The sequence below is a fragment of the Vicugna pacos genome, chromosome 2, assembly GCF_048564905.1.
Source record: "Vicugna pacos chromosome 2, VicPac4, whole genome shotgun sequence".
Classification (NCBI taxonomy): domain Eukaryota; kingdom Metazoa; phylum Chordata; class Mammalia; order Artiodactyla; family Camelidae; genus Vicugna; species Vicugna pacos.
Genome location: NC_132988.1, coordinates 101,702,172 through 101,774,260, shown reverse-complemented (window position 1 = coordinate 101,774,260; position 72,089 = coordinate 101,702,172).

The following is a 72,089-nucleotide window of genomic DNA, read 5'->3' as shown; positions in this document are numbered from 1 at the left end:
TCAATTTGAAAACTTTTAGAAAATTTAAAATTTCTTCAGTGAATATTATCTATGCACATATAGGCTTCTCTGCTGCAAAAACTCTGCTTCTTAAAAATCTAGAAATTACTGTATCATTATAGTAAACTTTTTAGCTTTCCTACTATACCTCATGTTTTATTTTTGTGGTTCCTCATGGTGTAATCTCCCTCATTAATGTGACAGAAATCTTAGTCCATTGGGATAAAATATAAAGGATGAAATAAAGGATAACACTGTTGTTATTTTCCTCAAATCTGCTGGATATTGTGGTTAAGCAGACAATAGGCAATATTCATAAAATGTTCCACTCTTTAAATTCCTACAAGAAAACTGGCATTTCATTTAATGGAAATCTTCATAACCGTCCTTTCTCCATGCAAACTGTCATTTGACACATTAGCACATGCAGAGGTACATTATAAAACATCAACACTTACATTAGATAAAAGACCTAAAATGATTATGAACAATGTTCTTTTTCTTCCAAAATATTCAAAAGCAAACACTCAGTAGTACAATATGTTTTAGGTTAATTACTTTAATTCAGTTTTAATTAAGTTCATGTTTCCATGCCAACAAATGGTTTTAAAATTGTTGAAATCTTGATGTTTCAGAATATGACTAAAATTAATTACCTAAGAGCATTTGACTCAATTTTTTGGAACCATGTAGTGCAATTTTAGTATCATTATAGCAATGATTTTAGTATTATCAACTTTGAAAGAAACTGCATTGTACTATAAGGTTTACTTTTATATTTTTCAAATTTTGTGTATGTATTTTTTTCTAATGCACACCTACTTGATTATAAATGGTTTTACAAAAATAACATTAGTTACATAAAGAGACACAAACACAGGCACACGTTTGCCAGCTAGCTGTCAGCCCCAAATGATCCCTGTTTCCAAACATTCAAAGTCCCTTTTTTTTTTAGGAATATTGCACTGTTCCCATACATCCAAATGGAAGATTAAGATCAACAACAAAACAGGTGGCCTTGGCCTAATTTATAATTTCCAATTTTCTTACTGACATACTTAGAAAAAAAAGAAATATTCTTAATCTGAGATAAGGAAAAGCATGACTCACAGATGCCTAGAAATAGGGGTCTGCCATTGAGGAAAACGTTTATGTATTACAGAATTTTATTTCTATATTTGTATTGCCTTTTTTTGGAAATAACCTGTTTTTGTCAGGGTCTTTTTGGCGAGTGAAAACCATTTTTGTTACTTCAACAGAGATAATTTAAATGTAGGGAACTTGTTACACAAGTATAGGGGACGTGAATACACAGAGACAATACTGAATAAGTCAGGGATGAATTGAAAGTGCATGAAAAGCTATCCTCTCTAGTGATGGAGAAGAAAGGGATGAGAATGGAATTAACAGAACATAGAAGCTCAGAGAAGAGGCCCCACATAGCTGGGGCTCAGAACTCTGATGAAGAGTTGTTACCTTGTTGCTGCTGGTACCTCTGAGGGGACGTCACATGGCTAGTTCTAGATGTGCTAAAGGATGCTGGAGGCTGGAAACAAATGATGATGCCTTAGCAAAGTGCTGCTGCTGGGATGAAGTGTTGCTGCTCCTAAGAGACCCTGCCAGGAACAGGATATGAAATAAGAGAAGAAAGTTCTTTCTTTCCTTTGCTTGCTTTTAAATCTCTGTGCCTCCTATCGGCTGGACATAATGAAGTGGCAGCTAAAGAATCACAGTTTGCCTGGTGCCAGCCACAGAATCACATGGTAACGGCAAATGCAATTAAAAGGTGAATTTGAAGCTGGAAGACAATAGGTAGCAACACTGCAGTAATGATTTAGTTTTCTTAGTTTCTCTCTGGCATTAAAAGCTTCTCTGTTCCTCCTGGAGTTTTCCAGTTTGCTTCAAATCCCTCCCTTTCTCCTAATTTTCTACCTTACATTGAAGTTCCTGGTCTTTCTCATCAAATCAGTGTCTAATGGGCGACTCCATTTTATCAGTAGTTTTATACGTAACTGTATGCCACTTTTCCCATCTTGAAACCTCTGCTGACCTAAAATTTTCAAACACTGTTGGAAGAATCCATTACCCCACCCTCTTCTAATTTAAATGATAAGGGGGGAGAGCAAGTTTACAGAGGGAAAATTTTATTAAATTTATACCTAAATCAAGATTGAAAAACAACCAACCAACAAATTAAGTGCAGCCTAAGGTGCTAGGTTGTCTCTCTGATTAAATGAGAATGTGACAGTGATAGAACATTTAAATTTTTTCGTTTTAAAAATGAGAGTCATAATGCATATACCAATTTGCTCATGGATTGTTATGCAGGCTGAAAAATCAAAACTATGATAGTGTGTCATAAACATTAGGAACCGAGTAGAAATGATAGGTGCATGAAGGATTCTGTAGATTTGTTTCAGAGAATGATAACATAAAATCTTACTGGTACTCACTCTGGAACAATCAACATAAAGTTAGTCACCTGGGGCGGGGGCAACACAGCTCATTGACAAATGAATACCTGAAATTTAGTGTACCTGCTCTTGTGACTTTCAATTTGGGATTCATATTTAATTCCACACTTTCTTTGCAATAACCTTGATACGTGCCCTGTTTCATCAATACAAAGCCAGGCAGCCTCACAACTGTAGCTCAGTTTCAGTCTAGATCATTATCACCTCCTCTTCGAGGTGTTGTCCAAGAAATCCTGAAGTGAATTTTGTACATACTGCAAGGATATACGTTAGTTTAGATTACGGCAACCATACCATGAAAATTGGATGGTGGCCTAGTGAGGCATTTTTGCCTGATGTAGGAATAAATATTCTAATTTGTTGATATTGATAGTTATTTTTAAAGAAAAAAAACTATTAAGAAAATTTATTGAAAGTTCAGTTATCCAACATTTGACTTCTAAATTTGGAAAATGTCACTCTACCAAAAAAATCAAGTTTCATATTTTAACTACACTTTTGGGGAAATTTTAAGATGTGATTTAAAAATCAAATATTAAGAAAGAGGAAAAGATACTAAATTGTAAAAAAAAAAGGCATTGATGGAGGAAAAAATAAGTAATGTAACTTAATAGTAGGCTTTTCCCTTGATATTTCTTTATAAATTGATACAGATGACCCCTTCCAGAAAAAGAACTTCTGAGACTATCCCTAGTAAGCCTAATGAAAACTTTATTAGTTGTTTGGGGAGAAAGGTAAACTTCAACATTGTATACAAGTTACACACTTGTCCCTAAATTCTGCGCCATATCAATATGTTAACTTGTGTATGTTTGATGATCGGACATTCAGGATAAAGAAATAAAGGAGGAAAATAATCAAGTGACAGCTAAAGATCAGTTTGCATGGAAATAATTCCACTTGATTTAGGGGGTGGGAAAGAACGTTTTGTCTCTGCTTTGCAACTTTGAGCCCTATAACAAAGAAAGCCACATGAAGGCACTTGGCTTGGGTAACTGGTAAAGCATGCTCACAGGGAAAGATAAGATTAATGTGCTTACTTAAGAGAAGCCTCTCGTCTGCAGCAGGCTGGAATATTAATGAACCTTCAGCTTTGCTCTCTTCATTGGAATGTGTTTGCTGGAGTAGTTCATTCTGCCAGCAATGTAACTTATGTGCTGATTGGTGAGACACCTAAAGAGCTAAGTCAGGGCCATTGCCCTCAATGGAAGTGCTGCCTGAAAAGAGACCACAAAATAGGACAGTGAATATTCGAGAGAGGCTTATGGATAACCACTTCAGGAATAAGCTGACACATGCCCGCAATAAAATTCGGAGTCAAAAATAGAGTCGGATCAGCATTATGCTAAGTCAAATCACTGCAGTGAAATGAGAATAAATAACTATGTGCTTGAAACAGGATGACCTCAAGGAATCACGTTTTAGTGCACTGCTCCAGCTCACAAAGGCATTTTAATATCAAGAATTACCAAATTTAAATAAAAATGTTATGCCATGCAGAAGTGTTAAAATCATACCTCACATGTTGAGTATTGTGAGTTTCTTTTGTCAAAAATAAGACTGTATTTTAATTTATTGACCCACATATTACATCAAAAAGCCAACTAACTACACTATTTACTGAGAGAAAAGTAAATTAAAATGTGCTTACAGTATTTCTTGTACTTGTTTTTTTAAATGAGGAGAACTTGAATTTTTTCCCCTGTCAATCTTCGTAAAACAAACCAAAAAGAACAACTATAAAAACTTTATGTACCTGGCAAGAAATAAAGGCAATTGCTTGGATAACTGAAGTATAATGTATGGTAAAAGACTAAACTGGTCAGCTCTGATTTAAACCAGCCTTTGCAAAAATATATTCCAAACAATACCAGTCCTGAAAAAGTGCTGTGTATACACATACACACACACACACACACACATGCACAATATTTTAGGATTAATATTTTCTCTCTCCCTCTTAGGGACTTAATAATGAACACACATTAGTCTCTGTAAATGCCTAAATTAAAGAAATGTTTAACTTTTAGTAACTCAGTATCCAAATGTGCAATGGGGAAGTTTTTTCTCTTCATACCTATTTATATCTTGTATTACTAGTATTCCATTTTATACCTGTTAAGAAATACTAATTTAACCTAGGAGGGAGAATTCTCAGGGCTCCTCTTGCAAACCTCACAGACAGAAGTCTTGTATGATTGTTAGCTCATCTTATGAATTATACCAACTCCCCTCACTTTAAGCTGACCCCTTTGTTTAGTCTTCCACAAGCTAAGTAATAATATTTATGTCTTATAATGTATGTCTCATTTATGTCTCAGAAGTTCCTACACAGTCAGAACTTCATAGCCCTTCATAATCAGAAATGTAGTCATGAAAATGCCCATAGAAACCATCTTGAAAACTTACAATTACTGGATGTTTAAATAGAGATGATGGTAGATTGACACGCAATATTAAGAAATAAAACAATCTCATATATACTTTACTGACACACATTTGGTAAAACTCTTGTGTAAAACCGCAACCATGATATTGTCACTGGTACAACCCACCAATGTATTCTAATTTCCTCAGTTTTTCTTGGACTCATTGGTGTGTGTATTTAGTTCTCTACACTTTTATTAAATGTGTAGGTTCATGTACCAGCTACTGTGGTCCTAATGCTGGTCAATTTCATCATCACGCGTATCCTTGCTCTTGCTGTTTCATAATCAAATCCACCTCTCTTCCTGGAAACTCATCCAATTGCTGTGTATAAAAAGTTTGTTCTTTTTTATGGCTAATACTCCATAGTATGCATGTACCACAGCGTTTTTAACCATTCCTCTGTTGAAAGATACCCAGGCTGATTCCAGATTTGAGCTATTATGAATAAAATTTGTATGAACAATTGCATATAGATTTTTTGTATGAACATAAATTTCCATTTCTCTAGATGGCAATTCCTGGATTTTACGGAATTGCTCCTACCTTCTCTCCTTCCTTCCTAGATTTTTTTCTTCCCTTTAAAAAAAACTACTGTGCCGCATTTTTTAGAGTGGCTGTATTTTTTTACATTCCCACCCACACTACATGGGTGATCTAGTTTCTCTTGATCCTCACTAGAATTTATTTTGACTTTTTAAAAATTTTTTTGCCATTCTGATGATGTGTAGTGATATCTCATTGTGTTATTAATTTGCATTTTCCTAATGTTCAGTGATATTGAACATGTCTTCATGTGATTATTTGACAGCCGTATTTTTTTCAGTAAACTGTTCGTGTCATTTGCTCATTTTTTAATTCTGATTGTTTAATATATTTACTATTAAGATGTGATGGTTCTCTATATATTCTGGATATAGTCTTGTGACAGAAACGTGATTTGCAAATATTTCCTCCCTGTCTGTAGCTTGTCTTTTCATCCCCTTTGATATGGGCTTTTCCAGTGAAAAATTTTTCATTTTGGTGAGTTTCAGTTTATGAATTTTTCTTTTTTTGTGGGTTGTGCTTTTCACATCAAGTTGAACAATCTTTTGCTGTTTCTAGATCCTAATGACCATCTCCTATGTTTTTATAAAGATTTATAGCTTTATATTTTCAATTTAAGTCTGTGAATCACTTTGACTTGATTTTGGGGTAAGCTGTGACATCTAAGTCAACATTAATTTTTGTCTATAAAGGTCCAGTTGCTCCAGCATCATGTGGTGAAAATTCTATCCCTCCTTCTTTGAATTGCTTTTGCACATCTCTCAAAAATCAGCTGAGTTACGGCTGTGAGTCCATACTGTGTTCTCTGCTTTTTTCATTGATGTGTGTGTATATATTCTTCTGGCAATACCATACTCTTGATCACTGACATTGTCTACTAAGCTTGTGCCTTTCCATGTAAATTTTAAAATAAGCTTTCCTGTATCTAAAACATGATCTGGGATTTTGATAGGAATTGTTTTACAGCATAGACCAGTTTGAGAGAATTTTATATTGGGTTTTCCCAACCATGACACACTATGTATTTCTGTTTATTTAGATATTCTTTGATTTCTTTCACTGGCATATTCTAATTTCCAGCATATAGATTCTATATATGTTATATACATATGTATTTCATTTTCTAGAGTGATTGGAAATGATTTTGTGTTTTAATTTCAGTTTCCACATATTTATTGTTACTAAGTAGAAATGCAGTACATTTTAGCGCATTGGCTTTGTATCCTGCAAACTTTCTATGCTCATTATTATTTTAGGAGTTTTTGTTTATTTGTTTTGTTTTGGGTTTCTTTGGATTTTTATTTGAATTATCATGCTATTTGCAAACAGAGATGATTTACTCCTTTCTAATTGGCATGTCTTCTATTTCCTCTTCCTGTCTTATTGCAGTTGTTAGAACCTCCATTGTTAAGGAGAATAAGAGTGGTAGAGCAGACATCCTTGGGACACATAGTGTCTTTCACCGTTCAGTATAGTGTTCGCTGTAGGTTATCTGTAGATGCTTTCTATTAAGTTAAAAAGAAATTCCTTGTGAAGGTATTATAAATAATGCCTAGATGATTTGTCATAATGGGTATGGAATTTTGTTTAGTACCCTTCCTGGATTAATTTATAAGATTATATGATTTTTGTTCTTTAGGCTTGTTGATATTATGAATTGATTGATTTTCAAATGTTGAATCATCTTTATATTTCTGGTCATACACTTCAGTTGGTCATGGCATACATTTTATTTTATATTGTGCTAATTTATTAATTTAATTTATTTATTATTTATTTTGTATTTGCTAATATTTCTATAACAATTGTCCTGTTTAAGTTATTAATAAGTATTGATCTATACTTGTTTTTGTTTGTTTGTTATTATACTTATTTGACTTTTTTTTTTAAATATCAGTATAATCCTTACCTCATACAATGAATTGGGAAGACTTCCTTTCCATTCTGTTTTGTGGAAGAAACTGTGTGGAATTGTACTAATGTTTTTTATTAAGTATTAGGTAGAGTTCTCTAGTAAATCCATCATGGTATGGAGAGTTCTTCGGTACTTTAGAATAGAAGTGCCATTATTTTAATGGTTGTAAGAATTCAGATTATTAATTTCATCTTGATTGAAATTGGGAAGTTTGTAGTTTTCAAGGAATTTGTTTCTTCGAAATTGTTGAATTAATGAGCATACATGTATTCATAGTATTCCCTTATTATTCTTTTAATTCTTTTAATATCTGTAGTGATATCCCTTATATCATTTCTGATGCTGATGGTTTGTGGATTAGTGTCTTCCTTGTTTTTCAATGTTTTTTTTTCAGTCTTCCTAGAGTTTTATCAATTTTATTGATTTTTTTAAAGAAACAATGTTTCTTGAATTGGTTTTGCTGTTGTTTTACTATTTTAATTACATTGATTTCTGCCTCTATCTTTAGTATTTCCTTTATTCTGCTTGCTTTGGTTTTGTTTTACTCTTCTTTTTCTAGTTTCTTTGAGTGTAACTTAAGTTATTGACTTGAGTCTTTTTTTCCTTTCTAGTTTAAGTATTTCATAGTATGAATTTCTTTATTCTCATAACTGATTTGGCTGCATTTTATATATTTTGATATGTTGTGTTTTCATTTTCATTTCAATTATATGTATTTATTTTACTTTATTCCCTTTGAGTCTTCTTTTTTATCAATGGATTATTTAGAAGTTTAATTTCCACATGTTTAAAAATTTTCCTGTTCTCTTTGTCTTACATTTATTTTGATCACATTATGGTCAGAGAACACACTCTGTATGATTTCAGTTGTTTTAAATTGGTTGAAGTTTGTTTTATGGCCCAAGATATGGTTTATCATAGTGAATGTTCCATGAGTACTTGTAGAAAAAAAAGAGTGTATTGTGCTATTTTGAATGGAGGATTCCCTACATGTCAGTTGGATTGTGTGTTGATTGTGTTATGCAGTTCTTCTGTATTTTTGCTGATTTTCTGTTCTGTCAGTTATAGTAAGGTGTTGAGGTCTCCAGCCATGACTGTGGACTTGTCTATTTTTTTCATAACCTCTCTTAGATTTTACTGCCTCTATTTTGAAGCTCTGTTGTTAGATTTGTAAACATCTAGGATCATTATATTTTCTGCATGGATTGATCTTTATTAAGTAATGCCTTTGTTTTTCTGCAGTCATTTTCTTTACTGTGTATTCTGCTTCATCAGACATTAAATATAGCACTTGTACTATTATTGCATTAATGTGGCCAGTGTATTTTTTCCCATATTTTACTTTCAACCTATTTATATGATTGAAATTGAAATGAGTGTCTTTTAAGCAGCATATAGCCCTCCTTCTTGTTATTTAGTCTTACAGTGTCTCTCTTTTGATTGATATATTTAAGATAATTGTTGATATATTTGCCCTGAAGTATGCCAGTTTATAATTTTGTTTTATGTTTCATTCCTCTAGTTCTTATTCTTCTGTTTGTTTTTCCTTGCCTTCCCATAGTTTACTTGAATATTTTAAAGATTCCATTTTGACCTGTTTAAAGTATTTGTGACTATACGTCTTTGACAGTTTTTGAGTTTGTTGCTCTGAGCAATACAGGACATGTATGTGACATGACAATTTCCTGGTATCAGTATTTTACTACTTTGTGGGAAGTGTGGAAACTACATTGTGTGCCTTTACCTTCCCCATTTTAAATATCATTTTCTTTAGTTCAGCTGGTGTTCAAACTTGTTTCAATCATGGACTATGAGTTACAGAACTCATGGTGATAAGGATAGACTACAGTACTGTATGTATTCCTATTTTTGCTTTTACTTAGTCCTTCTTCTGCCTGACACTCTAAACTTTTAATAAGTACTAGATATTATAATTTAGAGACATCCTTGCCCAGGAATAAATAATTTATTATCTCATTATCCCTAAAGTAGTACTATTCTGAATTAATATGTGTCAATCACTCAACACTGTAACTAATGCATAGAAAGAGTTCAGTAAATGTCCTATGCCATGAGGTTTAGCTTCTGTTCTTCTGTGTCACATTTCGTTATTGTATATTGTATGTCACCAACATAAACAGTGTTCTATTTTCCACTGATGTCAAGAATTCTTTATGCCATGTTTACATAGCTTATTTCTTTAATCTACAGATATTTTCTGATCTGCTGATTTCTTATTCATCTTTCAAGATTATTTCAAGTATCACACCATTTGTATTAATATGAGTGGTGTCTCCCAGGGCAGTCTACATCAGGTGATTGAGTGAAGTGTAGGTACACAGGTGTAGCTATTTTGTTTTGCTGCAAGACGACTCTGATGCACAACCAGAGCTTCCTGTTGGGTTGATTGAGGCTTTGTTAGGTCTAATGTAGAAGTTTGATTTCTTCTCACAAATCTTGTTTTTTCCCAACCTTTTAGAAGTGTTAATCCCTAATAATCATCTTGTAACGCAAACCCTCTCTCAGCTCTTATTTCCAGCGGACCTAAACTATGCCAAAGTGGGACTTTATAGTCAAGTGATCTGTATTTTAGGCAGTAAAACAATGTGAGCAAACAATTAGGATATCAGGAAATTAGACAAACCAGAATTCCATTTATTCAGGAGAAGCCAATAGCATAGCAGGAAGCAGGTAGGCATGGTCAGCACATAAGTGCTCAGGAATCAAATCAGGTCTTAAAACCTGAACATAATTTCTAGAATCTTCCAGGTAGTAGGATCCTAATGTGTTTGATCGATTCCCTGATAATAAGGAAGTTGGTATGATAAAAATAGAAAAAAAATGGATTTAGCTTAAGAAAGAGAATAGTATGCTTAACTATGAACTGATTGGCAAAAAACAGAACAGTCGAAATTAAGTAAGCCTTTGATAATTGGCTTCTTGACTTGTTAACTTGACTGATGTGTCTGCCTGTGATGGTCATGCCTGAGTTTAAGCTGAGAACAGAAAGCATCTAGGGTCAGAGATGAATGGGCAGTAAGCAACAGTAAATGCTTCTTCAGTCTGTCTGAAAATAAAAATTTAAATAGATGTTAACAATCATATTTTCACACGTAAAAACAAAAGAAATAGGATGAGTTCTCAATAACATTATGTAGAGATAATATTTAAGATAAAAAAGGAACTTACGTCTAAAATATATGCAAGAAAGGAAGATGAACTAAATTTTGGCATTTCTTTGGATATAAAGGGAGAAAACAGTCAAATATTGAGATCATAGAACAAAAACAGGAAAATTAATGATGAGAGCTGGCATAAAATAGAGAAGTGGATGAAGTCAATTCTGTGTAAATTTTTGAGAACATATATTATTTTTAAGTCAACTCTTCCAAAGAATACAGCCTAGAATGTAGTGAATGCTCCACAAATAAATATATATGAATTTGAAGAACAGTGATATATTCAAGAGGAGATATTTTGTTGGAGATGTAATGTATGGTTGTTAACATAATAGCTCATATTAGCAGTTCAGGCTAGAAATAGAGGCAGTCATTCACCACATTGTGTAAGTAACTCTTCTTCTTCTCCTCCTCCTCCCCCTTCCCCCTCCCTTCCTCCTTTAATTTTTGTGACAGAACTACAGTAGAGTAGGCCAGGACAAATTAATAACTCCTGTTCATTCTTGGTTGATGGGGAGAGAAGAACTTACGCCTAAGACAATGATATCTCTCTCTCTCACACACACACACACAGAAAGCACAGAGAGAGGAAAAAATGATGACTCCAATTGAAAAATTTCCTAACAAAATCCATCATCAAAAATGTTAATGTTACAGAGAATAAGAAAAATAGTAAAGACTTTTATGTTTAAAAATAAAGGTTCATCTTAAAAGATCACGTTAACCATGGAAGAGAATTGTCTCTGAAACTGAGGTAGGGGGAAATTCAGTAGCCTAAATAAGTCCAGTGTTAACATTTGTTGAGAAAGTTATAAATGGGGTCCATAAACTGCAAGTCTAAATTATTTGAAGTTGTAAATCAAGGTAAGCAGCTATTAAAGCATATGTTTCATCTTCTTACCCCAACAAATATATGTCAGTAACAATCTCAAAATCCAGGTGCAAGTTTAGATAGATTTCTGTACAGAAAATGGTAATGCAAGGAGAGCTGGCCCCCATCTTCTGGCTCAGGATTGCACCTCTCTCCTCTTACTGTTCTCAACTCCTGCACTGTGAAGGGCATTGCATGTGCCCACACTGATACTCCAGTCCATGCACCCAGGCTTCTGCCACAACCCTAGAGAAACAGCCACCCTTTGGCCACTCTTGCAGGTGTGTGGCTACCGGCTATGTGATGTGCTCTTGGGAGGATAGAGCTGGAGAAGATGCCCACAGGATTACTGTAAGAAGGCTAAAGGCTTTGTAGGCAGGACGTGCAAGGTCCTAGGTATCTAGGACAAGAAAGGGAGGCATGTAGGCTCTGAGTAGGTGTGGCTTCTTGGATCCACGGTCAGCTAATTCTGTGGTGCACATGGGTCATGGCTAGAATAGGTCCAGAGTGGGGTTCCTCTGAAGTCTCCTTAGAAGGAGATTTTCTTGCTTCAGTCTGTGGATAGCTTGAGTCTGTGTGCCAATGTTCAAAGAAGACCTGTACCAGAGTTTGTCTCTGCTTTCTTAACAACAGAATTTAGCCAGTAGATAGACTCTTTCTTCTTCTCTATTCAGGAGCTTTGAATAAAACTAGAGCACAGAGTATAGTTTTTTTAAGAAGTAAATGTGTCGGTGCCCAGCTTCTTAGGTGGAATTTCAGGCCAGCTTAGCCACTGTTCCCAGTGGGGATGGAACAGCTCTATCGAGAAAGTTCTCTAAACCATCTGGAGTGTTATGGTGACATTTACTTTTCTCTAATTTGCTCTCAGTGTGTCATTCAGTTTTCTCTGTTCTCGAAGGACATCCCTGAGTTTGAAATTGGCTGTTTTCTTTATTCATTATCAAAGACTAACATTAAGACAACACAGAAAATAATGTTGCATTTCAAAGCAACAGCTGCGCCGTCTTCGACAGTGCTTTATTAACAGTCTCTAAGTTGTATACCACATTGAGTTTTCAACTTTTCAGAGAATGACACCATTTTTTCTCCACTTCCCCAGATTTTTAATGAGCAGTTTTTCCCCTGATGTCTGTGTCAGAGGGTGAAGAGGTATGTTTTTTGGTTTCCGGCTGTTTCAATTAAGGAGATGATCATTATTTTGTGTACTCTACCATCTCTAATAAATCTGATTAGGGTAAATTCTGACACAGAAAGTGACTTAGTTCACATTGATTTTTAAAAGGCATTGGTAATTACTCCAGATTGATAAACCTCATCTGTTTCAGCAACAGATGCTTTTCTACAAGAAGGCCCACACCACACTTTATCTTCATGTTTTCTCCTGTATTTTCTACCCGTCATCCCATGTCTTCCGGAGTGTGTAGGAATAATCTTCTACAGAACAAAGGGAATAGCAGCGATTCAAATCTGAATCAAATTGTCAAAGCCCCCTCACATCTTACAGTGATGCAAAGCTGTACAAATTATCATTCTAAATCTATCAACACTTCCATGCTGTTTCCTCAATAGGAATAATTGGATGATTTATATTTCCGGCTGACTTTTAAACATGACTGTCAGTGCATAAAACAAATTAGTTTTAATAAGAACTTTCACATGAACACATAGAAATAGAGTGACAGGAACAATAAATGGAGGATTTCAATAATTGTATTGACAGAGCTTCACCAAAAGAATATTCAGGTAATTAGGATGATTAAACAATAATGAGCATTCCACTTACTACTTTCATCTGATTTCAAAATGTCTAATGAATTTATTAATGACAAGCATACTGTCTTTAAGCTAATGAGTCCCTTTTTTCATCAGGACTGAAATGTTATACTGATGAAATTGAAAGCTAGTCAGACTTGAAAAAATGATAAATGCAGATCCCAGATATTCATCTGAAATATGTTTCTTTATGAAACAAGTCTCAAATGAGTTACATTTACTAAAACAGTTGATTTTTATTATTTAAAAATTTTCATTTTAGAAAATACATTTTTTAAGTAGCAAACCATAATATTTATAAAGCTAACAATTGTTTTATGTTGAAGAAACTTTGATGGAATTATATTATTATTTTGTTTATTTATATATATTATTTCATTAATGCATAACATTGTCATGGAGCAGAAATATTATGGTCACAAGCATAGAGTCTGGTGTATGATTTGAAGTGAGCGGTTGAAGTGAAATTAGGTAATTGAAGCTGATAGGGTTAGTTGGAAGCAAATTTCAGATTTCTTTGAAAGGAGGATAATGCTGAAAAGCTTCATTCAATGGGAGATACTGTTGTTAAATAGTGGGAAACTGTGGAGACAAATGTTCTCTTCTCCATACTACCATGGCAAGATTGTCGTGATGGGATTAATCACTGAAGTCTCCATGTAATAAACTTGATTTTCTGGAATCTTTTAGTATGGAAAAGTTTAATTACTGTATTATTGATTTATCTTTATTATTTGCAAACTCATGCTATAAGGAGATTAAATAGCTCATAAGGGGTTTTCAGAAGTTTGATGGCATTTTATAATACGTTACTAGATGACATATACAGATATATGTATCACTAAATTATATCACTAAATTATTTGAAAAACAGTTTTTATATATTTATGTTAAATATATTGCACATTATTACATAAGTGAATTATTTCCCTACTATGACACTTGTAAATTTCAACAGAAAAATTTAATTTGTCAAATCCCATGAGCAAAGGCTCACCAATGAACTTCTACGATTACTTATCTGTTTAAATTGAGAAATAAAGGGAAAGTAATCTCTTACTTATTACAGGAAGATTTTCATTTCTGAAAATAAGATTCTAAACTTAATAACAGACTCATATCTCCTTCCTTAAAAGATGCAGAGGCTGCAGTGATGCAAAACCTTCACTGCACCTGCTATCCCCATCTATTTCTCTGCAGCCAAAATGGATGCAAGAGGCTCTTTTCATACCCAGAGAGTACAACCTGGAATAGAGGGGATTGAAACGGTTCCTGGAACAGAACAGGGGCTGGCTTACTTGCCTGCAGAACCCTCAGCCAGCCAACATTTTTTAACCATACTTTCATTGAACCTATTCACTCAGTAGTCATCACCAAGAACTATACCAGGAAGAGAGAAAGAAGCTATAAAGCTGAACAAGTTTCAAATGGTCAAAGCATAAATGAAAACACAGATATCTAGAATATACATGCAAGATAATGCTTCATATTTCATATATGTATTTATACCTCTATGTGTGTATCTCTATATTTCAGATATATATCTCTATAAAAATCATGTGTATATATATATATATATATATATATATATATATACACACACACATATACATGTATACATATATATGTGTATACATATATATATCTGGAAGGATACAAAGCAAACTAATAAAGTGATTACTTTTGAAGAAAGTAGGGGTAGAAATAGTATTCCGAATTGTTACTTAATCAGACCTTAGAGATTGTAATTTAAATTTTTACCAGAATATATAGTCATGTTCTAGTTTTATAACAAAGTAATTTTAACAAATCTCTATGTCACATAAGCCCAAGGGCCTTAATTGCCAGTTGAGCCTCCAGCAGGCACAATCACAGTGGCTTCTACCTTTGATAAAATGATGGTAGAGCTAAGAAAGATTAAAGCACATGCTTCTCTCTGCCATTTTCACCGCAGCCCTGTGATCGTCCATGCATATTCTTCCTTCAGGGAAGGCCTTCCAGTTCCACATGCTCTGTGCCAGCAGTGCCTTAGCAGCATTTCATCCCTGGGGTGACCACAGCTTCCTCACTGCTCTTCCTCGCCTCTGGTAGGAATTGCTAATACACTGCAGTGAATTTAACAAATGTTTTATTCACACGTTTGCATTCTAAGTATTGTGCTGAACTCAGGTCAGAATGCACATAGGGGCCAGAAAATTCAAATGTAAATAAAACTTTCATCAAATATGGACATAAAGAAAAAATGCATTAGTTTACCTTAATATGAAGACATAAAAAATCTAATATTATTCCTTTATGTATTTGGATTTTTAATATGTTTATTATTTCTATGAAGTAAAAGATACTCACTAGCAAAATTTTTATCAAGTACTTACAGTATACTGTGTATCATTGTTACCAAGTCCAAACTCATTCTGCTCGCCACATGGCAGGCCTGTAAATTGGGAGATGAAGTGTTGGGGCAAAGAATAATGACTTTATTCAGAAACCTGACAGACTGAGAAGAAGCCAGACTAATGTCCTGGAGAATCATCTTCCCCAAGTCAGAATTCAGGCTCCTTCCTTATCCTAAAAGGGGAGAGTGTGTGATTGGTTGTTGTAAACTTCTTGGTGTCGGAATCCTTTGTTCCAGCAGCTGTCCACCTGAATCAGGTCCTGGTGTCCTTGTAAAGCTCTAACAGGACAAATGTTTTCATTTCATTTCATTTCATTTCATTTCATTTCATTTCATTTCATTTCATTTCATTTCATTCTATTCTGCAACGTTTTATCTTTATATGAATGGGAAAGTGTTATATCCTTAAAGATCAGAGCCTTGAGAATGGACTGTCCTGTATATTTCAGGCTCTAGGCAACATTCTTTTACAAAAGGTGCAGAACCAGCATGACAAATGCCAGAAACAGATCAAAGGGTTAGAACCAAAGGAGCAGATCTAAAATGGAGTCAGATTTGTTCTTCCCTACTACACCATGAAGGAATTTAAAGCTAAATTAGTAGGTTCTTGTGTTTAAGGAGCATATTATCAAGTTAGGGAAATAAAATAAATGCATAGGGAAATTTGAAGATAAGATAAAAAGGACTGTGAGATCTTAGAAAGTAGCAGTGTGAAGTAATCAAGAAACTCTTGATTAAACTGAGCCTTAATATATCAGATATCTAAAGTTCCTTATATTAGATTTGTTTCTATTTGGAAATATGTAGTTGTATGCATGTATATATGTTTTATAAATTTGTATGCATATATATACATGTTACCAAATCCAAGTTTGTACTGCTTGCTGCAGGACAGGCCAATAAATTGAGAGATGAGTTGTTGGGACAAAGAATAGCGACTCTATTTGGAAAGCCAGCAGACTGAGAAGATGTTGGACTAGTGTCCCAAAGCACCGTCTTGCCTGGGTTTGGATGCTATTTGTTTTATAGAATAAAGAGGGGGAGATGAGGAGGTAAAATAAAAAGGATAAGTTGTTGCAAATATTTCCTGATTTGGGCCAGACTCTGGAGGGGATGTGTTATTTTTTTCTTTCCTGCAGCCCTTCACAGTCCTGGTCAGGATGTTTCCTGTGAGTTATTTTGGCTTAGTGCTCAGGCATGGGAGGCAAGGTTCCTGGAGATGGGCCATCATGTATACTTTAAGCTATAGGCAACATCCCTGTAAGTGATTAACTTTTAGCAAAAGCAAAGTTTAGCACCTCCATTTACAATAAGCATTTTTGGTCCCAATTCTCACTATTTTGTGATTTAAATTCTCACTAAATGTGATGTGATTAAAAAAATGAAAAGGATAATATTGATATCCTTGTGCAAAATAAGCCCAACCAAATAAATGCACTCTCAAGTAAGAACAAGAACAAAACAAAAAAGAAAAATTTAATAATGGAGATGAAAGTTAAAAGGTGTCTAAGTGAGTGATTTTAGGGCAAAATTTATACTTTTTAGAATAAAATAAAGTCAAATTTCATGGAGGCTAAGATATTAGTAAGGGAACAAGATCTCCATTCCCTCTGTGACATTCAGAAACAGTAATTACTGAAGATATTTTAAGACAAAGCCTCAGCTGGGTCAAAATTTTCTCATCAAATTAGAAAATGTTAGTGAAATTTGAAAAGGCTTAAGGTGTAATATGATTATTTTATATGCTGCTCAACAGAAATAAGCTTGGAAAGAGAATGTGGAGCTCAGACAAATATACAAAGACCTCCAGATACGTCTTCATGGAATATCAAGGGTAGGTTGTATAAACCTACTAGAAAGTGATGGCAGCTAAGAGTGAGAAGCAGAAAGAGAACAGCCGGAGAGTAGAGGGTCTTAAAAATCAAGAAGGTTATAGGAGGAATCTGGAATTCTGTCATAGTTATGAACTTACAGGTCAGACTGAATTATAATAACAACTTTACATAAGCATTAAGGTATTAAATTGTACTGACCAGGTTTTAAATGCCAGGTCACATTCTTACTCTCTAATTTTCCTTTTGACAATCATATTTATACTTTTCATGTTGCCATATACTGAGATGAATATCAGATTATAAAGAAGTCGGTTTGTGAATGTCCGGGTTCCTGGAAGTGCACACAACTTTCACAGTGATTGGACAAGCATCAGTGAGGCATGGCTAGGAATGAGGGGAATGGGCAATACAGGCTGACATCACGAGGCAGCTGCTGGGATTGAAAGTGGGTGTACCCTTGCCCTAGGTATGCCGTTTCCCCTCGGGGCTCCTTGGTGAAATAGAACTACTGTCATCACTAATTTGAACTTTTATGCCTTAAATCCTTTAATATCAATCAAGTGCAAGGAAAACTTCTGATAATTAAAATGTTAAACACTTCCTAAGTTCAAAGCATCTGTATACTGAAGCTTGTAGGAGATTCCCCAACTTCCTCCCTTAAAAGTACAAATATAGTTTTGGTAGCAATGCTCTTGGTTGGGGGATGTTGAAATTTGCAGTAGAAGAGAAGGCTTAAAATATTTTCAAGATATTTTACACTTATTTTTGAGTCGCACAGACCCAAACAGATATCAAACTTTGGGACAAATAAAACTAAAAGTAGCTTTAGACTGTCAAGTTTTGTAAATCTCACATTTTTATCCAAAGGATGATATATTCAATTGTAATAATATCATAATTCTATGGATAGATGAGGCTAACATCTTGAATACTTTTTTTTTCCTGTTGATTGTCTTACTGTGCCCTTTGGTTTTGCCCTTAGGCAATAACTAACTTGTTAAAAGAGGATCTGTAAGAATGATGCTGGTTGTTGACCCAACGATCATTTCTGGAGTTGTTATTTCCTCTTGCAAGACTGAACCTTGTGTATTGTATGGGTTGTTTTTACTAGTAGAATCTTCAGCCTTGTGTTATTTGTGGAATGCTGATGATTCACCGCATTTTTCATACCTTTTGAAATTGTATCTTCAATATCACTTGGTGCTGCTTAGTTTTGCTGACTGTTAGCCATTCCAGTAGCTCTTACTGACCTAGCACCGGTGTGTCTTGCAAAGCATAGCAGCGTGAAAAAAGGCAAATGGAATTGTAGCATATTTTAGATGGTGGCACCTGGTCCCCAGATGAACTGATTTACAGGTCAATAACCATTCGGTGATAAAATGGGTGCTTAGATAAGGCAGTTCAGTATTTAGAAGATTGAAATGACTAGTTTGTTTCCCAGTGGGTCTGGCTAAGCAGGTATTTGGTGAGCTAAGGTTCAGAATTACGTAGTTGATTAACACTTAGGGGTTTTTTTTTTTTTTTTTTTTTGGCTGAGACTGTCATAAGACTATTGAGACACAACAACACAGCAGTGGCAGTTGTGAATATTCAAGTGACATGTACTTTTCTTGCTGTGTTGGTCTCCTCCTCTGTTTTATCAAATAAATGACTTATCTTCATTTTATTTATTTATTTTTTAATCTTGTTTTTCCATTTGGAACATATCCTTGCGATTCTTCATTTTGCTTGACTCTCTGTGTTGGCTTCTATACATTAGATAAAACAGCCCCCTTTCCCAGTCTTGAAGGAGTTGCAGCCCGTGGAGGAAATGAACCTTATTGTTTAGCCCTTTCCTAACTCTTGATTATCTCTCAAGCCTTTGTGATTGTCTAAGCCATTTTTTAAATTTGTAACTCCCAATATTTGAGAGTGGAGCAAAACTTGCTAGTGTCTCAAAGGAAAGGATTTCAATCAGCACCTCCATTCAATCTGTTGGAAGCCAGTGCCTCAGGCAGCACCTTTTAAAGAACTCAAATAAATACAGTCCTGTGGGACCACAAGCATTAGCCTCGCTGTCCTCCAGAGTCAGGCAATTTGGAGGTGTCCCCTGGCAGCAGCCACAAAATTAAGGTGTCAGACAAGGGTAGAAGCACCCTTTCTGGAAGCTGGAGCAAAGCAGAGGGAGAATTCAAAGACTGTGTCCACCAGCCTTTGTTCCCTGAGAACACATCCCTAGGCCCCTTGAAGTGTGCCAAACTGGAAGCTGGCCCCTCAGGCCAAAGCTCCTGGAAGTGCAAACAGGCCTCTTTCTCAGAAAGACTGGACGTGCGTTTCAGCCTGCTGTCTGTGCAAGTGCCCTGGAGGTGGTGGTCTGCCAAGGTCGGTCTCTCCAGTTGTTACGGTTGCATGGAACCCAGGAATGCAGGTCCCCCAGCCTTCAGAGCCAGGTGATGAAGGGGTGTCCCCTGGGCTGCAGCCACAAAAACTAGGTCACCAGATGTAAAAGCTGGGGCACCAGATGAACGCAGAAGCTTCCCTCTGGGAGATACTGGCACTCTAGGGTGAGGCAAAGGGGGAGTGGAAAGATGGCATTGGCCACAAAAGCTTAAAAAAAGGAAAAAAAAAATTAAAAGGATGACCCACCAAGGTAAAAAGAAGTCTAGAGTTTAGTTAATTAATTAATTAGAAGCCTAGAGTAAAAAAGAAATGGTGCCCACTAGACTTTGTCCCTTGAATATATCCTAGCACGTCCCTGCCCTTCATTCTGATGGTTTAAAATTAGCAAATCAGCTTCATTCACATGAAGTCTGAGCACATTTTAAAGGTTGCTTCTGTGCTGGGCCATGGGGTGAGTTTGCTTGTGAGCCCTTTAAGAGGTGATTCTCAGTTCACCACAGCCCCATGGGTCTCATGGATATGATCTTAGTTGGTTTTCAAAGCTAGATATTTTAGGCACTCATCCCTTAGATGTAGGTCTTAAAAGTTGGGGTGCCCAGTGTGGGATGTGAACCTTTCACTCCTCAGGCAGAAGGGCCAGGTTTTGAGTTCTCTCCCATTTGTGGGTCACCATGTAGGGGTTTGGGGTTGGGAGGTTGGGTTTATAGCAAGATTGTATCTTAGCCTTCCCTACTTGCTTTAATGTGTTTATTTTTCTTCTTTGCCTGATGTAAAGAAGTTGTCCTGCTGGGTTTTAGGTCTTTTTTCAAGAAGAAATTGTTCATATGTAGCTTTAGATTTTGTGTGTGCACAGATGGTGGTGAGTTCAGAATCTTCCTGTTTCATCATCTTGAACCAGAACCCACCTCTCCTCTTTAAATAGTTGTAGATTTGTAGTACACATTATTGCTCATTATTTGAATTTCCTTTAGCCACCAGCCACTTTGAATTTGGATGTTTATGTTATAAAAAGTCTGAGCCAAATTACTTTGTCTCAGTTACATCATCTGTAAGACAGAGAAAGCAATCCATAAAATAGGTAGGCGATCCCTACCATATAGAGTTGAGAGGATTAAGCAGGTCAGTACAGATAGAGAATTGGAAACAGTTTATATCATGTAGTGAATTCTTAGTAAATATTAGCTAGGACCACAAAAATGATGATGATGGAGAAGATGAGGGTGATTCAATGACAGATATTTTATATAGCCTTTAGTGTTCAGGTCTCTGGTGATTTTTAATAATTCAAAACCCTACCAGACTTTTTCCACATTAAAATATAATTTTCAACTCCTCAATACCCGAGAAGAAAACACAGAGTCTTCAAGGCACCTCAAGTAGATATAACACTGCATTGGGTCTTGTGCAGATAGTGAGGGGGGCAGAGATCACATAGCTCACCTGGCCATCTGGATGGTCAACCTAATAATAAGCCTAGGGACATTTTTCTAAAGAGAAAATTAGGGGAGGGTACTTCCCTGTTGAGTAATTAAAATAAACACAGGCACCATTTCAAAGAAGACATTATTAACTAGTTTAATAATTATTTATTGGGAACAAAGTTCTTACATTCATGGGAGGTACATTCTAGTGGGAGGGAAATGACAAACTACTGAAATTTTGCATACATGGTATTTCTCAAGGAGATAAGTGGGACTGAGGAAAATGGGGATTGCCATCTTTTGTTGGGTCTTGAAGAAGGGATCACTGAGATGTTAGGCAGTTAGATAGGAATGGGCACTAGGCAAAGGGGAGAGGAAGGGGGAGGGTACAATCCAGAATGTAATGGTACACCTGTGCTCAGGATAGGAGACGTCAAAGAGTTTTACTTTCTCTAAGTAAATGCCAGCAAAGAAGCCAGTTAGAACTGGATGCCACGACTGCATGGTAGAGAGAAGGACCCGACCTGACAGGACACAGTGCTCATTATAATTAATTAGCATTACAGTCTAGGCACCCCCCTTCCGTGGGCTTTTCTGTGTGCATAGTGGGTAAGAACATGGGCAAAGGAGATGGGCATACCTAAGCACTCAAGGGGCGTGAGCCATCATGAGAAGCCCCTAAGCCAGGATATGAGACAGGAGAAACAAAGGAGGGGCGGGGCCGTTGTCCCCTCTTGGGTCAGCCAGCCTTCAGTTCTGGAAGGTGTATTTTGTTTTGCTAACTTTTGCTTTACTGATAAGACTCTTTATTTACACAGTGCTTTGGTCTACCATCTGAATTCTTTTCTTTCGGGGAAGACAAGGACTGAGGATTTTCCCCTCCTTGACGTAACAAAGAGACCAGACAACCAGATAATTGGGGGAAGGGGGACACGAGTCACATAGCATTGTCAAGAAGAGCATTGCAGGAGAGACAGCAGCAGTGCAAATGATCTGGGGCACTTAAGATGTGCTGACACTTTAGGATATTTCAGAAATAATAATAAACCAGTATGGGTAAAGCTGAATGAACAGATCTTAAAGCAACGGGAGATAATATCAGTGTATGTAGGACCTTTCATGAATTAAATGAAAACCTGCTGACAGATTTTGAGGAAAAGAAGGAAATCTTCCGACTTACATTTTTGAGGGAGAATTCTGGTGCTGTGTTAAGAATGACTATTAGGAAGGTAAGTAAGGACACTGGGAGGAAACCTTTAGAAATCTGTTATGCAAACCTAAGCAAAAGCTGCTAGTTGTTTGGCCATGGTAGGAGTGAAAATATTGGAAAGGGACTGGATTCTGAATGTACTTTCATGCAAGGATTTGTTTATGAATTGATTACATCATAGAAGGGAGAAATAAGTGGCAAGTGCTTTAGATGGAGACATTTAGACAGTTCAACTGCTTTTGGGAAAATTGAGGGAAGAGCAATTTGGCAATAACGGAGGTGGGACTGATGAATCAGTAAAAGATACTAAGAAGGAACAGCAACCAAGAGTGACTGATGTTTCAGATGCCAAATGAGAAAAATATTTAGCATGATACCAATTACGCCAAATAATGCTGTTAAATCAAGAAAGGTGAAGGATAAGGCACGACCCTTCCATTAAGCAACACAAAATCTCCAGTAACCTTGGAATAGGGAGGATGAAACTCTTCCCAGAGGGGTGGGGTCAGTCTGAGAATCACCTGTCATTTCTTGAATACCTTTTTACAGACACTCCAGTGTTACAGCTTTGTCACATCAAGGTCACTAAGCTCAGAGAGACATCTTTGCTGTTACTGGCTCCAGCTGATCCTTTTTCTTGGTCTATGTGGAGTCTATCAGACCATCTGAGCTCTCCCAGAATCTGAGTAGTGAGCGTGATTCCTTCTAATTCTTCTTTTTCTGGTGAACTAGGCCCAGCACTTTGACATGATAGGCATCTAGTAGCTCTAACTGTGTATGGCGTCTGTGTGGGGACTCATTACAACTGCCAGCACTCAGTAGTCTGTCCAGTGTTTAAACCATGCACATACAGCCAGACGCTAGAAATGTGGCAACAAACTTTACATCCGCTAACCTAGTACTCATTGTACATGAGGCATCATAATCATCTCCTTAAGAAACCTTTTGTTATAATCCAACAAAATTGGCTTTCATCAGAGTGTGTCTGAGAGCCATTTCTTAGCGTGAGTTACATAGTTTGACAACTGGCTTCTCAGTATCTCCATTGGGACGTTAGGGAGACTGCAGACTTAACAACCAAAATGTAGCTCCTGGTTTTCTCTGCTCAGCCTCCTTCTTCCATAATTTCCCCATTTCCATTCAATGACAGCTCCATCCTTCCAGGATTAAGGGCAAAATGCTTGAAGCCACCTCTTAATGCTTGCTTTCTCCAGTGCCTCAAATTCGGTTCATCCGCATATCCTATTTCCATGACCTTTAAATTCTATCTCAATCCAGTGGCTTCCAACGACTTCGGTTACTGATACCATGGCCTGAGTCATCATCAGTTCTGTCTAGGTTTGACTGCAGTAGCTTCTATGCTTGTTTCCCACCTGCATACTCTTACCCAGATAGCAACCAAAGGAATCTTTTTAAATGTAAATATGTTGATGCCACTCCTCCAGTCTGAGGCCTGCAATGGTTCCCAAGTTTTTCAGTGTTCCGCAAACACCTTAGTGGTCCTCTCTGTCCGCCTTGTTTCTATAACCTGATCTGCTGCTGCTTCACCCCTCATTCACTGTTTTCTAGCCAACTGCACTCCTTTTTCTACTTTTCCTGTTGTGCATTGTACTTACTGTAACATGCTATATAGTTTACATATTTATTTTATTATCATTTCTACGTGTTCTTGCTAGAATGTAAGCTCTGTGAGAAAAAAATCTGTGTCACCTTTGTTTAGTGAAGAATCAAGAGTGCCTGATCTATCTGGCCTCAAGAAAGGGCTTAGTAAATATTTGTTGAATAAATTGAATGACTGAATTAACCATTTGATCCTTAAAACATTTTTATGATTTCAGTGTATTATTATTATTATTATTATTATTATTATTATTATTATCATTATTATTACTACCAATACCATTTTGTAGATAAGAAAACTTAGGCACAAAGAGTGTAAAACTGTTTAATACTGCTAGCAAGTGACTGAGCTTGAATTTGAATGTAAAAAGCCTACTTCTGGAATCAGCAATTAAGTACTCAAGTTAGCACTCTTGAGAACCATACTGCAATCCTCCCATTGTATACAAATGTTACAGGATAATATTTATTTTGAAATTAAAAAGAATAAGATGGCATTATGTGAATAGATACAAAGAGACATCTCTGTCATGTTACTAAGTTTAAAAAATCAGAGAACAAGTTCTATAGTTCGGTATTTTTAAAAATTCATGAGCATATATACATGTATGCACATATATGTATAAACACATACATGTTTGTGGTCCAATGTTTTTCATCCCTTTATGTACAAATATACACAAAGAGAAAATTGCCCTAAAATTAGGATATAATATGGAGAAAGGGAATATTTAGAATAATTGTTTTTATTTTTGAATATTTTGCAGCCAGCAGTTGTTACATTATAATTTAAATAATGGAAAAATAACCTGTAGAACAACAGGATCCCCATAAACACTAAACATAAGTTCATATAGGGGTCAACGCCCCTTTCCCCAATGAAGTTCATAACCTTTTTGTTTCCCTCAAAACAGAGATACATCCTTTAGGATGGTAATTAGACTAGCTACTCTGGTCCTCTGTGGCAGTGAGGATGCTGCTGGAATCTTTACTGCTTCTTATGTACATCAGTACATTTCAATTTCAAAGTATTTTCTTCAATAATGTTCCCCAAGGCCTATGGGAGGTGCTCCCAGTTTCTTTCAAATGTGACTTAGGTGGAGCAGTTCTATACTTAATCCCCTCACTTCTCCAAATATGGTCTTCTGAACACATGGCATAATTCTGGCAGTGGAAGCGGTGGTCTCCAATAGAGGAGGGTCAGGGAGCTGTTTGATTACTTTATGCGTCATAAGTTTTTGATAAATCCTTCAGGGTACATATTCCTTATTAAGAATAGCTGTTCTGATGTGTTAAATATTAGGAAAGTTAACATTTTCCTAACTTAATCGTTTATTCATCCTCAAATACAGGGCTAACTGTGTTTTTATATGAATTATAAGATACTGTCTTTAAAAATTTTAGTTAAATTAACTTCCTATATATGTAGTAATTAATCTATGGACCTGGATACATTTGTGAATTTCAAACATTTTTTTTAATATTTTGAAGTGACAAATAAGGAAAAAATTTTCATTTCTTTTCTGAAACAAATAAAATTTTTTTCTTGGTGCTGATTCTATTAGTATTTGTTAACACATATGTACATATTTTTATCAATATAGTTTATCAGAGTATTCAGTTTATCTGTATGTATAATCAGTTTAATTATACTACTTTCATCATTTTACATGTTTTAAAATATAATATTAAATGAGTGGTAAAGTGAAAGCAGTGGACTGCATGAGGAGGAGCAAGTGTATTATCCACAGTGTTTTCTAGCGTAGACAAGCATGTGGAAGAGTGAGCCCATGTTATGTGCATGCGACATAAAGAATAGGAGCGAGGAGGAGATAAATACAGTTCAATTGAATCAAATGAAACATACAGATCACATAAAAGTTGAAATAGCATAGGGTTTCTGGACTGTCATTCTATATTACATTTTGGTTTAGCATCCCAAACGCTTTAGATTCCATTTATAAATTTATAATTACTCATCTTCATGCTCAAAACCAACTAATTTTTTGCTCTCTCATTTAATGCCATCAGCTCTTGCTTGAATTGGCCATCTAAGAGCATTTCAGAGCCAAGGTTATTAAAATATTTCTAAACAAGAAGTAATTTCCCATGAAGTCTCCAAGGTGTTGGATTTTAAGCCAATACGTTATATTAGGGTATTTAGGACTCTCTGATTTTCATTTATGCATATCCCAGTCAGCATATGATCACAGCTGGAAAAAGGAGCTTGAGTAATGAAATAAATGAGATGCCAAAGCAATAGTTCTTCTTAGAATGGAGGCCATTAGTTTAATTGCCACAGGTGGATGATAATCAGGTCTCAAGGCTCTGGTACTTGGAATTGGCTTTTAAACTCTAAATACAAATTTAACATTCCTTGCATTCTATGAATGGTCACCAGAGTGGAACAAAAAAAATATTCTCATGCTGGAATTCTGTGTCTTAAAGTGATCCCTCAAACATTTCACTTGTTAAGTTCAGTATGCAAGGTACAGTGGGTAGAGATGTTTACCCAAGTTCCTCACCTCTAAAATGGATATTATCATAGTCTTCATCGTCATGATTATCCTTATCATCACCATCACTGTCATCATTGTCATCCCTGTTGGTAGTGTTGGCTATATTGTGGTAGCTAATTTAAGCTATTTAGCACACTCTCTGGTATACAGTAATCACACACAAATATTCCTCATAGAGTCTTAAGTGAAAGTTGTATAATGTCGCTAAGTCTCAGATTTCCCATTCGTAAAATGTGGATTACAATGCCTGTTTCTAGGATTTCAAATTTGAATAATGTGTGTATTATGTGGTAGTTAAAAATTACTTGACCTATAGTGCAAGCTATAAAATTGAGTCCAACTTGTTGAATTCAAAATTGAGTCAAAAATATTTTCACAAAACAAGTGGTCAAAGCTGTGTAGAGTCAGCTTTCCAAGAAACATGCATTCTCTGAGATTAAAAGTAAGTGGGTATGTATTCTTGCTTCTCCCATCTCTTATATTGCACTGAATCCTCCCCATGAGCCCATTATAGACAAATCCATCTATTTTTATGAAAAACATTTTCTTAAAACCATAAATCTTACATTTAAAAAAACTCCAGTGAATGAAAGAAGAATTCAGTCATTTAAAATGATACATTTCTATATATTTTCAATCTTTAATCCACAACTCCCATCCTTCTTAGTTCTTTCCCATGTTAGTACTGAACTTTGTTTTGAGAAGACCAGTGTTTCCTCTCAAGGGAGGTAGAGTAGAAAGAGCGAGGGCTTTGGCGTTAGATTAGCCATGCTTATAATTCCAGCACTGCTATGTAAACGCAAGCAAGTTGTGTGACTCAGTTTTCTTTTCTATAAAATGTGGATAAATGTACCACTACTGTAAGGATCTGTAAGGATTACATATAATACATTCAAAATGCCTAATAGGTACTAATTAAATTGTTCCTCTCGTAACTTTATTAAAATTTCATGTTATGATGTACCCTGTTCTCCTTTGTTACTCAGTTTTTTCCATGGATAAAATCCCTTAAGAGCAATTATTGAGACACTTCCTTCATAGATTGTTTTCAAGGTAAATCCCCCAAGACATTTCATTCTTCACTCAGTTCCCTTTTTCATGTTCTCCCTCCAGAATGGGAGACTATGGAAAACAAAAGAGAGCCAGTAACTTTACACAGGCTGGAACTATGGACTTGATATTAGAGACTTGAAGCAGAGTTTCTTAAAATTTCTATCTCCTGAACTGAATATAGAAAATAATCTATTTTTTTCTAAAAACATAAGATCTAGACCTCAGTATCTAGAATATTCTGAATTCCAGTAACAATGTTGAGTCTTATGTCTCAGAAACATCTAAACATCCCTTCCGTCCAGGACTTACTTTCTGCCAGTTGACCCCTTCCTTGGAATATTTCCTCTGTCCACAGCCTTCTCTGTTTAGACAAGACCTCTTCTTCCTTCAGGTCTACGTTCAACTCAGAAAATGCTTCCTTAATTTTCTTAATGTGGAAAACATACAAACTCTCCTCATGATGGACATATCATGAGGGGGATAAATATGAACAAAATAATTACATCTGTCATCACTATCATGACACAGAGACCTAAGGTAAAATAAAGGTGAATTTTCCAGCAGAGGGCCAGTCCCACCTACACCCCAGCCATTTTATGAAGATTTGATGAATCACCAAAGGCAGACCTGGAGAAAGTGTGAGCCAGGAATGCCAGGGATGGAGCTGTTTCTTGTGTGTCATGTGATTCCTTCATTTGTTCTTTCATTTATCTCTGTGATACAGTTACGTTGAGATGATTTTTCTCTTCTCATAAAATAAAACCAAGTGATAAGAGAGAAGCTTAAGGCAATAAATGTTCAAGTGAAAATTATTTCATCTAAAATATAATTGAGTAAATGTAAAATAGAATTTACTGATACGGATCATAAAAATTTAACCTGGAAAGGTCAATTTCTTAATCTCTTTGGAAATTTGATTATTATTTTTATTAAAAGAAGTAAAGAAAATGATACCTTCAAAGGCCAATTTAATTATTTTTCACTTTTGTTGTATTTCCACCTCAGCCATCTACTGTGCGACTTGGGGCAAGTGATTAATCTCTCTGTGACCAAGCCCTTGCCTCATAGAGTTTTTAGGAGGTTAATATGATTCAATACATGTAAAGTACTTAGACTATTATTATGATTGTTGTTAGTTAAAAAAAACCCTATAATTTGACACTATACCTCTTCAATTTCTTAGATATGACACTGGTACCATCAAGGAACCCATGTATCTTGTCATTTCACCTCGCTATTTAGTAAAAATACATATTAAAATAAGTTGGCATTCACTTTTTAGTAATCAATTTGCTCATGGTGGTTTCAATGCACATATCTAATTTGCTTGAAGTACAGGGAAACTTAAAACTCAGCAAAAGTTTTGCCTGTTATGTATTGTAGATAAAATTATATGAAATAGTCTGGTTGGTTTTATTGGCTAGTACAACAAAAACTAAACTTGATTCCTTATAGTGGAAATAAGTTAGTCAATGAGCTTTCAGTAACAGTTTGGTCTACCAAACAGCATCCTAGTACATGAACAGCATCTTCCCATGATACCTGAAAATCACTCTGGATTGTGGAAGATTCTGAAACAACAGCTGTACCAATCAGCAGGACGCATTCCAAATGTCAATTCAGGAAGGTCTAGTAAAAGTGTAACGTAAAGGCTGCTTACAGAGACAGAGGTGGGATGAAAAGATCCAACAAGGAAAGGGGAAACATCCTGGCACCAGCAGATGCTGGATGCCTTTACTACTGTTCGCCCAGAGGAACAATATGATAGAGGAAAATGAGTGGGACCCAGCACCTGGTGAGAGTGGCAGCTGTGGGAGTTTGATCCCCAAGGAAGAGGAAAGCAATCATTGTAAAAACTGTAGGCAATAAAGAGAGGAAGGATTCAATTCTCACTCTCTCTCTCTGTCTCTCTCTCTGTCTCTTCAGTGCACCAGTTCTCTGCTGCTGCCTCTGTGGCCCAAACCAAAACTGACGATGGAGAAGTTGGGATATTGAGATAATGTAGTCCCTGCAAGTCAGCCCCCTGCAGCCCAGAGCAAGGTGTGGAAGGAAGCCTGGAGGAAGCATCTGATGGGGAAATGGAGGTAAGTCAGCCTTTAAGATGCCTTTATCTTACATTAAGTGAATTCAGTTAATTTTCTGCTTATAATAAAATTTGTGTAATCAATCAACATGGATAGAAAGAAAACGTATCTACATGTTTATGACACTTGATTTGTCCGGCGCAACTTTGGTGACTGAAAAATAGCACAGGATTAATTTTATTCCCTGATAAGCAAAACCTCCTTGCAAATGGTATTTAATGTATTTCTAGTCATATTAAGATTTTAAACATACTTTCTGTGTTACCCTGGCATACCACCATCTTAGAGTGTTTATGTTTCCCTTATGCTGATGTGTGTTCACTTCCTTGGACTTTTCGTTTTAATACAGTAGTATTTATTACAGTAGCTTGGCTATAATTATGTATAATATTGCTCTTTATTGTTCAGGCCTGCAGACATTTTCAATATGGATTGAGGCTCAGGACTATCAATGTTTAGGTCTAGGACAGATAGAGCAGCAGGTAGCAAATGCCTACCTACATATTTTCATGGTTATCTCACACAATTCTAATGGTATTATAAGATGATCAAATTGACGTAATTTTTCTTTGGATTCCATGGCAAAGCCAATTTTGGATCATAAAAACAGAATGCAATTAAGGGAATACTGTATTCCAAATAAATAGGTAATTTATTTATCATATAATATATTGTTGAATATGTATGATTTTGAATATATTTTGAACATGAATGTCTTTTTGAATATGTACTTTTGAATATGTATATTTTTGGATGTGTATATCTAACCTGAATTTTATTTCCTGAGAAAAGAGATGATAACCTAAACTTATTTTATATGGTTGTGGTAAATGCCAAGGAGTAGCTGTTTAAGTCTGCAGTGCTTTTTGGTCTCAGGACCCTTTATAGCCCTAAAAATTATTGAGCATCCCCAGAATGTCTGTGTTTATGCAGGTTAAAGATATTAATATTTTGAGTTAGAAATGAAAACCGAGAACAAAATAAAAATATTTATTTATTTTGAAATGATGATAAACCTATATATTAATACCTAGAACATATGTTGTGGAAAATGTATTTCACAAAACAAAATAAATTAATGAGAACAGTGACATCATTCTACAGTTTTGCAAACTTTTTGGGCATCTGGCTTGACAGAAGTCACCTGGACTCTCAGAGGTACTCCTCCGTTCAGCCTGCAGTGTGTGTGCTCTTTTGGTTGAAGTATGTGAAGAAAATCTGGTTTCATGCAGATAATGCAATTGGAAAGTGCAGAACCATGTGGACCCTGAGAGAGTCCAAAGGACCCCCAAGGACTCCTGGGACCACACTGAGCTTTAGGCCACTTTTCTGAGTAGAAAACAGTCAAAAGAGAACAATGGACTGATTCCCTTGAACCTTATCCCCTGATTAACTAGTTCAGAAAGGAGAACAGCAATGTTCTTAGAAATGTAAATGCATGTTATCACTGAGTAATCACATTACCCTATAAATAAGATGCATGTGATAATGGCCTAGATTTTAACTGCTAAACCAGAGACACGCGGACGAACATGTCTAAAACCACAATTGATGTGAGAGGACGCTGAGATTTGGACTATGTCTGTTTGATTTCAAAGACTAAGCTCTTTCCACTATACCATCCTAAGGGAAATTCAGTTCATTAACAGAGTTGACTGGTGGGAATTGAGAAGGGAATAGTTTCAACTGTCATTTGATGTGGTTTAACTTTGGAATATTACTTTTCTTATGTAATATTTAAGAGTTCCATTGCCTATATACTTTTTATCATTGTTGTTGTTTGTTGTTTTCAGTATTTGTTTGTTGCTTTCAGTATTATTTTCAAAAGGATACTTAGGCTATACTGTGGACAATAATATTTATCCTCGGTGAGCACAGAAATATTTGTACCCTTAGTTTTTAGAGATTCTTCAATATACGTACTTTAGTTCATTGGTTGTATCATATGCATAAAGAAGTTAGAAGTTAGCTTTTCTTCTTCTTTATTGACAGGCAGTATCATCAGTATCTCTACGTGTATCTCTGATCTTCCACAGGACTGATTATTACAAAATCCTGACTCTTCCTAATACTTGCCTTAGAAGACACTGATATAGGGGTGTATTTTCCTCAGTTCAAAAGACTGGGTAACTCCCTTTTCCATGGTCCTGAAATTAGTGACCATGCATTTGAAGAAAGAGAATCCATGGTTATATCCTTTAGCCTGATTTCAGTGCCATTCTTCCTCAAAATATCTTCCTTTGTGACTGGATCCATAGGCTTCCCGAGCCACCCCTGGATATCAATCCCTGACAGCGGGAGTGTTTTCCCATTAAAATACATCTGTCCATGAGGTTGGATTTGAAAGGGTTAATAATTATTGGTCATAATTTAATTTTATGAATTCAGAGATATCATCAAACATTTGACTCTGTTTATGTTACTTTCCCTACATCCTTGGTGTGTGACTTTTATTCCTAAAATCACAAGATGGCTCCTTAGCCTTCACATTTCCCATTCTCATTCCAGGCGAAGAAAGCTTACATTGTAGTTCTGTGAGGCAGACTGTTAAACAAACAAGTAAAATAGTTAAAATGGGATTGAGATGACAAAGAGGAAGGGTGCCATTTTAAAGACTATGGTGAGAGTAGACCTCAATAATAATAAAACATTTGGATGGAGACTTGGAAGTGTTGAAAGATGAAACCATTTGGATATTTTTTTTACACCTTTATTGTTGTATGGTTCCTGTACAATAAACTACACATATTTCAAATATACAATTTGATGAATTTTGATAGATGTATACACCAGTGAAACCACCACCACAATCAAGATAGCTAGCTAACATTTCTATCACTCCCCAAGAGGTGCAATTTTCGAATTCCCAGTGTATCCCTTCTCACTCCCTCTACCCGCTGGTAACCATGTTTGTTCTCTATGTCTGTGAATCTGTTTCTGTTCTGTAGATAAGTTCATTTGTGTCCTTTTTTTAGATTCCACATGTAAGTGATACCATATGGCATTTTTCTTTCTCTTTCTGGCTTACTTCACTTAGAATGACAATCTCCATTAATGTTGCTGCAAATGGCATTTTTATGGCTGAGTAGTATTCCATTGTATAAATATACCACAACTTCTTTATCCAGTCATTTGTCAGTGGACATTTGGGCTGTTTCCATGTCTTGGCTGTTGTAAATAGTGCAACCATGAATATTGGGATGCATGTGTCTTTTTGAATTAAATTTTTCTCTGGATGGATTTCTGAGGTAGTTAAAGGAAATGATAAATCAGAATTCTGAGACAGAGTGTCCAGAGTAAGTGCAGTGATCATCATGGGGTGGAGGTGAGCAGAGAGGAATGAGCTAGAGGTTCCATAATAGGAGACGTGGTCAGAGATGTAAAGCAGATTGAATAGGGCTTTTAGGACATGGTTATAAGTTTACCCTTTCCTATAAAATGGTAAATCATTGGGATAAGTGTAGAGAGTTGGAGGAACTTGAAGAGAGGATCTGCCATACTATGCTAAATAACATTAAAAATGGTATATGAAATAATTTACTCACCATAACAGTACTCTGTTATGTATGTTGTTTCATTTAGTGTTCATGATAAAGGCTGAAATATATAGATAAGGCAGATATCATTCTCTTTTTTTATAAGGGAGGAGATGAAGCTCAGTAAACATATGCTGCTTATAAAAAAATTAACCAACTTATTAATAGCAGAGCTGGGACACAGACCCAAATGCTGGCCTCCTGCTCCAGAAGGAATTTCCACCATGCCCTGCTGCCATATTTGTCTTTTCAATGTGGGTATCATTCTATATTTATTTTTACTGTTTTGGAAGTAAGTAAATTTTTATTTTATTTTTGACTCATATATTTGCTAAGAGATAAACTGAGGCATATTGAAATTTTTGAGAATATATTTGAGCAGAAATTGATTCCACTTGGCCAGTGCCAAACCAGAAGTGGTGAGGAGTGCTCCACCAACAGGAGCTGGGGGAGAGACAGCTCTATAGAGAAAAGGGAGAAGCAAAGAAAGGAAATTATTGATTGGCGATAGCTTAACGTCTAGTTGGCTATTTGTAGTTGGTTGTCCTTAGGTTTCAGTTTCATAACGTTGAGGTATTTATAAGCTTAGATTTTGGTTCGCTTAAGCAGGTCACCATGGCATTAGAGACTCCTCAGTTTAAGGACTTTCTTGTTTAGTTAACTTACTCTTTGAAAGCTTTGCTTTCTGGAAATTCTCATGCAGTGAATTAGCAGCTGTTGAGACTGATAGAACTTTGTTGAGCTTCAGCTTTATCTTTTTTTCCAATATAAAAGCATCTGCATGAATAAGAAGAGTAACAATTTCTCCATATTGTCATGAGTTTAATGGAAGATAGCATTAACAATCCTGTCTAAACCAGGTGGATAAAAAACAACCTCTATCCACCCTTGTTCTGATAGTGTTGACTTCAGAACACAAGTTGTCAGTCCCATAAGACATGCTTAATTCTGGGCCCCACACTCAAGTGGAAAATATCTGCCAATCACTTAGAACACTCTGCCAAGTGCCACCTTTGCACCCTTGTACAACTGGTAATTTTAATGGCATCCTTTTTTATTCCCTTCTCGGATGCATGGTGAACTGGCTGCTTTAACATTAGACTTATTTTCTCTAACAACTTTCAAAAGATGTTTTGATTGAATATATAATATGAGTTTAGAGGCTAGGTGTTTAAAAAAAATTTACCTATTATAAAAATTCTGTATGATTATTAGCAATCATTTGGAATATTCATAAATATAAAGATAAAAATTTATCTCCTCACCATTAAAATAATTACATTAGAATGCTCGCATAATAAACACACATATTTGAAATCTTAATTAATAGTCTTGCATTTTTTCACTAGATAATATATCATAAATTTTCTCCTAAGCAGCTTATTAGTTTTCAAAAACATGATGGGTAAAATATCCCATACTGTGGATTATGGTGATTTTATTAAGGATAACATCACTGGAAATTTTGGAAAGATATTAGTAGTAAGCAAAATATTTTGAATATTGTATATTCATTCTCAAATTGCTTTCCAATAAAGTTTGTAATGACTTATCCTCCTGAATGAAGTCTATGAGAATTCTTATCTCACTATATCCTTGCCTCTAGTATTGAATATTGTCATTGCAGCTGGCTTTGATCCTCATGTTTGATGGCTGCAGGAAAGCTGCTCCACTTCTAAAATCCTATTTATGTTTTGGGCAGTTGGAAGCATAAAGTTAAAGAGAAAATAGCTGAGTCTGCCCATAGTGTATATATATTTTTTCCAGTAGATACCTTCTCATCCCCAGCAGCATTCTGTTTCTGTTCATAAAGGAAAAAGAAGACTGAACCTTGAGTTAGCAAGTCACAGTGTCTGCTGTGGAGGTCAGTATTGCATCGCCACTAGACAAAGCAAGTTCATGTCTCAGCCCTGGTGTTTACCAGCTGTATCTTTTTGTGCAAGCAGCTTCATCTCTTCAGTCTCAGCTTTTTATCCATCAAATGGGGCAAGTAATAGTGCCACAATTACATGATTTTAAAGAGGATTAAACAAATTATTATAAAAAAGTTGATCATGTATCTGACATTTTGAAGGCATTTTATTAAATGTGTACAATTGTAATAACTATAATTACTATGTGCCCATAAGACTTTTAGATGTCATGATATTTTAAAGATAGACATATTCATATTTTATACATTTTATGTTTTGTCCCTGTCATTAGAAATATTCATATCTTCTAACTGGTTTTAAAGGGAAATAAAGGAAGACTTAACTTTTGTATATTTCTTAATAAATTTCCAATCCTAAATCAATTAGATTTTCTATATAGTCCTAACACCTTATCTCCCCTTTCTCAAAAGTTATAGCTTAATTTTCTTATCATGTATTATTACTTTGACTAATGTTTCTAAGGCAGTGTTGTGAAATGATGTAGATCCAAATATGACAAAAACAAGAAGAAAAAAGAAACATACAACCATAAATTGGCAAATGTTATGCTGTATGATAAGCATATTCATTATGAGATAACTTAAAGATGCAACAGAATGATATAAAGTGGCACTAATTAATTCAAGTATTTTTAGAAATAATTACATTTTGAACATTTTACATAAAGTAACATAAGAAGAAACAGGTAGAATAAAAGAAACAATGAGTTAATTTTTATGGTAGCTAAATTCCTCAATGTAAAAATCTGTATGGGACTGAATAGATTTTGTGGATAAATTCTATAAAACGGGGTATAGCTACAATAATCATGTTAGAAGAAAATCTTCCAAATTCACTTTATAAAAGCTAACATGATTTTGATACAGAAATATAACAAAATCCCTATTGAATCAGTCACCCCCAAAGTTAATACTGTATGATAGAATTCAATATTGAAGATTATGTTGTAAGTTATCAGTAATACAGTTGAGCCCTGAACAACATGGTGTTAGGGGTGCTGCCCCCCCATACAGTTGAAAATCTGAATATAACTTTACAGTCAGTCCTCCTCTGTAGCCACAGGCCAAATCTACAGTTTCAACCAACAGTGAATGGTATGCTTTTTAGTATGTGTTTATTGAAAAAAATATCCACACATAAGTGGACCCATGGAGTTCAAACCTATGTTGTTCAAGAGGCAACTGTACTTAAAAGCAGTTCTTGGCAATTGGAAAGCAAAAGCTTTTAAATTATTTTAAATCTTTTTTATTATCTCATATAATAAAAAAGCATTTTGTATTATCTTACATAATAAAAAGCAGAAGTATTATTTCTTTGAAAGTTCTTACTTATCTGGAAAAACACAAACATTTAGTAAAATGTTTGTCAAAGGAAAAGTTGCACCGAACAAAGTAAAACAGTCGAGGAAGACTTTATTCACTACTGCAAAAGGGGAGAAAGGCCAGAATTCAGTCTGTGCTCAACTTTGCCAAAAAGAAAGGGCTGGGGAGAATTTTTAAGAGCTGGAGTGGGGGACTCTTAGCCCACCTTTGTTTGCGAATTGGCCTTATCCAAAGGAAAAGTAAACTTTCTCTTAGCTTTCTGGTGGGAGGTTGAACAACTTAACATGGTGGGTGAAGCTGGGCTCCTACCTTCTCACAGAAACTTGAAGATAGGGGTGGTGCCAGGGGGCTATCTTGCTTGATGATTTTATTTCAAAGAGATGGTTCCCATGTCCTTCAGAAAGACATTCCTGGGTTGTAACACTGGCAAGAAGTTTTTAAAAACATAATATCTCAAAGGGGAAGGGAGAAGAGTTAACAGGTCTTCCAAAGTAAATGTTTTCAGAAAAGGCAGTTCAGGTTATAGAGTCAGGAAGAAGTCTGTCTAAAGTTTAGTCAAATTGAAGGAAATGCTAAAGCCATCCCAGTTACTCCACACAGGAATATATAGACTATAAATATGAATGATGTACATATTTGACAAAATAGAAGATATAATAATACAATAGAAAAACAGTTTCCTTTCATAAAAACAGAAGACAAAATTTAAGAATAAATCAAAGAGAACTGTACAGAAACCTTTTAAAAATACAGAAAAGTTAACTAAAGAATTTCAAATTAGACTTCCATAAAATAATTTTTCCTAAGTTCATGAATGGGAATACTCAACATCATAAAGGTTATGTAGAATACAAAACTAAAAATAAAATAATTAATGGAATTAAAATGTAAAATTCAATAGGATTTTAGCTTGGTATTTGACTTAATAATATAAATGTTTATTTGACAAAATAAAGGCATAAAGTGGACAAAGCATATTTTGAAAAAGAGGATAATTAAAATTTAATTTGTTGTATCAGTTTTGAAAACGTGTTGATAAAAGTTCTGTGATGGTAGTAGTGCTGTAAACATGGAGACAGAGCATGGAACAGTGCAGGAAGTATCAATATTTAGGTAAGGACTTTGTGATAAAGATGGCATTACAAATCTGTTAGGAAACAGATTGGTTATTACATTAGCGGCAGTATGATAGCTCGTGATGCGCGTTACAGGTTCTCAGGATTTTCAGATTCAAAGACATCAAGCAAAGTGTTACATGTAGGGGCTGTGACGTCAAGTTGAAGGGTGAGATTCTCAGCTCTCACTCCAGAACTTTGGGAAATTCTCTTTTCCACTGTGTGCTCAGTCTCTTTCAAAAAATGGGCATTGTAATAGTCATTGATCCTTAGATGTTTTTAAAGATTACATCAAATATATATTATTTAGCACTTACACAATGACTAACATATATTATAATTTCCTTAAATATAAACTATTTGTGTATCATTAGTTACAAATGAATGACGGTATTTCCAGTATTCTTGGTCTTAACCTTTTATCATCAAGTACTTGTAGATATTACTGTATTGTCAGTTAGAATGTAGTATACCAATCAGCTAAGCATATTTTCATTAAACAACTGTTTATAGATTGCCTAGCAATTTTCTAGGCATTTTGGGAGACAACAGTGTGCCAGGCAAGGATAAGTTGATTAGGTTAACAAAGATAATAAATAACTAAGTGAATAAATAAGGTATTAGCCAGAAACAAATTCAACTCTGAGAATTAAATAGGTTGTTGGAATATTGAGGGGTTGTTAAAACAATGGTAATAAGCCAGCACTGCTGCAGTGCACTGGGCAAAGAGGAAACTGATGGGATACACAGCTTTAGAGGGAGGCGGGTGCTGGATACTGGCTTCAAAAGCCAGGAAACGGAGTTAGAATTATATGCTCATAGGATGGAAAACTATTAGAATGTTTTGAGTAAGAAAGTGTAAGAAAAGGACAAGTATCAGCAACGGTCTGAAAGCTAGAATAGTTAATATATTGACTTAGATTCTTCTTCTTTTATAAAAAGAAAAGATTATTCATGTCTTGAATCACCAAGAGACAAATAACATTGGGAACCTAAATTAGAACTTTTTGAAGTTGGTTAAATCTAGGTCCAGAGGCACAAGTTTATATTGATGCACAGTGTAAATGAATTACTCTCAGGCCCTGGCAATTATGGCATATTGAGTATGCAATAATTATAGTATAATGAGATAATGAAGAGACTCTGTCAGGCTTTTTGAGGCAGAGAGGCTTGAGGATACAAATATTTGAAAACGGAGAATACCAATTAGTTTTCATGCTGTCCTATTAGTAGGACAGAGAATTACATTTTGTCAATTCTGTGGTGAAAGGAGGGCAGGAGGGAAACAAAATGTAGCTCACATGGCGGTGTTCGTGTTGAACAAGTCATGGCCATTATATGCTGGAAACAACAAAGTAATTAAAAATCAGATTTCCCTGCCAGCAAAAGCCACCTCTGAACTATTGTGACACAAGTGATACACAGGACGATGCTGCTGGCTGATTCCTGTATTCTCTCTATTTGCTTGAAATCAGGATCCCCAGTGTGATATTTATCAGTACTTCTGTAAAAAAAAAAAAAAAAAAAAACAAACTTAGCATCAATTTTTGTTAATTACCATCATATTTATGTCCTAGCTGTTTGATCTCTACCAGGCCTGGAAGGGTCGATTAAACTGTATTTAAATTTATTCTGCTTCATAGGTGTCCAGTAAAATGAACACTGTAAGTAGCTGTGCTCTAGGGTTAATTTGTTCTGTAAAATTACCCATATCTCCAGAGTATTCATTAGTGGAATAAAACAGAGAACTAATCTAGATGCTGAAGGATTATCATTATTGCCATACGGATATCGTTGATAAATTTCCAACTGGGATTACCTCCCAGGGCCTGAATAAACAACGTAGAGTATCTCAAATCTCAGCTCGCACATATATCTTGCAAAAAATACAGATAAAATTGCTGAGAATTGCAGGCCAGTCAAAACATTATGAAGCTACTTGCTGCAGTAATTTATTGAAGAGTTTTTCAATGACATTTTGATGCTCAACAGATAACTCTAGCGAGTGTTATTAAGACATAAATTAAACCTAAAATTCTACTGTAACACTCAGCACATTTCAACTATTCAAATGCATTTTCAAGCATCCTTTGGCCTTTTGAGACTGATAATAACATAAAAGTTGATAGTTCCTATAGGAATCAAAGTACGTTGTAGCTTTAAAATACACACACACACACACACACACACATACACAGAAGAAAAGGAAAATTAAGATCACATTAATATCTGTCACCTTTTGGAAATAGACATACTGTAAATTTTGCTATAATTTCTTATTTTTAAAATTTTTGTTCTTTGCATTTTCATAGTTGTATTACAAAATACTCATGCTGTAGAGATGGTGTGTACAAAGTTAAACATGAAAGCTCTCAGCTCCTATTCATACTCTTCATTCTCCATGTTAGTTGGTTGTGGCTTGCTGTGAATTTTTCCACTTCTTGTTCTATTCATTGTCTTGCCTATACTGTCCACTCATCGGTTTAGAATTTTTACTCAAATTGGATGAAGCTTTGATTTATTTTTTCCTGCAGTTTGATATTTTTAGCTTAATATTTTGAGTTGGAGCAATTCCTTGAGGAAGACCAGGTAACTCACAGGATAGAAAGAAGAAATGAACCTTTGGGCAGCTCTTCTGTTAATACCAGTAGCAGTAGTTTGCTGATCATCCAGGGCCCTGACATTAGGTAGAAAACCCTTTAATTTTTCTATGCTAATTAAATTTTAAAACAGTAGAACTATTATAGAACATGAATATGTATAAAGAGCCTTTTTTGTTTAACATTGCATCACTAGTATTTCCCCATATCGTGACACTGTAATTTTAAAATTTTCATGTGGTCCATTGTATGCAGTCACCATCATATTCCTAAGTATTACATTATTACATCTTTCCGTCTTTAACATTAGAGTTTTTTTTTTCTGCCAATAAATCAGGCTGTGATTCATATTTTGGAGCATAAATCTTTTTTCCCAGTTGAGTTCAATTTCTTAGCATAGATTCTCATGAGTGAAATTACGTTTTAAAACTATTAACACTTTCAGATCATCTGTAACTTTTCATTTAAATTGAGGTTAAAGAAAGAATTCTTTTCTTTAAAGCCCAAAAATGATATTAAGAGCAATTGTGGTCGCCTAATGAAATGAAAGCCTTTTAATTGTTTTGTTTTAAATGCTCCAGCTGATTATATTTTCATGATTACTGTTCATTAATGCTGATTATCTCTCATGGCTACCAGACTTATTATGTCCTTGGAACTGCTCTGGCTCTACAGTGCTAATTGCATTTTTGCTAGTAGCTCTATTTATTTAGAATTCCTAGTGCATGTTCAAGTGCATTGAAAGAAAAGATATCTCAAAAACATTATACGGAAATTGAATCAGCTAACACTTTGCTGACAATATTGAGAACCCTACTTGATCATCCACTAATAAGAAAAAAAAGGCTCATATTTATGTCATTTTCCCCTCCACACCAATCTTACATTGTGTCTAATTGGTATCTCTGTATTAGTTAGGCTTCAGTAGCAAATTGAATTTGTAAGAAAAAGTTGGAGTAACTCAGAGAAGTGAAGAAAGAGCTGAGCAAACAATTTTGGAGAAGTCTGTTGACCTCTTCAGGCAGCTGCCATTAATACAAGTAGTTCCAGTGATTCCCAGTTTTTGCTGTTTCCCAGTCTAAATTTCATATATCCAATAATAAGTGTTCAATTAAGTTAGTCGTGATCCAAATACAGATTTTTTTTTACACCTTGAATCACTCTTTGGTAGAATTTATTTTATTTTATATATATATTTATTCAAGTATAATCAGTTTATAATGTGTCAATTTCTGATGTATATTGTAGTACTTCATCTTACAGTAACATAGATATATTCGCTTTCATATTCTTTTTCACCATAGGCTACTACAAGATATTGAATATAGTTCCTAGAGCTATACAATATAAACTTGTTGTTTATCTATTTTATATACAGTAATCAGTATCTGCAAATCTTGAACTCCCAATTTATCCCTTTCCACCCCCTGCCCTTCAGGTAACTATGTGTCTTCTGTGTCTGTGAGTCTGTTTTGTTAATAAGTTTGTTTGTCTTTCTTTTTTTTTTAGATTCCATCTATAAGTGATATCCTATGGTATTTTTCTTTCTCTTTCTGGCTTACTTCACTTAGAATGACATTCTCCAGATCCATCCATGTTGTTGTAAATGGCATTATTTTATTGTGTCTGGTGACTGAGTAGTATTCCATTGTGTAAATATACCACAACTTCTTTATCCAGTCATCTGTCAATAGACATTTAGGTTGTTCCCATGTCTTGGCTTTTGTCAATAGTGCTGCTGTGAACACTGGGGTGCATGTATCTTTTTGAATGTATGTATAGATGTGTGCCCAGGAGTGGGATTGTAATGCACACCTAGTTGTTGGGGACTGTAGAGCTGCAAAATTTGCCACCTTGAAATGTCTCTTTAGTAAGCAGGCTCTTTGGTAACTGAAAACAATCAAGGCCCAAATGACTCAGGAAGAAATTTTGACCTTCTCCCTTACTGCCTACAAGAGAAGTGCCTATTACTGGAATAGAACTATCACCAGAGATACCTGCAAAGGATATGTGCTAGGTTGGTGGGGGAAACTCAGGCAAGATCAGGGTCCACCCGGTGTCCCCATGGTCTCTGCATGACCTAGCAAACATTTATTTACAAAACATTTGCTTTTCCATCTTCATGTGAATTACCCTTTGAAGTCCCAATCCATAACCCCTAACTTTCTCTTTTGCCTTTAGCTGAAGATGGTATTTAAAGTGAAGGTGTTAGCCATTTTGGCAAGTTACTCAGTTTCCTGGGTCTCCTGTGTATCCATGTTATTAAACTTTGTTTGATTTTCTCCTATTAATATGTTAATGTCAATTTAATTCTGAGACCAGCCAGAAGAACCCAGAAGGGTAGAAGAAAATTTCTTTCTCCTAGACAGGACGCAACTGGGAGAGTTACCATGAGCAGGTCACAACCCAGTTGGCTTAATCAGTATCATTCACAATTTCCAAGAGTCTTGAAAGTGGTGGGAGAATATTTTTATTATGTCCATCATGTAAGTGAGAAAACAGGTTCAGAGTCTAGTGTTAGGGAATTTGTCAGATTTGTCTCTTGAAAGCAACGAGCATATTAGGTTCCCTCTTGGAAGTACATCACAGAGAGTTTTCCTGTTTTGGTCTTAGTTTGCAGGAAGCTTAGAGTCAGATGAAAGATTAACCTTTACTGTTAGCACGTTCATTTTTTTCTTATGAGCTCTGTTCTTGATTTTTCAATTATCTCTTATTCATTGGTCATACATGTCACTATAAAATTGTTACAGATCTGTTCTACATGTCAGAAATACAAATAAGTAATATAAATTATCTTTTTTTAAAAATTGAAGTGTAGCTAGTTACAATGTGTCGATCTCTGGTGTGTAGCATAATTATCTTTTATGTAAGGTTACATAAATTGGGACTGATATTAAAATCCAAGTTCTGTGTACCAAAATATAGATTTATTTCCATTTCCACTGCTGTTTTGAAACTCAAAAGCATCCTCAAATCATTTTAAGTTTCTAACTTACTGTTATTTCCATAGTTTTATTTTCTTTCCATTTCTCAGATTATTTCATTAACTAATCACAATAATTTTTGTCCAGCATCTTTTTAATTTGCCATTTATTTATTCTATTTTTACTTGACTCCCTAAGCACAGATTGTTAATTCCAAATGCAATTGGACACTTGCCTGGAATTGAAACAAATGTGATCTGTAAATTATAACCTATGTTGGCAATAAGGCAGTTGGCTGTGTTTTAAAAATAATTTTTATTCTAAAAAGTAAAGGTCATTGAGTTAGGGAGTTTTTAAAAAGATGGCAGTTAAGAAACTTGCCATATAATTACGTGTGTTCACACATGTATTCATATACATATGTACATTGATATTATATAAATGTATGCTATTCACTGAAGAGATATATAAAGAGCAAGTCTTACAATTAAGAAGTCATTGGTCATTCCTGATAAAGGACTTAATAGAGAAGCTCAGATAATCTTAAAAGGGTAAAAAATATATTGCTTTCTCACCTGGCATCAGAATTTTCTTAAATAAGAGTCTTTTTTAAAGTAAAATGTCTTGCCAACCCATGTTGGATCTAGACATTGAGATCCAGAGATACTATTTGGAAAGTAATAGTGAAATTCAAAGATGGCCTAAGGACTTTGAATTTGAGGGTGGAGGATATGGAGAAAGGAGGAAAGTAAATTGGATTGGAAGAATTGGAACCGTAGAATATGACTGGATTTTGGAGATTGGAGTGGTGGGAGAACATGGTCAAGAAATAAATTTCCCATTAGCAAATGACTTTATAAACAGGAAATTTCCTAATACTGTATTTCAAACTCTTTTGCTGTGGTAGAAACTTGCCCTCCCTCCAACTTCCTCAAGATGCAATTAAGTTCTGTGTGCACAAATTTCATGGTTGCACACTTTTATTTTTAAAATTTTATTTAGTAGGGGAAAGTAGGCTATATCCCACCTTTAAAATGGCACTGAATGGAGAGACAAGATCATCTGCAGAATTTGAGGCGTGTGTGAAATCAAGTATGTGGTAGTTCTAAGTGGAAAAGGCATGATTATTCCAACAAGAAGATTTGAGTAGATTTGATTTAAATACAAAAGAATAGAGTAAATTCACTTGGCATTTTGGATTCATTTCTGAACCATGAGGAACAATTTAAGTACTATCAAAGAGGTAAAGAATTGTATGGGATTCAGAGAACAGTGAATTCAGTTCAGAAATAGTTTAAGCACTTGGTTGTTTTAAAGAGAATACTTGGGGATGATTTGGGATTCTTCAAAGTAAAGGAAACTTACTCCAGCAAAGGTAATATGTATTGAATACCTTTGGTTTTCAATACACTTATGCAACATCTCTGAGGGAAGGAATCTTAGTGCCACAGTGATAAGATGGAGGGTGTTTTAAATAAAGACACTCAATAAAGAACATCCATGTCAGTGGACAGAATGGATCCTGAAATTGTGGGAGAGACACCCACCTTATGGTTATATCATCTTTATGAAAACTTGATAGGGTTTGTAACTGAGAGATCTTTTGATTTGGCTTCCCTGTTACTTAGATGATTGATTGAATTTGTAGTATATTTTTGAGAAAGGAATAGTAGCTGGTTTATAAAACCTATCCATCTCTCTTATCAAAATGGGGCCATTGAGATATTTGTAGAGTTGTGTGTGATTTTTGGCCACATTTGAGAATGACCAGCATGTACATGGTATTAAAATCTATATGTACTGATGAGGTCACATAGATCATAGTGGTGGAGACAGAAGTAAAAAAAGGTCATAGAAACAAGCTTGAGTTGCTTCAAAATTTAAAGATAAGAAACGGGAAAGTGTTTCAGTAATGGAAGATGGATTATAAAATTATTTAACCCTAATGAGACTCAAGTTCCTCTTGTATGAAATAGAATCTAGTTCAAACATATATTTAAAAAACTTCAATTATTTAGCTCTTGAAAAAGTGGCTGTATTATTTAATAAATTTATTAAGTTCCCTAAGTGATTCTGATAAATAGTGAGCCACATTTCCACCAAAAATGGCTATCTTTAGAAAAAAATGTGTTTTGAACTATATTTTGAGTTAAATATATAATTGAGTAGCTTTCTATCCTGGTGTTTTGAAAGCATAAGCTTGGAAAAGTGTTTCACAAGGATTGTCTCAATATATATTTTTTATATCGAATTTACAGATTTGATGTGTTTTTTGTTTTTATCTGCCACTTTCCTTTTGTGTGTGTTCTCCTAATCGTGGTATACATCTAAGGACTCTACTCACTTCCAACTCAATTTACTCATTTTCGAGATGATTTTTCCTATGTGTGTATAAATCAATGTTTTCTAGAAAGCAAAAAGATTAGGACAGCCTGAAATTGACATTGTGTTAGGTGAATGAGTTGTTTGTAAATTTTTCTTCAAGTTCAAATTTACTTATGTAGAAGAGAGCTTTAAGTATTATGCACATTGCTGTGGGCAATAATTGATCATTTATGTTCCTTTGGATAAAGGAAGTTTAATGTAAATCACAGGAAAAAAATCTAAACATTAATTAGCAAATTGTAGTTTTCTTTTTTAAAATTCTGCTATAATGTCTCTGGGCCTTTGGTATATAGGGTGACACACTGTTCTTACATACTTTTTTTTAAAGCTTCAAATCAAATACAAATTTGGTTTAACTTCTGGTATCTGTATGTAGGAAGGAAATTTTGTAATAGAAAATACTGACATGAATTTGAAAGTGGCATTGTCATTGCTGAAATAAAAATTCATCATTATTTTCTTATGCTAATTAGTTAAATCTAGTTAGAGAGTTTTTCACATGGAAATCAGGGTGAACATCTTCACCTTCTCTATTTATGGATACAAACCATAAAACTTAACAGTTAAATTCATTGTTTCACCTGTGAATGCCTAGCCCACCTCAGTCAGATTTTATGCTTATTGAGGGCAGAACATCTTCACACGGCTTTTGTATTTCTGTGATAATGTTTTTTGTCCACAGCAAATCATTTAAAAATAATTCATTGGATCATTTTAAATTACCTTATGTGCCTGAAGTTTTACTCTCGATTTTACACGAATGGTTTGGAGCGGTATTGCAAGGACTTGATCATGAACAAAATAAGAACTTAAGGGTAAAAATAAATAAATATTAAAAATTCACATTGCTCAGTGGTCAGTGACACTTTTGGGTCATATCAAACACATTATGAAAGAAATCTGAGAAAAATTCTTATAATTTTCAACATGTATATTTAGTATTCAAGTGATTAATTTATGGTAAACTTTCGGTAAGTGAAGGATACTTTTGGGTTCTTTAGGATGACCATTAAAATAATAGTTAATAGAGAAGAAATAATAAAAACAAAATTCAGGCAGTAAGGAGAGAAAACAAATAAACACAGATGTTTGTGGATAAGTAAAAAAGTTCTCCAGAGAAACACAACCAATGCCAGGTATAACTACAGTTACAGATATAGATACTGATACAGATCAATTCTTTTCTGTACATAAGAGAAAGAGAGAGGGGGAGAGAGATGGTCATTTTTTAGTTTATAGAAAGTTGGCTATGTGATGGTAGAGACTGAAGAATCACACCAACTGGAGGTGAACAGGAAAGCTGATGGGATATAGTTCCAGTCTGAGTCCAAACACCTGTGAACAAAGGGAGCCGGTGGCGTACTTTCCAGTCTGAGTCCAGGAGAAGACTGATGTCTGAGCTCAAGGAGTCAGGTATTTCACTGATACTTTAAAAGGGGAGAGGTGGGTGGGTATAAGATGTAGCTTTCATCCGTAGACCCTTCCAAATTGGTATAATGTTATGCAGACTTGTGACATGCAGTAAAGTGTGCACATTTATGCATTTCTGTTGAAATGGTTAACTTGTAGAAGCCTTTGGAAAGCTGTTAGCATTATGTAAAAAGAAACTTAGCTCACTGTGTTTAGAGCCACTTGAAATGGTAAGTCCACTGTTATAAACGTCTTTTAAGAAAACAATTACAATTTTGAAAAGTAAAACGTGTTCTAAATGAACACAGATTTATAATGATGGCTATGTAGAGTAACCTAAAGGCCTAACTATCCTTGAATACTTACTGTTTTAATAAAATATTATGAAGTCTTAATAAGATTTTTAAAAGATGGTATAATAATATGAAAAATGCTTACAATATGTGAGATTAAGAAAGCAGCATTTAAAATTTCGCAGATACCATGTTCACAGTTATACAAATATTGTGTGAGATTAGGAAGAAACCAACAAGAAGCAATAGTGTTTAAGGTAGGCGTTATTAAAGTGGGTGATGTAATTTCTCTTTCTGTTGTTTTGTATTTTTACACTAAGTATTCATTATACTTTTATGGAAAATGTGCATTAAATGTTATCCAACCTTTTACCCTCTTAGGAGAAATGCAGATTAAAAAATGTTCTGTTAGACATTTTGATAAATGAGTAAGAATCAGGGCTCTGATGTGAGGTATGAGTTTGAACCTGGCTTCTCACTTCAAACACTCTAAGACTTTGGGTAAATTATTTTACCTGCTGAATGTTAGTTTCCTCATCTAAAAATTTCCGTTATAATAATATCTAACGTACAGGATTATTGAAAGTTCTAAATGAGATAATGTATGTAAAGCACAGAACAGAGTTTTAAGTTGCTTCAACAGAAAAAACTTGGCAGTAAAGTGGTCAATAAATCAATGATGTTTGTAAATAATCATAATTATGCCTTCAACAGGATGAAAAACATAAATTACCTGAATCCAATTTTTAACCTAAAGAAAAACAAACATGTAACTCCATACATTTTACACTTAGAAAAGTGAATGAGCCGATGTTGTAAGAAAATCTAAGTATCCATCTTGGTTAAAAATGAATAGTGGAATAATAATAATTGAAAATAACTCAGATTTCACCATTCTAGGTCAGATAACCAGCTGCAGTGTGTTCTACCATGAAATGTAGCTCAACAAAACATACATGAGTTCTTTTCCATAAATTCCTAATCTTGTGGATAATGTCAAGAAAAATTCTAGTTTAAGAATTTTAAGTAATAAGAGGTGCAGACTTCCAGCTGCAAAATAAATGAGGGACCGGGATGAAATGTACAGCATGGGGAATATGGGGAATAATATTGTAATAACTTTGTATGGTGTCTATATATCATGCAGTGATATATAGAATGATACATAGAATGATATATAGAAATGATATATAGAAATATCAAATCACTGTTTGTGCACCTGGAACTCACATAGTGTAGGTCATTTATACTTCAATAAAAGAAAAAAAAATAATTCCAAGTGGAATTTAATAGAGAAATTCAAGTTCTTTGAACTTTTATGTTTAAAGTTGTACCTCCATATCTAGTCCTTTAAACATTTATGCTTTAGAAAGAGTCCTTTGATCTAACTATGCTTACGTGGACAAATTCTCTTATAAATAACTGAAGCTGATTCAATACTCTTTCCTTAGTGTGCAAAGAGGAACTCAGGGGAGGAGACGGGAGGAGTGGTGTGTAAGAGAGGAGCAGGTGAACTAGACAGAAATCCAAAATTCAGGCAGAGCAGCTTAGCTCCATTTGTTGTGTATGTTGACCTCTCAAATGAGCATTTCCTTTGAAGAAATGTTCATGCACCATAATTGCTTTTTTTTAAAATGTTTGTTATGAAGTTTACCTCAAAACAATTTCTTTTTTTTTTAAATTAGGTTTATTTATTTATTTATTTGATTTTTCAGTGGAGGTACTGGGAATTGAACCCAGGACATTAGGCGTGCTAGACCTGCACTCTGCCACTTGAGCCATACCCTCCCGCCTCAAACTTGCTTTAAAACCACTATTTTAAACCAGTGGTCCTCACCCTGTACACTGGGACACCTGGGAACAAAAATTCATTCCTAGGAGTTTTAAATCCATATGCACACTGAGGATTGCCTAAAGACTAAAAGAAAAGTTATGTGATCTGCATATGTGTAATGTACTTTTCATCTTTATTGAGGTATGATTGACAAATAAAGTTATATCTAAAGCATATATCCAGATGATTTGATATACATATACATGGTGAAGGGATTCCTCCCTTCACTCTAGTTACTATCAGATTAACACAATCACCACCATATATGTGTGTGTGTGTGTGTGTGTGTGTATATATATATGTATGAGAATATATTTTTCAAATGTTGGTAGATGAAATTGTGTTTAATAAAACATATTTATTTATGGAGCTTTGGTCAGTGGATATTTTCTCAATTAATGGAAGTAAAAGCATAATCATTGTAAAGAGAAGGTTGTAAAATTTTGATTATTTTATAGAGAAAAACAATATATATGTTAAAAAGATTGAGAGCCTACTATTCCAAAATCCATACAGTTTAATATGTTTTTATCTGAAGGTAGTCTTTTTTTGATACTGTAATTTTATCTTTGAGATGAGATCGTGGCAGGGAGTGGGTATGGGTCTGTGATTGATACAGTTGTGAGAAGCGACTGTTTTTAAGTTTGCCAGGTTTCAAATTACTGACTTACGTTAGTGCACATTCGCACTCACCTCTCCCTCTGCTCCGCATACACAAAATCATACACGTGCACAAACACCAGACTTTCCTGCCAATTTCAGTACCTATCGGTATGCCCCAGGGTCATAGAAGTATTACACACTGGTGAGAGGTTTTAAGGAAATACTGATGGAGGCACACCAAAGTAGTTAGAAGACTAAGAACATTAAATTTTTTTAATTGAATGAAAGGGGAGTAAAGGAAGAACTTTTGGTTTGGTTTATAATCAAAGTTGTGAGAAATGCAGCATCAAAGACAGGGATCAAAGGAAAAGTTAGTCTGTTTATCCAGAAGGCTCACTTCCTCTCTCTTGCCACTTCGTGCTTTCTTAAGTACTAGTCCTTTCCTTACACTGCCTGCTGCGTTCTCCTGTCACCTGGGTCGAATGTCAGTCTGGGCCAGGGTGTCTAAGGTAATGTCCCATGTTTAAGACAACGAAAGGTTTTCCAATGTGGATAATCTCTCACAAATTGACTATAGGATGCATTGAAAATGGGACAAGTGGCTAAAGCAATCTCTTAGCCTACAGCCTGCAGTCACAAACCTTTATTTTCTTCCTGGCATAATTATTTTAAAAGCAACAACCATAATCAATATTTTGTTTAACTATGAGACTTAGAAAGTCAATCATTCATTAGTGGCAATTCTAGAAATCCTCATAGACTTCTAGCTCTTTCAAATTAAGACTATAAATGATACTTGGCTGATTTTTAAAATTTTAACCTGAAGATACTTTGGGGATTTTTATATTAAAAGTGAACTTCAAAAAAAATAATTAGTTTTAGCTTATATTTCTCAAAAAAGCCATAATTAATTCTATTTAAAAATTATTTAAACAGTTCTCCTAAAAATGACTACTGAAAGCCATTAGGAAATAAAATAGTGAGATTTTAAAATGGATGACAAGTGCTCCTAATTTATGTACTACTTCATTGTACTGGTGTGCAATGTAAAAAACTTTATTTTTCTTTCAGGGAAACAATTATTTCATCAACCATAATTTCTGTTCTTTTATCTAATTATAATTCATCAGTAAAATATTGCTTAGTCCTAAATCAGCTGAAATAATAAAATATTGAAAAGTGTATTTTAAAAGATACTGGCATCTAAAGGCAAACATATGTGATGACTCTGTAAGAATAATTGACTTACTGCACTCAAATTTTTCAAGTTACTATCATTTTTAGTGTGTACTCTGGTTCTTTAACAAACACTTTAAAATAATTATAACATATCTACTTTTAAGAAGAGTTAGTTCTTCGTAAGTAACATGTTTTTAACCTCTACTTTCATGCAAAATATGTATTCTAGTTTTCATTTTACGGTTGAGAAGACCGAGATTTAGACAAATTAATTTACTCAGTTTCTTGAGAAAATATATCCATAGCTTCTATTATTCATTTAATGTGATTTTAAATGCTATGTGTTTCTAGACAAACATCTCTGCAGATTGCCGTTTCATTGCTGCTATTTCATTTCTATACTTCTCTGTCTCATTCTTTTCCTCTTTCTATGAATTCCTGTAACGGAAAATTCTAAAAACTGGAATCAGTAAAGTTGCAGACGAGTGTGGGGCAATGTATTTAATTACAACCAACTAACTGTCTTATACAGGTAGATAATCATTCATTAATTAATCATTCATTAATCCTTACACATATTCACTTATGTGACAGTTGATGTAGAGAATTGCTATTCATTATCTTATTTCACTGTAAAATAAAATATACCAGAAATTTTGTGTTGCTCCTTCACTGTGTACAACACCATGAGGATTACTTCAAACTTATTATATATTTGTGCACTGAATCGATAATTATTGTAATAACCATAACACATACATGAGATTATGGTGAGCCTCAAAGACGAGGACAAGCATTCTGAAAAATTCTTCAAGTTCTGAATTGCAGAGCAAGTGGGAAATAGTAGTTTATGCAAGACGTGAGGACAAGGAAACAAGACCATCTCTAATAAGGAATTGGTAGGTTGGAAGACTGGCCAGAGACACTGATAATGATGAGCACATATTTTGATTACTCATATTTTAGGTAAATTCATGATTAATAGAAAACTTTTATAAAATGTTGGAAGTCTTTCTGATTTGTTGTCAAACACCTTTCTATTTAAATATTTATGCATTCATTCAGCAACTATTTATTGTGCTCCTATGAGTCATGTATTCTTTCATTCAGCAAGTATCTGTTGATCCCTTACTATGTGCTAAGTGTTGTGCAAGGCAAAAAAGAGAAAAACCAGTAAAATACAGACATAGTATCTAGTGCTATGGAATTGAGACCATACTGAGGAGGGGAGGCATTGAGGAAGTATCTGGTTATAGAACAAGAATGATGAAGTTTAATGAAGCAAATGGAAATTTAGTGCACTAATCAAATTGAGTTCTGCTTTTCATTTGTTTGCTTTCTCTTAGGCATATTATTCCAGGGAACCTAGAAAAAGTAGGTGAAAGTGGAGAGAATTCATAAATTAGTGTCCATTGTTAAACTGATAGACTGACACAGTGACAGAGAACTGGCCTTCCATATGCTTCCTATAAAACATTGACTCGTTTACTCGGCTGACTCAACAGCAGGTGGGAAACGGGGCATGATTTGAACTTAGATGTTTTTTTTTTTTTTCGTGTATCACTTGTCACAGGTCCATTTTGAAGCATCTGCTTGCTTGTCTGCAAGTAATTTACAATTTGTCAAAAGCATTAGGAGCAGTTGACACTAATCATGTGTCGCCTGTGAAGTGCCTTTGCATTTATTGGAAGCATAGTTCTTTCTGAATGTTTTTATTTTAAATGCATCTCTGGAGTCAGACAAGAAGGTCAAGATCAGTGTAGAAAATTGATATAAATTAACTAAAGTAACTAAACTAAATTGAACCTTAAGGACGTAAGTGTATTTATATAAACACACACTAAATTGTTGACTCAGTGATGGCATATCACTCCATACGTTGCATTAAGGACTTAATTCTGGAGTCAGACTGAATGGGGTTACATATCAGCTCAGTAATTCACTTGCTATGATCTGGGCATACTATTTCACCTCTGTGTGGCTCTGTTTTTTTTTTTTAAGTGGATTAGTAATATCATGTACTTATCAGCTTGAAAAGATCAAATGTGTTGGATGAGGTATATGTGTGTGTGTGTCTGTGTGAGTATAAAGTCACTAACAGATAGTTGCTGTTGTTGTTTTCTTCTACAATTCTTGACTTAAGCCAACAATTTTAATGACATAGCCACCACTATTCCTTATGAATATGAATTTTCAGTCCTGGAGCACGTGTATTTCTTCCACTAGCTCCTGCTGTAGAATTGCTTAGGCTGTGAAACCCATCTCCTGGGTTTTGTACCATCTCTTTTTTTTTCCCAAGTGGAGAATTGCCCTTGACAGGTTACTACATTTAATCTATTACTGGTGGTTCAGAACCCTGTGACCCTGTTGGCCTGGTGAGTACCAACGTGTCTGCCATTTTCCTCCCAAACGTAATTGTCTTCCCTCAGATATTAAAGGTTACAGATCTTGAGAAACATTTGTTTATGCTGAATGTATGTATGTTTTATACTAATAAAACGTATCTCTAGTACTTAATTTCTCTCTGGTGTTCCCCTATATTTTCAGAAAGGTTGAGTTGATTTTTTTTAAACAATTGTCCCTTCGTTTCAAGTTGAGTTCTCGCCTCTACCATGTATAGATCCAGCATTGTTTGCTGAAACTGTTTGCCTTTCTTTGAATTTTTCTGTCTAACCTAGCCATTTGTCTAACATTCTGCTCTAGATTTTGTCTAGATGATTCTCTCATAGTGAGTTATATGGAATCTGATTTTTTAACCATGCGAGCCCATTTAATTCTTAAATTAAACAAATATATTGAGGCAAGACAGATATATAAAACTAAATATAAAAATGATATTTTAAAATAAAAGCCTGAGAGTGCAAGGAAGTGAAAGATAACCTCTGCCATCTGAACCAAAACACGGTTTGAACATGAAGGTGATAAACTGGGCATAAAAGGAGGGGAGACAAAATGTTTAACCCTACAAACAAGAGAGTTGGAATTAAACCCTGTTAAGTAAGGCTAAGGATCTATCCTTTCAGTGAAAGGATGAACAGAAAATAATAGTAATAGAAATTGTCCACTAACACAGTGAGACAGTGAGGAATCTTGGCTGCCCCATCCTGGGCCCTGGATGGAGCTCTCTCTTTCTGAGAGTGACCATGTCCAAGCATTTCTGATCTCTGCCCCTAGTGGGCACCTCTGTCACCCCTTCGTCATAGCTGTATTGTCACCTGTCCCTACTTCATTTCTGCCTCAGTTGCTTTTGGCCATATGTACATGCAATTTAGAGTTATTTTTATTGTCTCCTGGTCTAGCTCAAGAGATTGCCTTCTCCTTATCCTCCTGAGTACATTTCTGGAGGAAAGGTGAGAAGACTCAGAACTAAGCTACTGACCTGTACCCACCGCACTAGGAAGACCCCAAGTCAGGATCTTCAGAGAAAACTAGCCCAGCATATTGTATACCCAGAAATCAAGTTTCTTTCTAATCTTATTTTAATTTTCCTTCCTGCCCTTTTACACCATCTGATTCTTCAGACTGTCTGCATATTTTATTTTTGCTTGGCCTTGTTGTCCCCGCAGACACATTTTGAGTTTTCTTTTGGCTTCACATCTGGAGCCTTGGATTGGCTTACAAGGCACAACCAACACCAGAAGCCCAGGGCCCCCCTTGTCAAAGAAAAGATTTTGGGGACTAAATCCTTAAACAGTGATCAGAAAGTTACTGCTTAGAATATGTAAGGACAACCTATGCCAGATGTGCATCATTTCATTTATTAAAAGGTAGTAGAATGACATTTACCAGTGCTCCCTAGCCTCCTAGCCTTTTCAATTTGGGTAAAAGTGACGATAGTTGTGCAGCTGTACCAGGATGCGCCTAGAGCTGGGGTGACAGCATCCAGCACACACGTGTTCCTCTGAGGCGCACTGGATGTCCACAGAAAAATCTGGGAGGACCCAAGTCACAGAATCTGCAGTCCAGCAAGGAGTTTGCGTATTAGTTATACAACAGATTGTTGTAATCAATTAGTACATTAAAGTGTTTTGAATAAGTAGCTTAAGACCATGCTTTAAGTCTTTTAAATTTGACTTGACCATTTCATTTGTATGAACAGATTTCATTTCTATGAACAGACAATTCATAAAGGAGAAAATAGGTCTTTTGTAAGAATTTGGAGGGTGGGGAGGCTGTCTCACGAAACAATTAGAAATATCTCTAAGAATAAAACCTAAGAAAATAATTTGCACTGAGAATAAAGCTAGTTATACAATACATGTAAATGATGCCATTTAATATAACTTTGCTAATCACTAAAAGTCTGGCAAGTTCACTGAGTCATAGAATTTCCATGCTAATGTGGGAGAATAGAAACATGTTCAAATAAATGGGATAATAGAAAATATCAAGTAATGATAATTACTCTGCGCATAATATTTCTCAAAAATTGTTTTAGGATATTTGAGAATATTTTCTGTTTTCAGTATTAATAAAGTTGTATCAGTTATTTTTCTTCTTTGTTTTTAATTTTGGTCTTCTTAGCACTATATTTTGAATTACTAAATGAGTTAATTTGACAACACTTGGCATGAGAGAGATTTCATTTCTAGCTCATTTCCAAAGTAGTTCTCTTTTGTTCTGTAAGATCTTTTGTCTTCTTTCCATTCTTCTCTTTCCTTTTCTCTTTTTTTAAAATTAGTTTTAGGTGTTCAACCTATTTTTTTTAAATTAGTTTTAGCTGTTTTTTGGATCTATTTGCTAGGTACAAGAATGTTATCTCTTATATAGGTAATTCAAGATAAGCAGAGAACCAATTTCCGGAGGCTTTCCCTAGAAAAACCCTGAACTGACCCTTGAAAAATCCATTTAATTTTATAAATTCCAGCTTTCTTGAGAGAGAAGGAGGGAGATAGGGCGAGAGAGAGTTGCATGCAACTAACTGGTTCTTTTTTTTTTTCATTTTTCAGTCTTATTGAGTAGAATTGTTACAATTTGACTGCACATATACAATATATTGCACATAAATACGTGTATACAGTATCCTGCACATTTTTAAAAAATTTACGTATATTTACTGTTCGTTGGCATGCAACCAACTTTTACAACATTTTCAAACTGATCACATGCAAGTATGGACATGGGGTTCATAATGATTTGTTCTTTGTTGGGAACGTGACGATCAGAGGTAAATCATGAAATTTGGATTACATGTTGCTTTTGCCTCCTAGAAGCAGAGATGGCCCAGTTTCACGTGTTCTCAAATTCCAGGCATATGCCCATATAAACCTAAAATTATATAACAACATAATAATTATAAAAAGATTTGTAAAGAACTCAGAGACTATTATAAAGCCCTCTTTGCTGGTTTGCAGACACTACAGTGGTTCCCAAAAAACCTGGAAACTGGGCATCTGTTATGAAGGACAGTTCCTGCCTTCAAAAGCAATTCACTTGAGATACACACACACACATCCATGCACACACATGCACAAACACACAGAGACATGGCTGCATACTGAAATAAATATTACATAAAGGAATGAAAAGAAAAAAGTAATGAAAGGACAGATTTGCATGCTGAGAGAAGAAAACAGGTCTCTCTTAAAATTATTATTATTTTTAATATTTTAAATGGACTTTTAATGTTTTCTGATCATAAAATCAGTATATCTTCATTACAGAAATTCAAATAATGTCGAAAGCCTCACAGATGAAATTAAAATCAGCCTTTAATTCAAACATGAGGTTTGTCTCTGGTATGTGCATGTGCACATGAATATGAATGTAAATTAGAAATTGCCAAATTAACCAACATATTATAGGTAATTTTTCATATTCACAATCAGATACCCCCTGCATTTTACATTTATGCTTAATAATTTACCTCGTAAATGAACCTGTTATTTTAACAATTTTCCATTGCCATGATTTAAATGATGTCTAATACTTGTCCCATCTAAAATAACTTTGTAGTAATTATGTTTGTATATTAATGGTTACCCTAAGAGAGAAAATTCCTCAATGTGGTATAGCTGGGACAAAGAATCTTAGTTTTAATTGTGTTTGATGTAAGCTGCCAAGTTTATTTCAAGGCATCTAGAAATATTACACATTCGACACTTGCAGCAGCAGCGTAGGGAGTTGTTGCTTTCATCATGCACCTGTTACTGTTGGAGCTTATGATTGTTTTCATTTTTGCAAATTGGATTGGGGAAGTATCCCTTGGCGTCTATACGTCTACTTTACAAATTGCCCAAATTTATTGGTCTCTTTGTCTCTTTCTTTTTGATTCATAATTCCCTTTCCTATTAGGTATATTAAGCAAGGTATGTATATATGAAATACGTGCTCAGCTTATGCTTGCTTTACGTTCTATCTCTATATATACTGGTATTTTAATGTGTGCATTAAAATATTGATGTGATCAAGTGTGAAATTTGCTTTTAAGCATCCTGCAAAAAAAGCTCCCTGATCATATAAGATAAATGCATATCTGTGTTTTTGGCTCATTTTCTAATTACACCATTGTTCTTTTACATTTAAAATATTTGTTTCTGAAAGATCAAATTTTATTTTATTTTATTTTAAAAGAGTAAACCAAGTGTCCATTTTATCAGTGTTCTACCTTTTCACACAGTCATGAAACACCATCATTTTGTGTACACATGAATAAACACACATAAAAAGGATTAGGTACACACACACACATTGTCACACACACAGTCTTTTAAGACACTTTTCATTCTACTTAAAAATCAATATGTATTTTTCACAGTGTAACATGGTTTTATATCCAGATTATAAAACTCCCTTCTCATTACATTTATAATTTTCTTGTCAATTCTGATAGAACAATTTTCATACATGAACTTAAGTATCATTTGGTCTGCTTTCAGAAAGATACTGAGATTTTTAATTAAAACAATGAATTTAGATGTTAATCCATAGACAGCTCATATCTTATAGAGGTTTCCTAGAACAGTTTATTTCACTGATTTACAAATCACAAAATATATATTAATTACCATCAAAGACTCTTTGGCATATATAAAGATAATCTGTTTTTTGCTTTTTGACTTATTGATATAATGCATATTAGTATAAATATTGCCTAATATACATTTTATACATATATAATATACATATATAAGACAGTGTAATATTTTGAAAAATGATATATAATGTATTTCTTTTTTTTAACATTTTTTATTGATTTATAATCATTTTACAATGTTGTGTCAAATTCCAGTGTTCAGCACAATTTTTCAGTCATTCATGGACATATACACACTCATTGTCACATTTTTTTCTCTGTGATTTATCATAACATTTTGTGTATATTTCCCTGTGCTATACAGTGTAATCTTGTTTATCTATTCTACAATTTTGAAATCCCAGTCTATCCCTTCCCACCCTCTACCCTCCTGGTAAATAATGTATTTCTTAACAACATAAACCATCTTAAAATAAGAAAGAATCTCAATATCATATTTCTCTTTTGATAGAGTTTAAGGTTTCAGCTTTGTTTCTTTCAGTATTCATCTGACCATGAGCCCTCCCCAGTCAGGCTTTAATCAGCACAACTCCACCAAAAAATGGCTTCATGATCATAAGAATGATATCAATGAATGATGCCAGATCTTTCAGAACCAAGATGCCAATTTTATGTGCTCATCATAACCTCCTAGCACCATTCCAGATGATATAATCTTACAGAGAGATAACCCTAAAGACATAGAAAACTGTTAGAACTAATCAATAAATACAATATAGTTCAGGATACAAAATCAATCTGCAAAAGTCAATTGTGTTTCTATATGCTAACAGCAAACTACTTGAAAAGAAAATTAGGAAAACAATCCCATTTATAATAGTACCGAGAAGAATAAACTACCGAGTAGTAAACTTCACTATGAAGATTTAAACTACCAAACTGTGTTTTGAAAACTACAAAACATTGATAAAAAAAGTTAAAGACCCAAACAAACAGAAAGGCATGCCATGTTCATGGATTGGGAGACATAATATTGCTAAAATGTCCATAGTTCCCAAAGTAATCTACAGATTCAGTGCAATCTCTTATCAAAATCCCAATGATGTTTTTTCCAGAAATAGAAAAAAATTCACAATTCACATGAAGCCACGAAGGGCTAAGAATAGCCAAAGCAATGTGGAGAAAGGAGAACAAAGCTGGAGGCCTTATACTTCCTGATTTCAAACTATATTTTAAAACAACAGTAATCAAAACAGTGTGTCATGGCATAAAGACAAACTTATAGACCAATAGAACTGAATAGAGAGTCCAGAAATCAGTCCATACATACATGGTGAACTGATCTTGGCAATGATTTTGTGGCTGTGACACCAAAAGCACAGAAACCAAAACATAAACAAGTGAGACTACATCAAACGAAAAGCTTCTGCACAGCAAAAGAAATAATCAACAGAGTGAAAAGACATCCCACAGAATAGGAGAAGGTATTGAGGAACTACCCATCTGATAAGGGATTAATCTCCAAAATATTAAGAACACCTACACTCAACAGTAAAAATTTAACAGCCTAATTGAAAGCTGGATAAGGACTTGAGATAGACATTTCTCCAAATAAGATGTAGAAATAGCTATCTAGTACACGAAAAAAATGTTCCAAGTCACTAATGAGGGAAATAATACAAATAAAAACCACAATGAGATTTTACATTATACCTGTTGGGGTGGCTATTTTTCACAACACAAAAGCCACCAAGTGTTGGCCAAGATTTGTAGATCCCGTCTCCTTCAAATTGGAATCCTTGCATGCTGTTAATGAAATTGTGAAGTGATGCAGCCACTATACAAAACAATATGGAGATTCTTCAAAAAATTAGAAATAGAACAACCATATGATCCATCAATCCTTCATCTGAGTTTTTATCCAAAAGAATAAACTTCAGGATCTCAGGGATATGTTAGCCCTCCCATAATCATTGCAGCACTATTCCCAATAGCCAAGATGTAGAAACAACATGTAAATGTCCATTGCATATTAAGGAGTAAGTAAAGTATGATCTAGCTGTCTATTTACATGTATTTATAGGTAAATATACACACACACAAAATGGACGGCGTTTCAACCCTAAATAAAGGAAATTCTGCAATTTACGACAATGTAGGTGAACCTTGAGGACATCACGCTAAGTGAAATAAGTCACAGAAAGACAACTACTGTGTATTTCCACATATAGGAGGTATCTAAAATCATGAGATCCATCCTGGAATGGTGATTTCCAGAGGCTGCGGAGGTGAGGAAATGGGGAGTTACTGATTCACAGGTATAAAGTTTCAGCTAAGCAAAATGAATGAACTCCAGAGATGTTCTATACAACAGTGTACCTACAGTCAGCCATCATGTATTCTTAAAAATGTACTAAAATGGTAGATACCATGTTAAGTGTTCTTACCACAATAAAATAGTAAAGTAAAATAAAATAGATAAAAATATCATGAAATCAATAGACCATGTGAAACCAGCTAACAGACATTTCCCCCACATGTAACACAAGAGTGTAATATACTGGTTCAAGATTATACATTATTGCAGATGACTTATTCCATGTAAAGACTAGATGTGAAAAGACAAGGGAATTGTAGACATGTCCAGGAAAAAGATTATTGGAGATCTGATACAAATAGAAAGGGAAAGATATTTTTAAGAGTTATTTTAGGAACAGAAGCAACAAGTCCTGGTCATTTTTTTATAATTATTACATCCAAATAATTTAAGAGACATAATAAAGTAAATTTAACAACACTGTTAAAAAAAGAAAAAATGAGAAGAAGAAAAAAAAGAAAAGAAAAGGAAAAGAAATGACACCGGGGGTAAGAAACCGTTGTAAAAATTTCTTTCCAAAATCTTGGTTTTTTAAAAAAAGTTAGTAGAATGGCTTGAACAGACTAGGTATCATGGAAAAAATTTTGCTTTGTTTATATCTATAATTCATTTTTTTTAAAAAGATAACAGAAAAATATAAAGGGTGGGATTTGCCAGGTGATTTTATGAGCCGGCACTGGTGATATTTCAAGTCCCCACGTCTAAAGTCATTTTATTGTCCCTTCTGGTTGCTACATTATTCTTTCTAGCACATTTCCCAGATTCATAATATGCTAGATTGCTTTTTAACTGCTCTCAATTCGTTTACAGTGTCACACACACACACACACACACACATACACATACACACACACGAAGACACACAACACGAAAACACAAACACATAGTAACAACAGCAACAAAAACAAACAAGCAAAAGCTGTCGCACAGTATTTCATGTATGAATTTACGTACCAAATTGCTTTCTAGATTGATTGATTCATTAAATTTTTTAAGTATTCATTAAGTTCCTAGTGTGCCTACACTATTATAGGTGCCAAGAATACATTTGTGAGCAAGAAACCCAGAACTCTACTCTCTTGCCTGTTTTTTTTTTTTTAAACAAAGAGGTTTATTTCTTGCTTGCTCACACAAACCTAGACACAAAATTAAAATACTCTCCTGCTTTCTTATAGATGGAGACAGACATGAATGCACAGGTATGTATAGAATCAAGTGTCAAACAAAATACCTTGGAACATGAATTCTTGTAAAGATCTATTTAGATACAGATTAGCTTAAACTGCACAACTCTCTTTATGTTGAGAATTTTAAAAGACCTCAGGAACCAAGATGGGTAAGAGAAAATCCACCTTTGGCCAAGGAAATGCCCATGCTATAAAAGGAAGCAAAAGCTAACCAAAAGCACCCGAAAGATAAAGAAGCTAGTGGAAGGACAGACAATAAAGAAATAAATAAAGATAAAATAGAATAAGTATTTATAGGCGTGTGTAGGAGCCATGAAGAAAATGTAAGAGGCATGGGAGCTGGTTATTGTCAATGATCACAGGCATGGGAGCTGGTTATTGTCAATGAAAGATCTCCAAGGCCACGAATCAGAGGGGCTCAGAGAAAAGGCCGGGATGAGTGTGTGAGAGCCCCAGGATTTGTGAGCCCCGAGACTGGAGGGTTAGCCGGAGACCAGGCCGTGGAAGGCCTCACGGCCAATGCTGAGAAGTTTGTCTTTTATTCCAGTTGCAGTAGAATGCAAAAATACTGTAAATCAGGGGAGAGGCTTTATAATTACATGTCTTATTTGAGTCTGTGTATTATATAGATGTATATTAGATTTCTGAATATTTAATAGGTACACTTTTGCATTCTTGTCAATGAGGTTGTTAACACGGAATGTTATCAGAGCAAATAATAATTTAAAACCTGATTTACTTTTTGTTAACTTATGGAAATTGAAATGCAGTTGTACTAATTTGGTTGGAAATGTGGAGCTCTCCTATTTCGTATTTACCACTTTGCTGCCACATCAACTATTTAAATCATCTGAGTATGAGATTGGGGTCAATTCCTAACAAAATTAGAGTCACCTACAGCACAACTAGTGCTTGGACAATTCTTTAATACTGTCAGTGGAATTTTTTAAAGAAAAATATTCAAAGAAGCAAGCTGAGTTTTTTTTTCACTCTATTTAAGACCATAATAACTACAGAATGCCACTGAATTTATAAGAAATAGAAGAGAATATTGGATTTAACAAAGTGAAAGGCTCCCCTAGACTCCAAATCTCAAAAAAACTTCCCTAGTTTTTAATTTTATTATGATTATGTTAGGATGCAGAATTGCCCAGTAGTGGCTTCTTATATTACTATAAAATTTCACCTTTTTTTTCTTTTTGCTTATGATTAACATTTCTAAAAAGCATTTTACCTTACACAGTGTTTATGTTGCTATATAAAAATAAATGACATTTCACCGTGGACACTTTTCCTTTTGATGTGTTCCATGGTGCGTCCAAGATTTTCTAATAAATAGCAAATGAGGTATATGTCCTTTTGAACTAAATGCATAATCTCTGTTAACCTTAATAGGACTTATGTTTGTAATGTAGACTTTTAAAATATATCAGTAACTCTAAAATAGTATGCAATAAAAATTAGCCTTTGATAAGAAAAGTGTTTGAGGTAATATAAGAGATACGCAATTAAAATGGATTCGTTTACTTATTTTATGCCAAAATCTTTATGCTGTTTTTTGTTTGTTTGTTTTTGAGCAAATCCTTCCCTTAAACTCCTTATTGGAATGTTAAAGGATTTGTGTTTGTGTGCATGTGTGTGCATGTGTGTGTGTGCGCGCGCACGTATGTTCTAAAGAGCTGAAGTTAGAACTGAATTATTTCCTTTAAAGAATAGCAGAAGCCACATTAATAATTTATTCTTCTCTCCAATTTATCTCAAATACCCCACTCATGTAAATATCTTTGAGCAGACTTGGGACTTAACAGATGTTATAGTCCACTTTAACTTCTCAAAAAGATGTAAGTAACATTTTTTTCCACTAAAATCATCTAATGTACCTTTCATGTCAGAGACAGATTCTTACTGATGGGAATGTAGAAGTGCCTTCTGCACCAATTTATTTTCTCTACTGGCTTACCACATTACCTGAAATTCTCTTCACTAAAATCTCTTTTTTAATCAAAGCATTGTACCCATAGAAGTCTCCTTTAATGTAAAGTTAATGTGAAATCTTGTCATTATTTAATCTGTTATATGCATATTAAAATGCACTTATGCCTTTTATATTCATATATTCATATAAAATGAGAAGCAAAAATTAAACTCCCCCAACCAGTCAATAGGACTCAGAAAAAATGCACTGTGATATGAGAGGTTGGATCATGAAGATGAAAGCGAGGGAAGGAAAGAAGTACAGGTGTGGGAAGGGGTAGATCCAGGTGAGATATTACAGTTACATCCTTGGGCATTGAAGAACTACTCTTTTTGTTTCAATACCTCCTATGCAGGCAAAGCATGATTACTCCAAGTATGTACCGCATTTGGTACACATGCAAGTGTATGTGTAGCTGTGTATGTCTCGTGTCAAACTTTTGCTCATCCTATATCAATCTTCCTTTTCCATCTGAAGAAATGATGCTTGGTAATGCAAGTATTTGTCCTTCACCCTCAAACAGAAGTCAATGAACTGTTGAAAACAAAAATGGTAGAGTAGCCCAGCTAAGTGTTCAAAATGAGATTTATGGACTCTGAGTCCATAAATGAAAACTTCTCAAGGGCATAGATTTAGAACAGGGCTTTTGGATCTCAGCCCTATTGACATTTTGGGCTGCATTATTCTTTGTTGAAAGGGACTGTCTTATTATTTAGCAAGTCCCTGGTCTCTACCCGCTAGAGTCCAGTAGCAATGCTTCTCAAACTGTGACTCCCAAAAATCTCTCCCTGTATTTCCGAATGTGCCCTGGGAGGGAGACAAAGTTGTCTCACATCTAGAACCACTGGTTTAGAAAAATCAACTTCTAGATGCTCCACTTCCACATGAACTCTTTCTTACAAGAGATACGACTGAGAACTTAGGGTGGTATAACAAAGCCTCCTTTACAAAGCACACAAACCCACAGTGGAACTTCATGACTCAAACATAATTCTAATGGTAGAAACTTGATGTTAGAAACTGTGTATGTGGATCTGTTTTGAGGCTTTCTGAATTATAAAATTAGTGGCATTTTTGAAATAATGACAAGTTTTATATAATAAGGTCATTTTTTTTGTTGTTTGGCCTTACTAAGAAATGAAGGAAAGAAGGGAGGAAAGGGAATAAGACATTGTTCCTCTGAAAGCAAAGCAGAAAAACTGGTATCAAATATAGGTGAAGATAGATAAATATTAAAAGGAGCCATACATAATTTATTTAGTCACTTTTGCTTTTTTTTCAGAAATTATTTTTTTAAATTGCAATGAAATAAACAATGTTTTAAAATTTATTTGGTGATCTCAAAGGAAAATTTAAAGATAATCAGATTCATTTTTGAGTCTTGCCAATCGGCATTGTCAGCTATTTTGGACAAGAACAAATACACATGAAATTTAAAAAAAAATCTCTATGCAGCTAAATGAGATGACACAAGTAACAGATTTAGTACCCAAATTTCATTGTAGGAGTTCTTTGTATAGCTTATTCACAGGAAATTAGAAAGTGTCCCTACTATAAATTACTTATTCTTAGATTATATGAAATACTTACTAGTTAATATCATGTCTCTCTGAGCTTGAAAATTATTGTCAGAGTCCATTCAGTAAAATATTTTAAATTTGAAAGTCTGATTTAGAGATGGGTTAGAAATCACTATTTTTTTGAGGCTCAGTTTTTCAAGTATATTATTTAAATCTTGAAGGATCTACACTATTGTTTTTTAATGTACTTAACATCAGTTTGCAACTACTTTCAAAGTGTTGCAAAACTTAAACGAGTTATTCTTTCCAGACTTCCTAAGAATAGGACATTACTACTTCAACTTGATGTTGAATCTCTTTGTCACATTTCAAAATAATGTTTTCTTTTAATCAAAATCTTCAGTGAGTAAACTTAAATTTTATTTTGGGGTTTTTGAGAAATTGTGTTGAAAAGCAAAGGAGATCTTTGCAAAAATGTGAATGCACAGTGTAGTCATTTTTAGGCACCTTTGATTGGCTATGCTTATCATTTAGTTAACTGTGATACAAAAAAGACAAATAGGGTAAGATCAGATGATTTGATGTGAATATTAGAATTCAGAATTTTATAAAGGTTTTTGCATTAGTAACCAGTTCTTTAAAATTTAACTTTTCCTTTGCATATGAGACTTTCTTCAAAATACATGATGGCATTATTCTCTGAAGCTGGTGAAAGAAAAGGATTCTTTTTTTTTTTTGATAATTTATATGAAGTCATGTGTTAGACTGGTCTTCTGCCTGTCAGTTTTGCATTCATCAGACATGAGTGTTTGGTTTGAGTATGTTTTTGAAAATAAAGAGTACTGTGTTGAAAATACTATCAATAGACATCATCTTCAAACAAAGGGTATTCATTCTCTAAAGAAAGAATATATACTCCTGTAAATAGATTGAAACATTGACACTTACGGGCTAACATACCTTGAGCGCTTAATGCAAAAAGCAATTTTATTGTTACTTTTACCCCAAAAGGAATAGTTGGGGTTATTGAGCCTTGAAATGGGGAGTTTTACATCTTCACTGATGTGTAAGTTACCTACTCTGTGAAATTTTACAAATATGTTAAAAAATGGGAGTTCCCACTAGTTAATCCCTCAGAGTGCCATTTTCTACTAATTAGGCAGAAAAGTTTAATTAAATGTAGTATATTTTGGACTACATATTTAGACTCTTAAAGAAAGTAGAGTTTATTATAAATCACAATCTTAAGTTTGTAATCAAAAAAGGCAAGGAAGAATCTATATGTCTGTACGTATATACGTATTGGATCTTAAAATCTGTAAAAAATCATTATTATGATAAATTTTTACTGGATCATGCACTTTTCTTTCTCAACTAAAATTACCCTTTTGAAATCAGGCTTTGAGAGTACCCTTTTGTTCTGTCATGAGGAAAGCTTTCTTCTTCTTTTGGAAAAGAAAATAATATATCGTGATTTCTGGAAGGAAATTATATTTGGTAGAACTTGACTGTTAATCATAATTTGAGGATTTTCTAGCAGCAGTAGCTGAATCATTTTGACTGCTAGCTCGCTGTGAATGAAAGGCATACATTTCTGAACAACCAGTCTGTGTGAACTCCTGCTGTCGCTTACACAGTGCTACTGTCTACATTTTCCTTTGTGACCCAAAGCCGTGATCCTTTTGGGGTCTACTAGTGGCCCATTGTGAGGTTTTGGTTCCTGCATAACTGTGACTTTAATAATAAATCAGACCTGTGCTTGCTCTCGAGGAGCTGTCTGTCTGCTTAGTAAATCCAAAAGGTCAACACCAGATCTTGGTTGAAGTTTGTAAGAATTATGACAAAATAGCTTTTAAAAAATTACAGAAATAGGAAATTACTTTTAGCTTACAAAAAAGAAAAGAATTGGACAGAAAAGGATACATTGTGGAATACGCTGAATTTTACCTGGATTTAGAGGTAAATGAGGTAGTTAATGAAGGACAGGAAAAAGTCGTATACATCAAAAAGGAAATAGGTCAAGAAAATGTTATTAAAATATGTATATTTTGGGGGGTGGGTATAGCTCAGTGGTAGACGCATGCTTCGCATGCACCAGGTCCTGGGTTCAATCCCCAGTACCTCCACTAAAACATAGAAATTAAAAACGTATATATTAATATTATAATACTACAGGGGCACAGTTACAATTGGCCAAATAAATAATAATGTGTATTGCCTAATTGGGAACAACTTACTATCTACATAGTCTTGTTTTCTATTTATTAAAAAATATGTTTTTATGGTAATTTTTGGGTTAGGCCATATGAGGAAGCCTTATTAGATGTCAGATTTAATTTGTGTATGAATATACAGAAACATTTATTTGGAATATGTAAGTTAACACACTGAAGAATAAACCAGCTTATCATTAGTACCTCCAATTGCCTTCTGTCCTCTAAGTGCCTGTTTCTTACCTGTTAGACGAAAGAACATTGAGATAAATTTTTATTCCTTTAAGAAAATGAACAGGTAGTGAGATTATTATGAATTTATCAATGTTTGGTATGTATCCAATTTAATGAATTTGTCTTAAGAATTTTTTTTCTTTTGTTAATAACATAATATAAAAATTCCTGGACAGTTATTCAGTCTTTCACTTGCTGTTTTAGCCTGTAGTTGGATGCCATGGTGTTTCATAATTGAAACATTTCAACAAATTCTTTGTAAAAAGGATATTTCTGCATACATATGTGAACTCAGAATGGAGCCTTGTTTTAATACTTATTTGACATACAGGATTAAGTAGGACTTCTGTTTTATCTTGGGTATGTCAGTAACTAATAAGCTCTCTTTTTCATAGTAGGTCTCTGTAGGGCCTTTCAGTTCTGGGAAAAAGACGAAACATATAAGAGATCTTATATTCTTTGTAATGAGAGCTCTGAAAAGTTCCTTTTTCCTTTGCTGATATTCCAGTCTCTAATTTGAGAGACTTTTCAGATTAACTGGTAAAAAAACAACCCCACACAAATAGTTCTGTGTTTATGACCTTGAGTGTGTCCACTGAGATGAGACAAGCTCTTTATTAATATGCACGTGTATGTACAAGATCACATATTTATATGTCTACACTGTGAGCAAGATTTGAATACTTCAGAAAATCAAAGAGGGAATAATAAACCCAAGATTAAAGTATTAAAATCGAATAAAATGTATCTTTTCACGTTTTGTATATACACAGAAGATTCTGAATACTTAAAGTCTAGGTATGTTAAGCTAACCAGGATATGTTTCCATATCAATGTGTATTTTTGAATATTGATGTTGAAGTCAGTGGAGCTATATTACTGAAATACAACATCACATATCTCACATAAAAGAGGTTGGCAATCAATGGCAATAAATGCTTATGATCTTTATGACCCCATTACATGACGTTGCTAGATGGCAAATAGCATGTATCTATGGTCTCATTTATTTTCTTGTTCAGTCTTTCACTCATACATATACAACCCACATGTGCAGACTAATTTTTGTGTGTGTTTTTATTAAACTTTAGACTCTTGGAAGACATGGACCATGGATTTCACCCTTGTATTAAGAGGCTTATCAGAATGCTTATAACATAGTAAGTACTAAATAATAGAGTTGCTCTAAAAATGTACATCAGAGAATAGACTGCAGAGCAAAATGCAATATTATAATAAAATACTACCTATTTCTACATGTGAAATTTACCATATATATATATATACACACACATATATATATACACACACACACATTTTTAAATTGAATATACTAAAAAATATGTATATAAAACTTCTACAAAATTAGAATTACAAATCAGTAGATCCAGTGGAGGATGATCAACTCTCTCAGTAATTTTTAAATCAACAAGGTTTTTAAAAGAAGTATGAACACAGATGTTTTGAAATACACAGTTGTCACCTCAGATCTAAAAATCAATACCCAATAATTAGAAAACACACATACTTTAAAAGTCTTGGAATGCTTATATATTTCATTAGACACTAGACTCCAGTGAGGTCTCAAGAATATCAAACATTTGAAATTAAATACTTTGTTCTGAATGTAACTAAATTCAAAGGCATCCACAAAAAGTTCATCCAAAATATAGCAGAGGAAATACCTGAAGGCATAATTGAGGCACCTTTACCAGAAATAAAGGTGAAAGATCTTAATTTGAAAGGCACATATTGTGCTAAAGAGGAGATAAAGAAAAACTTAAATCTAGATGTGTTACAGTGATATTTTAAAATATACAAGAAAGGAGCAAAATTATTTTAAAATAAAGTTTCTCCAGAGACACATAATATCAGTTTCAAAGAATAAAGGATCAGATCTACATCAAAATTTTTTAACTGCATCATTGTCTATAGGGAGAGAATAGAGTAATATTTATTAAAATATTAACTATATCATAATTTATATTTTTTAATCTAGCTATACAATCAAATCCAGTAATATTTAAACAGATAATATACCATGACCATGTTAATTTTTATCCTATATATACAAAAAATTTCATGCTTAAAAATCTGTGAATTTAATTCTAACATTAACAAATTAAAAGAAAAACACATGATTGTTTAAATAAATCATAAGTTTATGATTAAAAATGCTCAGTACATTAGAAATAGGAGGGAACATTTATGAAGTGAATGTTATATGTAAATATTGACAAACATTATTCTTAATGGGTCAATGTAGAGAACTTCTCATTTAAAATTAAGAAATATATAAGGAAGCATATTTTCACAACTTCAAACCACAAGTGCTTTGCTAGTCCTAGCCTAAATAATAATATGATGCAAAGGAATTAGATAAATGAAGATTAGAAAAGAAGGAATGAAACAACCATTGTTTGTATAATATATGACCATTTACTTAGAAAAAATTTATATTCGTTATTATACATATTTGTAAAGTTTATCTAGATAGCAGAACATAATGATAATATTAAAAATTCAAGTGAATTTCTTTGTATCAGCAACAAAAAATTAAAAATAATTTTAGTGACTGTTTAACGTACATCAGAAAATAGTGATCAAATAATTGAAATTAAGTCTAACAAAAGGTATGCTGGATGTTATAAAAAGTTCAATAAATGTATATTAAAATGTATAGCACCTAAATTAATGGAGAACCTGTTTTCATGTATAGAGTAACATGATATCATGAGGATATTAATTCTTCTGAAATGTGGCTATAAATTATAAAGAAAAAGAAGGAAAGACTTGACAATTTGTTTTATAAACCCTGTATTTCCCTGATGTCACTTATGAAGACATTGAAAGAAAAAAAAAAAGATAGGGACGCTATTATTCCTCACAAATATAGACATCATAAATTTAATTCAGCAATATATCTCTGGAATTCAAAGCTAGTGAAACATTTAAAACCAGTTCAATTAATTAGCCATATTAACAGAATAAAGGAATAAACCATATGAACAACTCAATCCAATGATCTTCCATTTGTGATAAAATTGATAAGTTAAGTACACATAGACTAGTACCTCCTGAATCTAATAAAGAACGTCTATGATGAGTCCTACACGTAACATCAGACGTAAGTGTGGAAGACTGAGTGCTTTCCCTCTAGATTAGGAAAAATGCATGGGTGTCACTTTTCACAACTAACATTCAGCATTGCACTGGATGTCCTAGTTAGTGCAAGAAAGCAAGAAAAAGAAATAAACAGCATAAAGATTGGGAAGAAATAAGTCAAACTGTCAGTATTCTCAGGAAATATTTTTTTAATGTGGAAAAATCCTAAGGAATCTGCCAAAACAAACGAAACTTCTACTAGTTCTAAGAAGCAGATTTAACAAGCTTCCAGGACATGAGGTCTATAATAAGAATCAACTGTATTTTTATATTCTAGTGCTAAACAACTAGAAAATGGAATAAAAATGTCCATTTTCAAAAGCATCAAAAAACCTTGAAATACTTAGGAATAATTTTAACAACAGTCAAAACACGATATGTATTCTGAAAACTACAAAATATTTCTGAGACTGATTAAAAGAAGACCAAATAAATGAAGAAGCGTGGTCTTATTATCGAGATACTGAAACACTCAATGTTGTTAAAAAATGATTCTCCCAAAATAATCTGGGGAGTCCAAGAAATTTAAATTAATATCTTAGCTAAAGCCTTGGGTGGAAAATGTTAAGATTATTCTAAAATTAATAAATGTGAAATAATTAAAATAGTCAAAACAATCCTGAAAAAGTAGAACATAATTAGAAGCTTTACACCACCAGATTTCACAGCTTACAACGACACTATAGACACTCTGGTAGTGGAATAAGTATAGACAAACAGATCAATGGAACAGAGTATACATGTAAACTAACATACGTTCAATTGATTTTTCAATAAAAGTTCCAAAGCAATGTAATGGGAAATGCAAAAACTTTTCAACAAACTTTGCTGAAACAAGTGGATATTTACATGGAAAAATTCAACCTTAATTTATATTTAACATCACACACAAGCAAATCAAAATGAATCATGACCTGACCTAACAATAAATGTTAAATCTACAAAGTTTAAATAATAACAAATGGTCCAACGATAAAAGAATAATCCTCAGACAGAATAAAACAAGTACCGCAAAACATTACAAATTATACTTCATCAACATTAGGAATTTCTGATTGTTAAAAGACACCATTAAGAAAATTAGTATGCAAGCCACAAATGGGAAACATATGTCTGATAACAGACATATTCAGAATATGTTTTTAAAATTTTCTACATCTCAAGAGCTAAAGTTCAGATAATTCAATAAATTAATGGGCAAAAGTCTCCAACAAACATATCTAAATAAATACCTATATTTATAAATGGACAAAAAGTTAATGAAAAACTTTAATATCATTACTCAACAGGGAAATGCACGTTATAATTACAGTGATGCCACTATATTTTCACCTTAATGACCAAATTTTTAGAAAGACTGCTAATGTCAAATATTGGCATGGGTGTTGAATAACTTAAATTCTCATACATTACTGGTGGTAGTGGAAAATAGCACAACTATTCTTTAAAAAATTTAACAATTTTCTGTAAAGTTGAACATACAGCTGCCCTTTGACCTAGCAGTTATGCTCTTCCGGGCTCAGGCAAGAAAAATAAAAATATATATTCATAAAAATAATATGTATTCATAAATGTTTACAGACTATTTATTTATAATATCTCAAAA